The following is a 72,089-nucleotide window of genomic DNA, read 5'->3' as shown; positions in this document are numbered from 1 at the left end:
GTAGACACAAAAAAGAAAACAACCTGTTCATAACTATTTGTTGGGCTCGGAGGATTCTCTTAACACCTTTTGAACGAACCTGGAATATTGCAAACAAGGAAGGAAAGGACCTATGGATCCACACATCTCGATCGGAAAAGAATCAATAGAAAATGAAAGAATCGGAATTGAGAGATATATTTATCGAAACAAACGAAAGACGAAGCTAAATCATGTATCATGACCCTTTTTTTTGTTTGTTTTGATACATTTATTAAAAAAAAATAAAAAAAAAAATCTTTTATTTTAAAACCTCTTAGAACTAAAAATAAACATTTTTTATTTTTTATTTTTTTTGAATTCTTTAAAAATGGGTTCAAAAAATGAAAGTTGTTTTTGGGGAGAACCAAAAGGCAATTCAGCTTCCATTCCCAAAATTGTTAAAAATCAAAAATCATTTTTTTGCCCTTTCCCTTTCTTTTTAATTGGATCTTTATCAAGGGATCGTAACTTAGATCTGAGCCAAGGTTTGTTAAAAATTCTATTAGCAATCTTGATTATATATATATATGTATCCACAAGGCACAAAAGCTGCTAATATATAAAATTGGGCACGATGTTAATATAGTCAAATTTATGGTTTTAGAAGAGCTGGTTTTTAAGAGCATTCACAGCAGATGAGTACAAGTGGTTCCATTCCCTAAATTTAGAGAAAATACCAAAAAAGTCACCCACAGTAGACACCCTATATTTTTCTATTCCTTATGAATGCTACAGTGCAACCCAATGCATTGGGTTGCACTCAAGCATTCCCATGCTTTATTATATATATATGAGAGCCCCTTCTATAAGGATGTGCTGTAAAAGTGATGTTTTACAGCATTCACTAAAGAGTTGACACATCATTAAAAGACTCAAAATATACTATGCATAAAAAGCACCCAATATTTTTCCTTTTCAAGGAGCCCACCACCTGTTCAGCCACCCACCGCCGGATTCCACCGACTACCACCGCCAAATCTTCGTCGGATTTTGCCGACAACCAATCCTCTAGCCACGTCACGGCGACCCGTTCTCTGTCCAAAACAGCCAGATCCCAGTCGGCTGGTCGTTCCCTGGCCAGAACGGTCGGATCCCAGCCGGATCTGGCCTTTCCCCGTCCAGAACGGCCGGGATCTTGTCCCTCCACAGGCGGATCTTGGCCGGATCTGGCCCCTCCCTAGCCAAAACGGTTGGATTCTGACTTGTTGGCCGGGGAAACTTGCTCGAGAGTTTCCTTCCAGCCGGATTCCAGCCTATTGGCTGGGGAAACGTGCTCGGGAGTTTCCTTCCAGCCGGATTCCAGCCTATTGGCCAGGGAAACGTGCTCGGTAGTTTCCTTAGAGAGTGAGAGTGCTGAGAGGGGGATGGATTTGGTGTTTTTAGGTTTATAGTATTTTTGTTGTAATTTTTGCCTTGTTATGTGTTGTTAACTTATAATTGGATGTTGTAAAACCTTTGTTTTACAACCCATCCTTATTGAAGGTAAACTCTCTCTCTCTCTCTCTCTCTCTCTCTCTCTCTCTCTCTCTCTCTCTCTCTCTCTCTCTCTCTCTCTCTCTCTCTCTCTCTCTCTCTCTCTCTCTCTCTCTCTCTCTCTCTCTCTCTCTCTCTCTCTCTCTCTATATATATATATAACTCCACCCTCCTCCATGCCGGAACCCACCACATCACCACCAATAAACCATTAACTTCAAACATATATACAAACACCCAATCCAAACACAACACCCTATCCCAGCCGGAAACCACCACCAAAAAACAACCAAACAGTCCACTGCCCCCATCGGAATACCCTCACCCCATGCTATCGCGCGGCCACCACCTAAACCCACCACCACGCCACTGCCACCCAAAACGAAACCGACCACCATGCAACAACTTCCCATTACACGGCTTGTGCCGCTTGTGCACCCGGCATCCCAAACGCGCCACCAACCATAGTGCCACTGCGCCTTCACCTTCTAGCGTCCACTATCAGCCTGCTCCCCATACAACATTTTGATGCCCGCAGAAACTGCCGCCACGTCTTGTAGTTACATCCCTTGCTAGAAAATCGCGCCTAAGAACTGCACCATCATGACAATTACCGAATGTGTTCTTCCTGTTAGAATAATGAGAGACAGAGACAAGAGAAGGCGAAAATGAGAGAGAGAGAGAGAGAGAGAGAGAGAGAGAGAGAGAGAGAGAGAGAGAGAGAGAGAGAGAGAGAGGTGAAGAAGACGAAGACAGTAAAGAGAGAAAATTAAAAAAAAAAATAGTTTACGGAATAAAGTTAAAAAAATATTATTTTAATGATATAAGGGAATGTAAAGGGAATCTATAGTGGTATGTGCTTGGATAGGGAAGCAAAAAATGGTTTTGTTTCCTACATTTAGGGAAAATGATTGGGTAGCTGCTGAAAATGCTCTAACAAATACAGTCTTTGTTGTATTCATCATATATTTGTACAATTACAAGATATGGTAATCCTCATAACAAGGGAATTTGAACATGTACAAAGAAATCTATATAGCTAACAAAAAGAAAACAAACTATTTAGATGCAATTAAGTATTTATCTCATCTATCTACATGCATCAATGACGCAGGACAGAACTAAGATTGTTCTAACAGAGTATGATAGCATTAGAAACTATGAATTGAAGATAAAAAAGGGAATTGAAAAAGAGAGACAATAACAAATAGAGAGGAGAAAACATCTATCTACCTCAAATAAGCAAACATAGAAATAACTTTCAAAGATTTAAAATTTAATTGATACTTCAAAACTTGATTCCAAAATAATACTGACTTGTGTTTATATAGGCAAAGTTTGAGTATTTTCCAAGAAGAATACTTCGAAAAAAATAAAGAAATAAAAATACAAAATATAACCGTAAACTTGGAGACAAAGTGAATTCTTGTACAGAAAGTAAAATATATTATTCTATAAATAATTTTAAACTATTTTGTATGATTATTTTCATTCTCGGGCTGATCTTATTTAAGAAATAATCTTCAAATCTTATGTTTGATTTTCTTTTGCATTAGTCTCACTGGATCGGAAAGAATTCATCCTCAAATTCAAATCATCTTTACCTCGATCGATGTTTTGGATTCCAATCAATTCATTTCATTTTATACTTTTCAACACCAAAGCGATACCAGAAGAAAGACAACTTGCAACCCATCACAACATGACTCTGAATAGTAGATCTGATGTTACTCGCATCAACTTAATTGAGATGAAATAATCTTCACAAGCTCTTGATTGATTGTCATAAAGTCACCACCTGTAAATTTTTTCCAAAAATTTTCAATTTTTTCTTGACCACAAAAAATCTAAATTTCTTCTAACATACTAAAACATTAAACGTCAAGATTTTCTTTATGAAAATTTCACATAAAATTTTCAATTCCAGGAAAATGAACATAATTAATTTTCTGAAGACCCCATTGAAATATTTCACACTTTGTACTTTCATTAAACACATGATTATCCACTTTTTGTTCAACCTTTTGACTATATGACAAAAAACTTACCTCTATAAGATCTTCATCATTGACATATGTATCATAAGTTGGTGGAGAATTCCAATCTACAAAACATTGAAAAGGATCTTGAATTTCTTTTTCATGTTGATCGAAACTCTTCATTAACAAATTCTCTATCCCAACCATGCTGTTCCAGAACCAAAACAGGATTCTGATACGGGTTCTCGAAAATGGATACTGAATAGCGATTGTCAATATCGCGATACATCTCCATGTTTTGCGTTGCTAGGCGCTGGGTTAACTCTGCAACTTGCCTCTACACGTCTTGTAAACTGCATTCATGGTAGGAGACTTCCTCATTCGGAACCTGTCCATGCCAACCATGACCACCAGCCATGCAAAGTGATGAAAATTCACCCCAAGAAGACGATTAAGCTCTGATACCAACTGACGTGTGACAGAACTAAGATTGTTATAACAGCTTATGATAGCAACATAAACTATAAATTGAAGATAGAAAAGAGAATTCAGGAACAGAGAAAATAACAAGTAGAGAAAAGAAAACCCTTAATTGCCCCAAATAAGCAAACAGAAAAATAACTTCGAACGAGTTAAAATTTAATTGAAACTTCAAAACTTGATTCCAAAATAATACAGACCTACTTTTATTTAGGCAAAGTTTGAGTATTTTCTAAATAGAATACTTGGAGAAAAAGAAAGTAAAAATACAAAACATAACCGTAAACTTGGAAAACAATGTAATATCTTGTACAGAAAATAAAATATATTATTCTAAAAATAATTTTAAAATATTTTGTACAATTCTTTCCATTCTCGGGCTTATCTTATTCTAAAAATAATCTTCAAATCTTATGCTTAATTTTGTCCTGCATCAATCAGTAAGACTGATTTCTCGAAGCTTGAATGCTCAAGAAAAATGAAAGAGACCAAAGGTCTTTCTTAGCAAATTCCTACTTAGGATAAGTACCAAGCTAGAGATGGTTGTTGATTGGTTACTGGTGACTATAATGTCATTCACATAAACAGGAACAAACACAGTCATTGATTGCTTATGAAAATATAACAGGGAAGTGTCTACATCGAAGCTCGAGAATCCCAACTCCAGTAATGCATCAGAAAGACACCGAAAACAAAGCTTTGGGGCTTGTTTCAATCCAATAATAGATTAATTTAACTTGCAAACATACTCATGATGTGTAGTATCTTCAAAGCCTTTTGGTTGCTCCATAAATACCTTTTTCTCTAAGTGGCTATCGAGAAACGTATTAGAGAAATCTAGTTGTCGTGAGATATTTTGGAATAAGAGTGATTTAATGTGGTATCAAAGCTAAGTTATGAGTTCGAACTTTATTTCCAAAAAAGTGTTTAGGATCACACGTGAGGGACAACGAGGTGCAAAAGAAGGCGAATACATCAATTCCAGTGACAACAATGTCAGATCCAGAAAGCAACACAACTTTCTCTGATGGCACAACATGGTGTACGTGTGGCTCTTGATGGGGTCTCTCAAGTTGATTTGCATAATGCATTAGAAAGGGCTTGTGGACTGGGGATGGCAGATTGCGCGTTGAGAAATCCAAGAGGGTGGTGGGTGTTGTTTCGAGCCACATCAACCTAGTGGGATGGAAGTGAGATAACTGAGGAGGATATACGATGTAGCATTACTCATTCACAATACATAACAAAGAAAACTTTTATTTGATCGCTGCAAGTGAAAAGCAACTGCAAGAACCGAAAACATATATTACTAGAAACCATGACATGAAAATGAGCAACTACATCGTATTTCACCAGTTATCAGTTAAAAGGTTGACACTTTCGTCCTATCAAAGAATAGGCCGGAAGGTCCACCTTCAGACATCAAAGCCAGCATGACAGGACCTTTTGCACCTTCTTCAACAGTCAGGACCCCGGTGTTTCTAGTCAAATCTGTCTTGACAAATCCAGGACTAACTGCGTTAATGGCAATGTTGAGATACTTCTTAGCCAGAACCCTCGTGTAAGCATTCAGAGCTACCTTAGAGACACTATAATCAGAATAATTTGCAGGCCAGCCTTTGACTTTTAGCAAATTCTCCTTGGTGTCTTCTAAGAACCCTTCCACCACCTTATCCACTTTCTCTTCTGTGAGGTCATCTACATCATCTTCTAGCTCCTTTCTTGTATTCTCATTTGAAATACGCTGAAATTCCATAGTTATTATTAATTAGCCTCTATGACATAAACTAAAAGTGGCTGCTTTTTGATATATAATAACATTGTACCTTTAGTTGTCCCAAGGTGGAGGAGACATTTATTATTCTTGCTGAATTGGATAATTCAAGAGGTGGAATTAGTTCTTTTATAAGTTGCTTGATCCCATAATAATTTGTTCTTAGACAATCCTGAATAGCTGTTTCGTAAGTTTTCTTTAAAACTGTCTCCAAGGATCCCGGATTTGCACCTATAATCTGTATCATTGTATGTAGTGTTAAATCATGATGCAGAATATGTTTGAAATCATTTTTGAATACTATTTTATTTTCCACAAAGTTTCCTTTTAAATTGGTTTGGAGAATTTTTTTCAGCTCAATTTATATATTAAACAATCATGTGACGACGTTTGTTATTAATGCATATGAGAATTACGTGCTCTAAAGTCAGATACTAATTTAATAGAGTGGATCGGAGGAATTTCAACCGTTCCAAAAACAGTATATCCTTTTTTTTTTTTCATTTATAAAACTTTCTTTCCTAGAATGTGGGAAAAAAAAAAAAAAAAAAAAAAGACAAAAAAAAAAAGAAAAAGTTAAACGATATATTAGAGTCTACGGCTTGTACGTTTGGATGTTAATTTTTTTTCAACTATTTTTCAAATTTTTTTTTTTTTTTTTGGAATTTATGTTTGGTTAGCCTACTCAAATTTTTTTCAACCCAACTCAATGGGAAATCCAATGTGTTGGGTTGCAAGCCAAACATGAATTCAAACAAAATAAAAAATTAAGGTTTGAAAAACACCATAAAAAACCATTATCACCCACAGGGACAGAGCTACGATTTGAGATTTGGGAGGGTCAAATTAAAAAATAAATAAAAATAAATAAATAAAAATTGGAGGGACTAAAACTAATAAATTAGGGGTAAGGGAGGGAGGGGGGGGGGTGGGGGTGGGCCATGGGTGGCCTAGGCCCCCCAAGCCACAAAGTGGCTCCGCCCCTATCACCCAAATATAAATTTTGTATTATATTCAATTCAATTCACATTTTTAAACATGTTTTTCCAATTTTTTTAAAACCATCTAAACACATAATTTCTAGTTTTATTTATTTATTTTTATTTCTGTATTCACAGTTTTGAAAACAATAAAAAGAATACACAAAAATTTTATAAAAAGAAAAAAAAGGCACACCCAAATGAGTTCACTTTAAGGCATTATCTTGCGGTAAACACTTCAAATTTCGAGATTATATTCTCAATTTAAAACGTTGATAGAGATTATATTACATTAAGAAACTTACTTTATCATACAAGACCTCTTGATCTTCTGGATTGATTATCGCTGCAGCAATCGCTGCATTATTTATCTGCAATTTGGAACAATTTCAATATCAGAGTACTAAAAAGATCAGTGGGATCAAAACAAGATTTTATCGATCTACTTAAATTGGCCTTCATTTCTAAGACCCCTCACAGCAGCTTATCTAAAATAGTTAACAAAATTCACTTTTACTAGTTTAACTAATCACTTTTCGATACCTTTCTCCATCTGCTTATCTAAACTTTACTCTATTTTATTAAAATAAGTATTTTTATTCTTTATTCTTTATTTTTTTTTATTATTATTAATTTTTTTTTTTTGTTAAAAACCAATCTCAACGCTGTCATGGAGCCACGCATCTCCATCTCCACGCAGCCACGCGTCTGCACTCATCTCCACATGACCCATGGCCATGAATTTTTAACCAGAAAAAATCCCATTCTCCGACAAATTCTCCCCCAAGCCCCAGCCGAGACCCGACGATTCGGCGCCGGAGAAGACACCACCCAGGCACCGTCGGTGGACGCGGATAGCCTCCTCCAGCAATCCCATAACGCTAGAACCCACAGCTTCATGAACTTGAATATCATCCTCTACCGACTGTTACAGTTTGCTCCCCATAGGGACCGGTTGCGATTGATTCATGGACTTCTTCGTGTTCCGATCCTCAAGACATGCGGCTTCAGGAACCATCACTGGCCTCTTCTTCTTCTTCGAACCAGAACCATCAATTTCAGCGGGGGAAAGGAAAAGGAAAAGGAAAAAAGGAAGGAGAAGAGTGAGAGAGAGAGAGAGAGAGACGCAGAGAAAACGAGAGAAAGAGGAAGAAGCGGAAAGAAAGCGAAAGAAAAAACAATAAAATAGAAGTAGATTTGTGTACAGTGCAACGCCTCATGTGGCGTTGCACTGTTCACAAATCTCCACTAACGCCATTTTAGCTTTGCCTTACATAAGCTGATGGAGGTGAATTTTAAGCAAAAGTTGAGCTATTCTAGCCAAATGAAAGAAGTAGCTAAACAAGCAAATGACTTTATGTTCATCTAAAAAAGGCTACATGCATGATTTTATCTTAATTCAAAACTATAGACTGATTAGAAAGGTTTCTATATATTAAATTATTATCATGCATCCTCCTTGGACTGTTGGATAAGGGCTCATCCATATATATTCATCTTTTTTTCTTCTTTTTTGTAGTCTTTTTTCCCTGCTATGAACTAATTGGAAGAGGAGTCTAGTCAAGCTATTGGACTTCTACATCCCTATATATGAATTTAATTTGATATCCCCATCTACAAGTCAGATTCATATGTATTTTCCAATAGAAGCAAAGTATCCTACCAAGGATCTATCGGGACATGCATGCAATACAGGCTGTTAATATGAGATACGGTAGCCACCTACTTAAGTTGGTGTTCGGATTGTAATATTACGGACAACTAATTACACCCGATCACAAGTAGCAGAGAGTTGGATTACGTACCAATATGTCAAGCTTCCCAAACTGGGTTTTGATGAAATTTGCAAAAGAAGAAATGCTAGCGTTGTCCACCACATCAAGTTGATGAAAAATCACATCGGAGTATCCAGCAGATTTGAGTTTTTCAACAGCTTCATTGCCCCTCTTCTCATCTCTAGCAGTTAATATAACCTTGACCCCATTTGAAGCAAGCTGCTTACATATCTCAAATCCTATCCCTTTGTTGGCCCCCGTAACAACTGCAATCCTGAAGAAAAAAAGTTTGAAATAAATGCAAGAACAAAGAAAGGGCTCATATTAAAACATTCTTGTTAAAGATGAAATTACCTCTTCGTCATGGTTTTGCTATTGGTTTTATGGTTTTAAGGTAAGCTTAATTATGTGGTATTTATAGCTGATCATCTCTGGGTTTTCTACGTAAGCAATGACGTCTTCCTTGCGAAGACAAATAACAAAAAAGTTGTAATTAATCACATTTTATTACCACAATCTACCATTTTCCTGAAAAAAAAAAAAAGTATATGAATTTCGGTCCGTTTAGATTGAAGTGTTATATAAGGGTGTACAAGCGGTTGCGATAGCGATTATTTGCTCATAATTGCTACCGTAATTGGGATCTCTGGTTATGCTTATTTTACCCGTTGCGGTTTTTACCGCCCTCCGGTTATCAGGTTATTAACCGGATAACTGGTTTTTTTTATTTATTTATTTATTGTTGTAATTTTTATTTTATTTTTTTAATAAAAAACCAATCGTAATTTTTCATGTTAGCCTTAGATAAGTCTAATAAATGGTGAATTCAGTTGTCATGGACACCGTATACTGTACACGTAAACTACAAAAGTGAGACATCAAACCGTCAAACTTGTATATTATATATATGAGACCCCAGTAGCCCATCAGTGGGCAAAGGAAGAAGGTGGTTTAGTTAGAAATTAAGGAAACAATATTTCTCAAAGGAGTGGGTTCTTGTGAAAGCCTTGCTGGGGGCTGAGTGTATATATATATAAAATTATAATTATATATAAAATAAAAATCGGTTGCGATTACCCGGTTATTGACCGGTTTTTTAAAGAGAAAGAACCAGTAACCGCAACCGGGTATCCGGTTGTCTGATCGCGGTTATTTCTGGTTTACCAGTTTTTCAATTTTTCCGGTTAGTGGTTATTGCTGGTTACCGGTTATTTGCGGTTATTTACTGCACCGCTTGTACACCCCTAATATATACTAAAAACATTGAACTCAAAGACATTGTACTCGGTCGAAGGAACTCTTCTGTTATAAACATTCTATATATAGTGTTCTTATTTTTGTTGTGTTTTTTTAATGATTCGCCTTAACAACACAATATTATCAGGCTTTTTAGAAAGTCATCCATCCCAATACTATTCTCGCAAAACATACATAATTGCAAAGTTCTGATAAGTTTATAACTATCACGACTTTGAAACGTGTTATATTAAAAAGGGTATGAATATATATACACAGGATCTACTCTTCTACTAGACGGCTTAGGCGACCGCCTAAGGCCTCCAGGTGAAAAAAAACCGCCTAAGGCCTCCAGGTGAAAAAAAACCTCACAAAATAGGTTTGTGAAAAAAAAATTAAAAATAAATAAATAAATAAATAAGGTCTATGCAAAAGAAAGAAGAATAAGGCCACATCCTGATTAAAAAAAAAAAAAAAAGGTCCCATAAATAAGTTTGTAGAAAAAAAAAAAAAGATAAATGTTTATTATCTCTACTTGGAGACTCTTAAACTTCTATAAAAAAAAAAAATCAATAATTAGGGACTCAAGAATACAACATTTATACAAAAAATCAATGGGTTCTTGCCTTGCTGAACAAGTCATTTTTCCTGGACTCTTATAGACGATGCTCGGGTGTTTGAACATGTTGACTCAGTTTCCACGTGGCGCATCTGAGCTTGTGCAATAACAGTTGTTGACGTGGGTAATTTGTGCCCACTTATTATGTGTTCCAGCTGTAAGAGAGACTAGGAATTCTCCAAAATACCCCCACATCATTTTACCCGTTAACATAACGTGAAGTTTAAAAGATGATTGATAAATCATGTTCTTTTATTTTAAAGTTATATCATGTATAACATTTATTTTATTTATAAATAATTTTTGTTATAAATATTTGCTAAAATATCCATTTGATTAGTAAAATAAACAAATTAACTGAAACTCAAAATAAATTATATAGATTTGATACTAGCAATATAATATTGAATTTCAAAAATTATAAAAATATTTTTTTTTTAAAAAATATAATGTAAAAATTAAATAAATTAAAAAATGCCTCCCTTAAAATTATCGTCGTAAGCCTCATAATATAGTACATTGACCCTGTATATACATATAAGTACATATCTATTTCTATACTCCAACGATATGAAATGTCACATTTTTATTACTGAGATAAAGATTCTAAGCAGATTTGTATATATTCTTCATTAAAACACTGCATTCCAAAGGCTACCGAGCTGCTCGTGGCAACTCCTCGCCCTTTCATCAATGACCTGAAGAAAGTAATATTGCTTTTTTCTAGCTGGTCAGCAACGCATTAGATGTGATCCCAAAAAAGGAGCTACAGCCAACAAAGGCATTCATGGAGTATGAAAAGATGTTTTAATAAAGAATAATTTTATTTTATAATTATCTGACATTATTAATGTGACAGCCTAACTGGCCTTTAGATTTTAGTTTTTTTTTAGTAAGGATTAATCTAATTGTGGATTATTAGTTGCTACATTATTATTGTGGGATAATTATGTCCGTAACAACTGCAATCCTGAAGAAAAAAGTTTGAAATAAGTGCAAGAACAAAGAAAGGGCTCATGTTAAAGCATTGTTGTTACAGATGAAATTACCTCTTCGTCATGGTTTTGCTCCTGGTTTTATGTTTTTAAGGTAAGCTTAATTGGGGTAGTTATACATAGTTGGTCGTCCCTGAGTTTTCTACGTAGTAAAGTAGGCTGCAGTGACATCTTTCTGACTTGTTACGTATAGTGTGACGTCTATAAAGCTGGCATTGACGGATGGTCCATGCTCAATGGAATTTGCGTCCCTGCAAATGTGACCAATCTACAAGCTATGCAGCGAAGCTACGTAGTACCATGTGTACGTGCGTGTGTCCTCCATTAGCTATCCAAATCTACTCTAATTTTGTCATGTAGATCTCATTCCATTTACCACTCCAAGCACGTCACCTTCCATGATAATAATCTTGTATTCCCCTAACGTGGTTTGATAACCATAGATATATAGTAAAATATCCACAAGTTGATATCATGATTTTATTTTTTATAAGTAAAGTATAATTAAAAAAAAAAAAAAGAGCATGAGTCACGCAACCCAAAGTATATAAGATGTCATAATACCCCTAATTCAAAGAGAAAAGAGAGCACATATCTAACAAATTATAATCAAAACACTTAGACATAGACTGTATCATCGCTCTCCACATAAATAAAGTTTGTATCATCAACTTCTTCAAGTTAATCAAACAAATCTCACAATCTTCAAAAATGCATGCATTTCGTTCCTTCCATAGACACCACATCAAACATAACAGAGCCATTCTCCAAATCGGCATCAACAACCGGTTGCCCTTTTGCCCCTCTCCAACTCTCCAACATCTCTTTTACCGATCACGGCATTACCCACACAACACCAAACAGCTGAAAGATCATACTCCACAAATTTGTTGCAACCATACAGTGCAGGGACAAATGATCAATGGACTCTCCACAAGTCTTACACATATAGCACCACTCCATCACAATATTGTTGTTCCTAAGTTGGGGTACAGATAGGCTTGCCATACTTTGTACCCCTTTAGCTTTTTTAACTGCCTTGTGCAACTTTTTGAGAGGGCCGAGTCACTTGTTTGACGAAAATCTTACCATTTGTATTTATTTCAGCATTGTTTTATTTTGGTTTGAATCTATTGTTGAGGTGCTCACTCCTTTTTCATTTATAAGATCGTCCACTTTTTCTTCCTTTTAGATCAGAAGTGCGAAGGATCCTCCCTTGTAACTCTTTCCCTTATTCAATTAGAAAAGAAAAAAAAAAAATGAAGCCAAGCGTACTATCTGTGGTGGTGGTTCATTGGTTTTAAAGAAATTTTTAAAGTGATCAGATACACACTAGAGCATGAGTTCGAATCCTGTAATGAAAACTCAATGTCTGATTAGTGTAAACTATTTTGGGTCTCATTAATGTTTTGATGGCCCTTTAGCAAGCATGTACTACCATGATCACGGCTAGATAAAATAGCCACTTTGGTCGCTCCTTCCTGTAGTTTTACTAAATAATAATTACAAAAAAAAAAAAAAAAAGAAGCTGAAAGTGATCTCTTGACAATTAGGGGTGTGCATGGGGTGGGGCGGTTTTTCGCCTTTTTTGGCCCCGCCCCGCACCTGTGCGGGTTGGAAATTCAAACCGCACTTAATAAAGACAACCTGTGCGGGGCGGATCACTGCGGGGAGGGGATTGCGTGGTGGGGCAGGTATTTTGAGTGGCATTTACGTAATTTTGATTTTATTTTGTAAAAAATAAAAATTCAAAAAAATACTGGTTTCTTTAATAAAAAAATTAAATTCATATTATTTTTTTACAGAATCTTATGAATGCAAAGTCAAATTTTTAGGGAATCCACTCTGTTTCATTAAAGAAAAAAATTATAATTTCAAAGCTCCTTAAATTTAGTCCTTTAACATGTTGACACATATCTTTCAATCGTTCCTAATTCTATACAAGAACATTTTACATGGAATTAGCCTTGTAAACTAAACTAAAAGCCCTATTAATTATAAGATAAAATTCTAAGAAATATGATTTTTTTTTTTTTTTCTCCTCTGTGCGGGGTGGGGCGGGACCCGCATTTTTTAAAAAAGCAAAACCCGCAACCGCCCCGCCCCGCATAAATTTCTCAAATTAAGACCTTAACCCGCAAAAAAACCCGAAAACCCGGTCCTCTGCGGGGCGGGGTGGGGCGGGTGCTGCGGGGCGGGGCGGGAATTGCGGGTTTTGCACACCTCTATTGACAATGGAAAACTTTGGGAACCCGTTCCCAACTCAACTCTTTTTTTTTTCTTTTTTTTTTGAGACATTTCTTAGGGAAAAAAAAAACCACTCTTTTATCTCCTCGGTATTTAAAATTTCGAAAAAAAAAAAAATCGCATACCGAAACATCCCTGGTACACACCAAAATTTTGAAAAAAGTTCCACATAAAATAGTACACACCAAAAAGAAAACTATCTGTTCACAACAATTTGTTGGGTCAGGAGGGTCCTCTTGACGCCTTCTGAATGAACAGGGAATGCAAACAAGGAAGGAGAGGACCCATGGATCCATACATCTCGATCGGAAAAGAATCAATAAAAAAAGAAAGAATTGAAATTGAGTGATATATTTATTGAAACAAACGAAAGACGAAACATAAATCATGTATGATCATAACCCCCCCCCCCCCCCCCCCCCCCCTCCCTTTTTTTGATACATTTATAAATAATTAAAAATTAAAAATTAAAAAAAAATTAAAACCTCTTAGAATTAAAAAACTTTTTTTATTCGAATTCTTTAAATATGTGTTCAAAAAATGAAAGTTGTTTTTCGGAAGAACCAAAAGGCGGTTTAGCTTCCATTCCCAAAACTATTAAAACACAAAAAATCATTTTTTTGCCGTTTCCCTTTCTTTTTAATTGGATCTTTATCAGGGGATCATAATTTAGATATGTGCCAAGGTTTGTTAAAAAAATCTATAAGCAATCTTAATTTTATATATATATGTACAAGACACAAAACCTGCCAATATATTAAATTGGGCACAATGTTAACATAGTCAAATTTATGGTTTTAGAAGAGTTGGTTTTTAAGAGCATTCACAGCCAATGCCCTATAAGTGGTTTCATTTCTTAAATTTAGGAAAAATACTAAGAAAGTCACAAAACGTCAGCCACATAGACACCCTATATTTTTCTATTTCTTAGGAATGCTACAGTGCAACCCACTGCATTCGGTTGCACTCAAGCATTCCCAAGCTTTATTGTAATAATATATATATATATATATATATATATATATATATATATATATATATATATATATTCTCTCTCCTCTCACAGTGCGCACACCTCCACGGGTCTCAACCCTTCAAAACCAAACAATCCATCAACTCCACCCTCCTCCATGCTGGAATCCACCACATCAACCACCAATCAACCATCAACGTCAAACGTACATATAAACAGCCAATCCAAACACAACACCTTATCCCAACCAAAAACCACCACCAAAATACACCCAAACAGTCCACTGCCCCCATCATAATCCACTCACCCCACGCTACCGAGCTGCCACCACCCAAACCCCACCACCCCGCTGCCACCCAAAACCAAACCAACCACCGCACAACAACTTTCCATTGCACGCCCTGTGCCGCGCGTGCACCCGGCATCCCAAATGCACCACCAACCATAGTGCCACTGCACCTTCACCTTTTGGCGTCCACCATCAGCCCACTGCCTAGACAACATTTTTACAGCCGCTGCAAACAATGCTACCATGTCCTATTGTTGCATCCCTTGCCAGAAAATCACGCCTAAAAATTGCACCATCATGACAATTATCGAATTTGTACTTCCTATTAGAACGACAAAGACGAGAGAAGGCAGAGATGAGAGAGAGAGAGAGATAGTGACAGAGAGAGAGAGAGAGAGAGAGGGGAGAGTGGTGAAGAAGACGAAGACAGTAAAGAGAGAGTGAATTAAAAAAAAAATTCATGGAATAAAGTTAATATATATATATATATATATATATATATATATATATATATATATATATATATATATATATATATATATATTATTTTAATGATATAGAGAAATGTATAAGGAATCTATTGTGGGATGTACTTGGATAGGAAAACAAAAAATAATTTTGTTTCCTACATTTAGGAAAAATGAATAGGTAGCTACTGGAAATGCTCTAACAAATACTACCTTTGTTGTATTCATCATATATTTATACAATTACAAGCTATGGTAATCCTCATAACAAGGGAATTTTTGAATATGTACAAAGAAATCTATACAACTAAAAAATAGAAAACAAACTATTTGGATGTAATTAAGTATTTATCTCATCTATCTACATGCATTAAAGATGCGGAACATAACTAAGATTGTTCTGACAGAGTATGATAGCAACAAAAACTATGAATTGAAGATAAGAAAAAGGAATTCAAGAAGAGATAAAATAACAAATAGAGAAGAGAAAACCTCTAATTGCCCCAAATAAGCAAACAAAGAAATAACTCTAAAAGATTTAAAATTTAATTGATACTTCAAAACTTGATTACAGAATAATACAAACCTGCGTTTATATAGGCAAAGTTTGAGTATTTTCCAAGCAGAACACTTGGAGAAAAAGAAAGAAATAAAAATACAAAATATAACTGTAAACTTGAAGACAAAGTAAAATTATTGTACAGAAAGTAAAATATATTATTCTAAAAATAATCTTAAAATATTTTGTACGATTCTTTTAATTATCGGGCTGATCTTATTTAAGAAATAATTTTCAAATCTTATGTCTGATTTTTTCCTGCATCAATCTCATTGGATTGGAAAGAATTCATCCTCGAATTTGAATATTCTTTGCCTCGATCTTTTGAATGTCCAATCAATTCATTTCATTCTATACTTCTCAACACCAAAGCGATACTAGAAGAAGGACAACTTGCAACCCATTACAACATGACTCTGAATAGTATATCTAAAGTTCCTTGCATCAACTTGAGATGAAATAATCTTTACAAGCTCTTGGTTTATTGTCATAAAGTCACTATCTGTAAATTTTTTCCAATAATTTTCAATTTTTTCTTGATCACGAACAATCAAAATTTCTTTCACCATACTAAACAATTAAACGTCAAGATTTTTCTTTATGAAAATTTGGCATAAAATTTTCAATCCCAAGAAAATGAACATAATTAATTTTCTGAAGACCCCATATCACCAGTCCTTTGCTGCCGTTGCAGCATATCAAGAATATCTCCCTGATTTCTTCAATATTTTTCACTTTAATATTTCCTGATTGTGTGCCATGATTAGTGGGATGTGCTCCTCTCTATTAGCCTATATATTCATATCATTTGTAATCAAAAGCACTAAATGAAATAAGAAGCAATGTAGTGTTTTCTCTCTTTTGTGTTCTCCTCTTCTTCCCTTCTATCTCTTCTATTTTATTTTACACCAACCACGTTGTTCCTGAACCAAAACAGGATTGTGATACGAGTTCTCAAAAATGGATACTGAATAGCGATTGTCAATATCGCAATACATTTCCATGTTTTGTGCTACTAGACACTGGGTTAACTCTGCAACCTGCCCCTGCACATCTTGTAAACTGCATTCATGGTAGGAGACTTCCTCATTCGGAACCTATCCATGCCAACCACGACCACCAGTCATGCAAAGTGATAAAAATTCACCCCAAGAAGACGCTTAAGCTCTGATACCAACTGACACGTGACAGAACTAAGATTGTTATAACAACGTATGATAGCAATATAAACTATAAATTGAAGATAGAAAAGAGAAATCAGGAAGAGAGAAAATAACAAGTATAGAAGAGAAAACCCTTAATTGTCTGAAATAAGCAAACAGAGAAATAACTTCGAAAGACTTAAAATTTAATTGATACTTCAAAACATGATTCCAAAATAATAAAAACCTGCTTTCTTATAGGCAAAGTTTGAGTATTTTCTAAATAGAATGTTTGGAGAAAAAGAAAGAAGTAAAAATAAAAAACATAACCGTAGACTTGGAAACAAAGCAATATCTTGTACAGAAAGTAAAATATATTATTCTAAAAATAATTCTAAAATATTTTATACAATTCTTTCCATTCTCGAGCTTATCTTATTCAATAAATAATCTTCAAATCTTATGCCTGATTTTCTCCTACATCAATCAGTAGGACTGTTTTCTTGAAGCTTGAATTCTCAAGAAAAATGAAAGAGACCAAAGGTCTTTCATAGCAAATTCCTACTTAAGATAAGTAACAAGGCTAGAGATGGTTGTGGATTGGTTACTGGTGACTATAATGTCATTCACATAAACAGGAGCAAACACAGTCGTGAACAAACACAATCATTGATTGCTTATGAAAATATACTAGGGAAGTGTCAACATCGAAGCTTGAGAATCCTAACACCAGTAATGCTTCAGAAAGACACCGAAAACCAAGCCCTTTGGGGGCTTGTTTCAATCCAATAATAGATTTATTTAACTTGCATACATACTCATCATGTGTAGTATGTTCAAAGCCTTTTGGTTGTTCCATAAATACCTTTTTCTCTAAGTGGCTATCGAGAAACGCATTAGAGAAATCTAATTGTCGTGAGATATTTTGGAATAAGAGTGATTTAATGTGGTATCAGAGCTAAGTTAAGAGTTCGAACTTTATCTTCATCATTTACCCTATATTTCAATTAAATATTTCATATGTTGAGCCTTTCTTATTAAAAAAAGTGTTTAGGACCACACCTGAGGGACAATGTGGTGCAAAAGAAGGCAAATACAACAATTCCAGTGACAACATTATCAGATCCAGAAAGCAACACAACTTTCCCTAATGGCATGACATGGTGTACGTGTGGCTCTTGATGGGGTCTCTTAAGTTGATTTGCATAATGCATTAGAATGGGCTTGGTGGACTGGGGATGGCAGACTGCAGAGAAATCCAAGAGGGTGGTCGGGGTTGTTTCAAGCCACATCGACCTAGCGGGATGGAAGAGGGATAACTGAGGATGATATATATGTAGCATTACTCATTCACAATACATAACATAGAAAACTTTTATTCAATCAATGCAAGTAAAAAGCAAAACAACTGCAAGAACCGAAAACATATATTACTAGAAACTATGACATGAAAATGAGCAACTATATCGTATTCTCATTCGGAACCTATCCACGCCAACCATGACCACTAGTATTGAAAAGTGATGAAAATTCGCCCCAAGAAAACGCTTAAGCTTTGATATCAACTGACGTATGACATAACTAAGATTGTTATGACAGCGTACGATAGTAACATAAACTATAATATTAAATTAGGGTCTACCTTTCCACTTAATTTAATGCTTTATCTTTCAACTGCTTAAAATTTCAGAATTATGCCCTCAATTTGAAACACTGACGGAGTTTGGGAAAATTACAATTTAGCCCTCCGAACTATCAACCATTCCACGGATAGCCTCCCGAATTACCAAGGCTTAGACTATGACCTTTCAAACTACCAAAACGTTTGAAAAATGCCCATTTTGGTGAAATATCCCCATAATAATTCTATCACGAGTCATTTTTTAATTAAAAAATATAAAAAAAAAAATTAAAAAAATTAAAAACTAAAAAAACGAAAATTTATTTTTTTTTTAAAAAAAAAAAATTGGGTGTGGGGGGGGGGGGGGGGGGGGGGGGGGGCAACACCACCTTTGGGGTGGCTTGCTGCCAACCCCTAGTGGCCGGGCAAATCTTAGTTTAACTCTGTGTTTGGTTCTCGAGAAACCAAAGGAAAAGAAAAATAAAAAAGATTTCGAAGTCCAAGTTTTGCCAGGTTCTCTCTGTTTATTTATTTATTTGTACTGATTTTCGGTCTCGGCTTTGCGGATTGCAAGCATCCGAGGAATGCTGAAGATTTTCTGAAACGAATACTCTATTCGAAGGTTGTAATTGCCGTAATTTTGTTTATTTGATTCTCAGTTTTCATTTTTTAAGATAAACAGCCTAAGCAAAGTTGGTTGATTCTGGTTTTTTCAGGTTAAGCATCTAAAACCAGTTTTATTTTGGAAATTTTTCCTTTCAGGGATAAGAATTGCAGGTATAATTCAAATTCTAATTATACTCTGTTTGGCATTTGAGAAAAATGCAGGAAAATATAGAAAAATAAAGTTCTCAAATTTTCGGGCTCCAAGAATTAATTTAATTAGCATATTCAAGTAAGCTAAATCTCTTTCCTGGATATCAATTTAGTTATTTATTTTTGGTGCAGAGATGTGGAGCAAAAAGAAAAAGAAATAAATTCATCTTCAGCTGCAAAAGTTCCCAATCAAAGGATCATATTTTTCAAAGAATTCCATTGGGGACAGTGAGAACAAGATGAGGTCCCATTCCCAATGGTAGGACCAAGTCTAAGAAAGCAGGATCGAAACCAAGCACAGAGATGAAGAAACAATTTGGGAATCCGCCAGAGCACGAAAAGAAACCGCATTTGAGGAGTAGTTTCTCGGGGCGTAATTTGTTAGGTGGACGGAAAATTCTGAATCAGATCACGGAATTCTGCTCTGAATTGAAGAAACTAGGGAGCAAGAGTTCGAAGAAAGCCACGGAGAAAGAACAGCATGGGGTTTTAGGTGAGCTGAAGGAGAGAGTTAGGGACAGATAGAGATGCCTCTGCTTGAGATTAAAGAAGGGGAAGCCTGAAGAAATGGAACAAGCGAAGGTGAGTTTGGCCATCCTGGGGCTGCCGCCACCCCCGACCCCTGGGGTGGCTCGCAGGCCACCCCTTCCTCAAGGGGGTGGCCACCACCGACAGCCACTCCCACACAACCAATTTTTTTTTTTAAAAAAAAAATTGTATTTATTTTTTTTTAGTTTTTAATATTTTTTTTAGTTCTTAGATATATATATATATATATATTTTTAATTGGAAAATGACACATGACAGGGGTATTATGAGCATATTTCTTTAAAATGGATCTTTTTCAAACGTTTTGATAGTTTGAGGGGCCAGAGTTTAACCCTTGATAGTTCGGGAGACTATTCGTGGAATGGCTAGTAGTTTAGGGGGATAAATTGTAATTTTCCCGACAGAGTTTTATCTGTGGTTATGAGCCCACATCTTACGTAATTTAGGCATCTCAAATGTATTTTTACAAAGTGAGTTACATTACTATTGGGAAAAAAAAATTTCAAATGAAGTTTTCAAGAAAATTATATGTATTTCAAAGTATTTTGGGAAAAATATAATTTAACCTCCCAAGCTACTATTATTTCTCCGGATAGCTTTCTAAACTATCAAGGCTTTCACTTAGGCCCCCCAAACTGCCAAAACCTTTGAAAAATGTCCATTTTGGCAAAATATCCCTATAATACCCCTATCACGTGTCATTTTTCAATTAAAATAATAAATAAAATTAAAAAATAATAAATAAACTAAAATTTTATTTCTTAATTTTAATTTTTTTTTAAAAAAAAAGGATGGGTATTTGGGGTGGTATTATTTCCCAACCGTGACCCCTTCGGAGACAATATATTTTTGAAAAATAAAAAATATAAAAAAATAAATTTTAGATTTTTTGTTTTTAATATTTTTAATTTTTTTTTTTAATTTTTTATTTTTTTAATTGAAAAATAACACATGACAATGGTATTATGAGGATATTTCGTCTAAATTGGTATTTTTCAAAGGTTTTGGTAGTTTGGAGGGTCAGAGTGCAAGCCTTTTTAGTTTGAGAAGTCATATAAAGAAAGAGTAGTAGTTTGAGAAGTTAAATTGTATTTTTTCCAAGTATGTTTTAAAAGCGAGTTTTCAAAGAACAGTTTTACGATCGAGTAAGAAAAGTATAAGTTTTCTTGGACGAAAGTTAACCCAACGCATGCTCTTGTCGAGCGGGTGATACCCTCAATGAACTCATTTTGAATAGGGATTATACATTCAAAGCCCAAAATTGAGGGGGAATGATATGCTCAACAAGCCCAATTCAAATGGGGTTAAGCTTTGATGCCTAAGGTAAACCGGGTTGTTACGCTTGACAAGCCTAAGCTGCCTGAGGTTAATCAATGGAGCCCAATAGGTTGAGCGGGGTGTTAGGTTCTTCAAGCCTAGTTTGTATGGGGTTGATCAATTGAGAATTGAACTAGCTAGTTGAGCAGAGTAGTGTGCTTGACTCTTTAGGTTGAATAGGGAGGACATTCAGCATCCTTAACTTACCATCGTAGTAATTAAGTTCGACATAGACCAAGGGAAAAGACTAGTTCAATTTGAAATAGGATAATTTTTAAGTATTCACATTATATATATATATATATCCAAAGTCAAATGATTCTATGGTTTTCATCTTTGAATGCTCATCTTAACAAATGCAAATACTAAAAGTTAAAGAGAGACTTTTCAAGTGAAATGAAAATGAACAATTTCATACTCTAAATTCTATTTTGTTTAATTTAGTGGTCTATATGGAGCCAAGCCATTTAAAAATTTTAAATAGCTTGACAATATATACACCCTTAGATATATAAAAGGATCAAGATCTTTAATTTTTTCATTAGCTTCGGGTAACCCTAAGAAAATGAAGCTGTAAGGCCCACCCAGTGGCGGAGCCAGAGTTTTAGCTGACGGGGGGGAAAAAAAATTTAACAAAATTTATGAAAAATATTAAAAATATTGCTAACAAAATTTAATTATCATTTAAAATATGTAAATATAACTTGCAATTTATTTCTTATTAATAATTATTTAAAACAGATAATGTAAATATAAAATTCTGAGTAATGCTAAATGTTTCCCTTGTGTCCGTCCAAAATTAGTGACTTATCACAAATTTAATGGTAATTTTAAAAGTTACATCAATTTTGGGGAGACATGAGGAAGACAAGAGGAATTAGTAGCATTATTCTAAAATTCTAAATGGAACAAATTATGAATTTAGTGATAATTTTTTTAAAAAAGGAATTGTGAACAAATATCATAAATTCAATAATAATTGTTCTAAATAGACAAGAAAAACAAATGCGTATTAAGTCCATGTAATTCTATTTCTACAGAGTGCACTACAGCAGAACTTTTTGAAGTTCCAATCAATAACTAGTATTGGATTAACGAAACCAGCCCAACTGGTTAGAAAGCTTAGAAAAAGAAACAGTTGGACGTTTGTGATTGAAAGTTCTTTGCCACGCCTGCTTAAAAAAAAAACAAAATGTTAAAAATGGAAGAAATACACAAAACCTTAAATTGTATTTGGCAACGCTCTTATTTTTTATATCACATCAATAATTTTTTATTATTATTTAAATAAAAAAACCCATTATTTTCAGTTTTCTATAAAACAATTCTAAATTTTTTTATATTTTATATCACATCAATCACTTCTTACTACTATTCAAATAAAAATTCTTCAACAACCATTTACCAAACACATCCCAAGGCTTCGAATGTGACCAAGCGCTACCAGTTTTTTGAGTGAAAAATGTGTGTGAGGGATCTAGCTTATGTGCTGTTATTTTAACTACAGCACACATGCTACAAAAGTATTCAATGGTCCAGATGCTATAAAAGTATTTCACAGCTTAGACGTAAGCTTAGACGTAACGAAAGAAAAATTGCTTTTTCAATCCTTCTCTCTTTGATCGTGTGATCTTGCATTTTCAGGTAAAAAACAGCAGCCATCGTTTGGGCAAAAAAAAATTGAAACTGAAACCGAAGCTGATTTCTCCATCATTTGGGCAACCACTCAAGTTAAAAAGAGCAGCCATCTCACCACCAGCAAGCTACCTTCCTTTGGCAACATTTTTGTCAAGCTCTTCACCCACAAAATGCTGCCATACCCAACGTAATTCAAGGTAAAAGCTTCAAATTCCTATAGTTAATTTCTACAATGTTCTTTGTGAGCATAGATTTCTTTTTTGGTTGTTAAACGTGACTCTTCTTTTTGCGTATTCTTTTCTTTTGCTTTAAAGATTGGATTTTTATGGGAGTTTGTTGTTTTGGTTTGTGGGTGTTCTTGTTTTCATTGGGTTTGTTTCAGACAAGAAGATTTAGATTATGGGTGTTTGCGTTTATGAGAAGTAGTTGGAAGAAGTAAAAATGATTGCCATAATATTCGTGAAAGAAGAACGAAAAATAGTTGAATAAAGTTCTCAAAGTAGTTGAATAGCATCGGGTTGCATTAAATAATTGGGGAAACTTCACAAAAGGGGATCAAACTATTGCGCTTATTCAATTAAGAGTACCAATGTTGCAAAATGTTTGATTAAGTGTATGCATTTATCAAAATCATTCAATGTCAGGTATTCCAACAAGCTTCGGTGTTAAATCTTGACAGAAGTAGATAGAGTCACGTGACTTCCACGTGATTTTTAATGGCGTTCTTACCTGTTATGCCCCTTAAGAAAATGCTCGAATACACAAAAAGGACAAAACTTATAAAATGCATGCCCCACTGTTTGGTCCTGACCACCAACTCTCGCCCACGAGACACGCACGAACCCATCGGCGAGCCTGAGTCTCTTTGGTGCAAGATCGATCCCAAGAGCTTTGGCGATAGGGCCTTCCGTGGGAAAACCCCTGAAATAGACAAGATGCTTCAGAACACCAAGAGGAAGAAGAAGGAACATGACCTGCTTGCCGAACCCCAACCTGGCTGCCAGAACAAGCAGCCTTCAAGAAGAGAGCGTATTGACTTCATCCGAGGAAGGTGTATACCAGCCGAAGATGAAGGAGACGAGCGCTGCGTGTCTGCCAAGTATTTCAGCTTCATGTTTCCTTTGCATAAATCAAGCATAGTTGCAGAACAGCCCATGCCCTTGTTTTCCTGAACAGCCCATGTCCTTATTTTCCTCCTGAATATAATCCATGCCAATCCCGGACTTTCCAGTTGATAGAAGTATGCTACAGTTGGAAGTCTTTTCCAAGTTTCTTGTTTTTAATTTCCTTGTTGTACTAGGTACATGTCTCTCTTACGTTTTCATCTGTATCCAAATCATTGGAAAAGCTATTTGTAAAATGACTCTACGAGTTCTTGCTATAAATAAGATCATCTCCTCTGTTTGGTCAAGTAACCAAAACCAGAGTTTCTCCAACAATTTTCACGGTGCACTGGGTCGTCGGATGAAGTTTATTTGAAAACTTGGGATTGGGCTTTGGTGCTCAGATGTTGATCATGTTGTGAATGAGACATTTAAGAACCCTGACAAGAAGAAGGAGATTTACATGCAGCTAGGAGTTTTGTCTTATGGGTCATGCTTTGTTTTCACGATTAGCTCAAGCTGTTGCTGTATTAACAAGTGCAAGTGCATGAACAAATGAATACTACTGCATATGATGCTGATACAGGTTCCAGTGGACTTGGAAAAGCACTAACTATCATCCTCATCTTTAATGTAACCATTGGCTCCGTCCCTGGACTAGCGACCCTCCGCATCCCCATCTCATCCACCTGCACGGCCACTCTATTCCTCAACTCTTTGAAGAATGCCTCCTCCCGCTCGAGCTCATCCAACCCCATCTTCTCTATCGGTATGTCCAAGCAAATCCATATGTTTCCCTCTCCCTCGACACCATCTTGCACCTACTTCACCTTCTTCACCGCCCCAACATCTTTCAAGTCTTCTTGGAGGCCAAGGAACCGCTCGATCACCGCGTCCACGGATGGGTGGCCGAACGTGTAGGGCCTGTCTTGCGGAGAGAATACGATGACAGCTATGTGGGCACCGAAGGACGAGCAAAGCTGGGCCACCTTGCTGAATAACCCATACCGGCATTTCGAGAAGGTCACCAACCGGCTCTACCCATCTCTCTCGACTTTATACACACTGAACAAGAAACCAGAAACTAGAAAGAGAAGATAGCAAACGCTACAATTCAGATCTTACAGTGGTTCTAGAATCTCTGCAATTGGGTTCCTCTTCGGTGCTATGTACAAAGCCATCCTTCACGTCGACGTCATTGGGTGGAGTCGAGTCCCATGAGTCGAGTGCCATGATCGAGAACTCCTGCCATGGAAGGCCTAGGGGCGTATTCAAATCTCAATGGGTAGAAATATTGTTTCGAAGATGGTGCATGGTGTTGTATGCGGACCATGCGGTGGTTGTTTTCAATAAGCATGGCGGAAATAAAAATACACAGTAAGCATTAAAAAAATCAAATTAATAAGCATGCTATTAATACGGTGTCGTCTGGGAGCATTTTATAAGTTTTGTCCTTTTTGTGTATTTGATCATTTTCTTAAAGGGCATAACAGGAAGAATGCCATTAAAAATCACGTGGAAGTCACGTGACTCCACTTCCGTTAGGATTTAACATCGAAGCCTAACGGAATACCTGACATGGAACGGTTTTTATAAATGCATACACTCAATCGAACGTTTTGTAACATCGGTATACTTAATTAAAAAAGAGCGATAGTTTTCCCAAAATAGTTTGACTGTATCTGGGTCATTGAACATTTTTATAGCATATGTGTTGTAGTTTTAACTAGAGCACACAAGCTGGATTCGTGTGCGAGTCCCTATAAGTAATGGGATAACTGTGCACCGTCATCTCGAGCCCTGTGCACAATCAAGTGCCTTTGTCGAGTTTAATTTGAGGGATGTCCGGAAATCAGTTTAGGTTTATACGAACAAAAAAACAAAATGGTGCGTTTTTACCAAAAGAAAAAAATATGTCATCTACTCGTCTTCAACCACATCTTCTTCAACCTTTGGCAGGTGAGTGGTCACTAGTTTTAGGTTAAGAAACTAGTGAAAAAATGGCAGAACATGGTGTGACTCATGAAGCTTGATCCTCTTGAAAAATACTTACCCCTTGATGAGATTTTTAGGGTGGGCAATTAGGACTTTCGAAAAAAAATTCAAAGAGTAGAGAAAATTTTCGGGAGGTGAGGGGGTGCGTTTGACATCTCTCAACCCCCTCCCTCCGACCCTGGGCCCACCTATCCTGAGCAATTGATCTCTGTACACTGGATTGTCCAAGACAAGTGAGTCCTGCAGCCTCTTCTCTATGAGGCTATCTAAATTGTATGCAACACGGGCAACTAATTATAAAAGATTCCGATCTATATGTAAAATCTAATCTAGAACATAAAATAAATAATTTCTTGATCCCTTTCTCAACAGGTAACATAGAAAACTTTTATTCAATGCAAGTGAAAAGTAATACAATTGCAAGAACTGAAGAAATTACCACAAAATGTGACATTAAAATGAGCAACTGCATCATATATATTGCACCAGTTATCACAAAAAGGTTGACACTTCCGTCCTATCAAAGAATAGGCCGGAATGTCCACCATCAGGCATCAAAGCCAGCATGACAGGACCTTTTGCTCCTTCTTCAATAGTCAAGACCCCAGTGTTTTGATTAATATTCGTCTTGACATAGCCAGGACAAACTGAGTTAATGGCAATGTTGGGGTACTTCTTAGCAAGAATCCTTGTATAAGCATTCAGAGCTGCCTTGGAGACAATATAAGCAGAAATATTTGCAGGCCAACCTTTGACTTGTATCAAATTCTCCTTCACATCTTCTAAGAACCCTTTCACCACCTTGTCCACTTTCTCTTCTGTGAGGCCATCTACATCTCCTAGCTCCTTCCTTGCATTCTCATTTGGGATATGCTGAAATTCCATTGTTATTAGCATCTATGACATAACTAAAAGTGTAAACTTTTTGATATATAGAGTTCGTTTGGATTTGCGATTTCAAAACGCAGTTAAGAATTTGGTAAAATCGAGGTTTAACCTTTAAAAAAATGTAGTAAAAACCCGCATTCTTTCCCACAATTTGAAAACACACCGCAAGTTTTAAAAAATGTACTACCAAACGATATAATAATAATGTACCTTTAGCTGTCCGAAGGAGGAGGAGACATTTATTATTCTTGCTGAATTGGATAATTGAAGAAGTGGAACTAGTTCTTTGCTCATTTGCTTCGTCCCATAATAATTTGTTCTTATACAATCCGAGGCAGATTCTGAAGTTTGCTTAAAAATTGTCTGCAAGGATCCAGAATTTGCACCTATAAGCTGTATCATTGTATGGAGTGGTAAATGATGTAGCATATATATATATATATATATAAAATCATTTGGATACTAATTTATTTTGGACAAAGTTTTCTTTCAGATCAACCCAATTTAAACAAACATTGATTTTTGTGCTTAGAGTAGGTGAGAATCACATGCATTTTTAATAAATTTAACCAAGCATGCATGTGACATCTGTTCTTAGGAGTAATGTTAGAAGCTAGTTACTCTTTCGTCACTCTTATGTCCGTCTAAAAATGATGTGGCTTTTAAAATCACCATTGAACTTGTGATTGATTACTATTGAATTTTGATCAAGTGGTGATTTTAAAAGCCACGTCATTTTTTGGGAGACACAAGAATGACACAAGAGTGACTTTTAGAATTACTATGTTCTTAGTGCATGTGAAAATGTATATGAGAATTACGTGCTATAAAGACATGTATCAATTTAATAAACCGTATTCGAGGAATTTTAATCCTTTATTTATTATTTTTTTTCATTAAACATTAAACTATATGCTCTCAATTTAAAACGTTGGTAGAGATTATATTACATTGAGAAACTTACTTTGTTATACCCTTGTTTTAAGCCCTCTCGATCTTCTGCATTGATTATGGCACCAGCAATTCCTGCATTGTTTATCTAAAATTTAAAACAATTTCAATATATCAGAGTACTAAAATAGGGGATAAGAACCAGACTTCATCTAGTTAAATTGGTATTTATTTTTCACCAAGCAAATGACCTTTTTTTTTCTTTTTTTTCTTTTTCCTATTCAAAAAAGGCGGGAAAGGGAGATCAACTGTGGTTATTCTACCTTGGCATGACCATAGTAGCATCTATCTACTGGAAGTTGCACAGGAGGAGCTGAGACGGTGGGAACCGCACACGCTCTCTCAAATCCAATTGAACCATACACTGATTCAACCCTATCAAAACATAGGGTGGCTAATACTAATTGGATTGAGAATTTTTATTTCAGGAGTCGAACTCTTACCCTAATACATCCTCAACCAATTTGAAAATTTCTCTTGAGGCCACTGCACTACCATCACTGATGGTTAAGCAAATGACTTTATGTTCATTTAAAAACGATTACATGATTTCATCTTAATTCAAAAGTATTGAGTGTATCTATACAAGTATTCTACCAAGGATCGATCGATCGGGATGTACAATACAGGTAGCTAATATGAGCGGGTTGGTGGGTCTCGCAGCTAGCTACTTAAATAGGTGTTCACCTATAATACAGGCAACTAATTACACCCATTACAAGTAGCAAAGAGAGTTGGAATACGTACCAATATGTCTAGCTTCCCAAACTGGGTTTTGATGAAATTTGCAAAAGAAGAAATGCTAGCCTTGTCCACCACATCAAGTTGATGAAAAATCACGTCGGAGTATCCAGCAGCATTGAGTTTTTCAACAGCTCCATTGCCCCTCTTCTCATCTCTAGCAGTTAATATAACCTTGATCCCATTTGAAGCAAGCTGCTTACATATTTCAAATCCTATCCCTTTGTTGGCCCCCGTAACAACTGCAATCCTGAAGAAAAAAGTTTGAAATAAATGTAAAAACAAAGAAAGGGTTCATATTAATTAAAACATTGTTGTTAAAGATGAAATTTATTACCTCTTCGTCATGGTTTTGCAGTTGGTTTTATGGTTTAAGGTAAGCTTATGCATGTGGTATTAATTTATAGCAGGTCATCTCCGGGTTTTCGACGTACGCAATGACGTAGAATAAAAGAGTTGACCAGGTTTTCCTCCAGAGTTGACATGCCGCATTTATCACGTAATATCAACACTGGCCTTTGACATGCCGCACTTACACAAGTCACGGACCTCCAATAAAGGCATGCCATGGGGCCCGCACAGACACTACGCAAAAATGAGATTTTCATCTGATAACATATGGGGTTTGATTCCTACACTTCATCGGTACAACAATTGCACAACACCCCCTCACATGGGGTGAGCTCTACACACTGGGCCCCACCCCATATGAGGGGGTGTTGTATAATTGTTGTGATGGTGTTGTAAATCCATCATTTTCCATAACGCGCGTATTCACTATTTCATGTTGGCATGCTCCAAACAAGCTCTTCTACTAAACCCTTCTCTTCTTGCACATATTTCTCTTAACATTTTCACTATATATGTGGCAGCATGTATAGTGAAATTCTGATGGTCCGTTTGGATGTTTTATTTTTAAAATTAAAATTAAATTTTTATTTCGTTTGTGAATTTCGAGGCAAAAAAAAAGTATTTGGGCGATGAGTAGAATTTAAATTCATTTTAAAATTGTATTTGGGTGTTGGATTTTGAGATTTAAAAGTAGTGTTTTTTAATAATAGGAAATGATTGGAGGTATAAAAAGTTGTATATAATGATTGGTATTATGAAAGGTAGTGTGAAATAATGATTGAAATAATAATTATTTATTATAAAAAAATATAAATAATTATTATTTGGGTGTTAATGGGTGTACCTGCACCAGGTGGAACTCACTCAGAAAATGATTTGTTTTTGAAAAAAGCTTGATTTCCGAGTTGAAACCGGGTTGGATTCAAAAACCTGGTTTCTGGAAGAAAACCCAAAGAGAATTCTTATTCTCTTTCGTTCCCAAACGCATTATTAACTATTCCTATTTTCTTTCTTAGCTTGTAATGCACGAGGGGCCCACCATTATGGGTGGCAATTCGTATTTAAGTATTATTATTTTTTGTGTGCGAAGACAAATAAAAAAAAAATGGTAATTAATCATTAAAAATATAAAGTGACTCCTAATTTAAGTGTGTGTGATCAACAATTCACCAAAATATAAATGCGAAAAAATAAATGAAACATATATTTTGATGACGAAGTGGAAATTCTTATCCAAGAGAAAAAGCACTATGTGGCAGCCAAATTCAGGAAATTTACTAACAGAAGAAATAGTTAATTATAAAACAGTCGTACTCACATACCCCTTATACAATAGTTGTACCTTGAACTCCAACACGTACCTATACGTGAGCCCCTCCCAACCAAACCTCCTATCTGAAAGGTTTTTCAATGGACTCCTTTAACTTAGGGCTCCTCACTAAATTAGACTTCAATGGGTTGATAAAATCACACAAAATAAAAACTCTAAGAGATGTAGCAAATATTACAATCTTTGCCTAAACACTATCTCTTAGCATACTGAAATTCAGTACCGAATTCTTACAGAACAATAGCCTAGAAGCCCCTTTAAATAGACTTCAGAACCCCTAAATCAACACTGATACGGATTTCATTAGGCTGCGTCCGGACTAAGATAGAGGACGTCTGGATGTCAAGCAGCAACCGACTTCAAATAAAACGTTTTTCTTTAGAAGTCTTCAGTAGCGTGTCCGAACGATTGCATGTTGTCTTCACTGTTCGCAGCCTTCAGTTTGCTGTTCAAACTCCTTTTTTAACAGGAGCTCTCAGGTCTAGGTGTCTGCTGGGCTGTCCGGACATCTGTGTGAATATGTGCTCTCTGTGATTGGTGTCTGCAGAGATGTTTGGACGCTTCCTCTGGCTGTCCGAATGGTCATAATGGAAACTGCCTTTGCTGAGCTGTAAGCGCGTCAGAATCTTCATTGACTTCCGTAAATTGCCTTTCTTGATACTTGTGACACTGGACTTGTCATATTAAGCCGTTTCCATATTGGAGAAAATATTCTGAATTAATTCTGAAAAATTCTTTGAATTACAGCGATCTTGTTTCAGCAGTACCCCAATACAGTAGTAATATATATATATATATATATATATTGATCCGTTTAGATTGAAATGTTATATATACCTGAAACGTTGGACTCCAAGACATTGTACTCAGTCAAAGGAACTCTTCTGTTATGAACACTAGCTCATAACCTGGATTATGCGCGGGATTCTTCATTATAATTTAATTTCATAATTTAAACACATCTTCATCGTACTTCTTATTATAGGTTAAAAAATACTTGTAAAAAAATTTATCAATCATCTTTCAATAAAAAGACATTAAGACCCTTAATTTTGTATAAAGTAAAACTTTTTAAAATATTTGTTCACATAGGGTCAAGATGATGGTGTAGTTTTTTTTATAGCACATAAACCAAATCCTACAAAATAAACAAAAAATTTTATTTAACATGTCATGCAATCAAATAAATCCTCTCACATCACGTTCAATGCTGAATCAAATAACTTTTTGCCTTATTTTGCTTTCAAAAGCAGAAAAAAAATACCTCCAAAAAAAAAAGTGTGAATCATTAAAAAAAAAAAAAAAATACCATTAAACATTCAAATGAATTAAAAAATAAGGTTAAAAACCTTTTTGGTACTAGTAGTTTAAAATTTTTTTTTTTTGGTACCTTGGTTTCAATTCCTATCACAAATAGTACCTGGGTTTTGCGAAAAGACGGATATGGTACCTTCGTCCATTTTTCCATCCAAAATTTTACGGATTGCCATGTGTCTACTCTCAGGTGTTGACAAGTAGTACAATGTAAAAAATAAAACAAAAAAAAAAAATCTTTAAAAATTAATAAAAATTAAAAATAATAAAACTTCAAAAAAAAAATTAAAACTTTTTTTAAAAATTGAAAAAAAAAAAGAAAAAAAGAAAAAAAAAACAAAGGATGGCTGAGCCTCCCCCTTGGCCACCCTCATTTTGGCCAATGGGGAGGCTCAGCCACCCCCTTGGCCAGTTTGGGGGGTGGTTCGGCCCAATGGCTAAAGAGGAAAAATAATAATAATAAATAAATAAAAAATGTGAAGGTTTTGACCCTTGGGGGTAGCCACAGGAGTGGTTCGGCCACCCCATGGCCAAAGAGAAAAAACAAGAAGAAAAAATTAGAGGGATTGACATTGGGGGGTGGCTGAGGGCCAAAACCCTTCACAATTTTTCATTTTTTCTTTTTAAAAAAAATTGTTAATATATATTTTAAGTTTTATTATTTTTCATTTTTTATTTTTTTTTAAAGTTTTTTTTTTTAAATTTTTTTTTTTTTTTTTTTTTTTTTTTTTTTTTTTTAACATTGTGCCACGTGTCAACACCTGAGAATAGACACGTAGCAAACCGTTAAATTTTGGATGGAAAAATGGACGGAGGTACTATATCCATCTTTTTCCCAAAACCCACGTACCATCAACGATGCGAATTAAAACTGAGGTATAAAAAAATAAAGTTTTATAACCACAGGTTCCAAAAAGGTCTTTAACCCTAAAAAGTAAGACCCTTAATATTATTTTAATCCATATAAATTAAAAAAATAATAATAATAATTTGTTCCCATATCCAGCAAGAAGAAAACCTGTAGATTATGATTATCAAAGAATTATAAAAAATTAGCAGGAGTTTCTAATATTATTGGTGTGATACATATTATATTTCGATACAAATAAAACTCATATAATTCAAAACATTCTTAAAAAATACATAGCAAACTAAACAAAATATTTTTTTACGAATACAAAATAAAAACAAAATATTTCACAAAACATTTAATTCAATCAAATAAACCTTACATTAGCTAGGTTCAATGCTTAATATCTCTTTAGTGTTTTGAAAGTATTTATGTTCATTTAAGCACAACAATCAAACAAATTTTTGCCTTGTTTTGTTTTCAAAAAAAAAAAAAAAAACACTTTAAAAAAATGGTTGAAAATCGAGTAAATCATACAAACAAAAAAAAAAAAAATTCCATAAAACATTCAAATGAATTAAAAATTAAGACCCCTAATTTTAGTTTAATCCATACAAATTAAAATATGTTAAAATCTTTGTGCCCAAATGAATAGTTTATAACAAAAAATAAGTATAAAAAACAATAGCAAAAAGAAAACGTAGTTTAATCTAATTATCAAAGCATTAATAAAAAGAATTACCAGAAATCTATGATATTGTTAGTGTGATACCTATTATATTTAAATACAAGGGGTAATTACCTTTTCCCCCCATGAACTACCAAAAAATGCGCGATGCTCCTATGAACTACCAACTCGACCAAAATAGAGCATTCAACTACCAAAGACAATCTTTTTCTCCCCTTCCGTCAGTCAAAGAGGTTAAAACAAACGGTAAACGGGTTACGTGACCGTCACACGCCGTTTTACCCTCATTTTTTTTTTCCTCTTTTCCCCCTATGAACTACCACCATCTTCCAACATGCCCCCCATGTAAAACGGCACATGACCCGTTGACTGTTTCTTTTGACCCCTCTAACTGACGGAATGGGGAAAAATTGTTGTCTTTGGTAGTTGAATGCTCTATTTTAGTCGAGTTGGTAGTTCATGGGGCATCGCGCATTTTTTGGTAGTTCATGCGGGAAAAAGGTAATTACCCCTAAATACAAATATAACTCATGTAATTCTAAACATTTAAAAAAATACTGAACAAACTAAACAAAATATTTTTTTTATGAATACAAAGTAAAACAAAATCTTTTGTTAAACATTTAACACAATCAAATAAATCCTCACATCATGTTCAATGCTTAATATCTCTATGGTGTTTCGAAAGTATTTATATTCCTTTTATGCACAACAATCAAATAATTTCTTACGTTGTTTTGCTTTCAAAAGCATCAAAACACTTTCAAAAAATAGTTGAAAATGGAGTAAATCACATAAATGAAGAGAAAAGAAAAATCATGAACACATAAGATCGTCTTTATCTTAGTTTACTCCATATACATTAAAACATGTTTATATCTTTGTTCTCATAGGTATACATGGTTTAAAATGAAAAGCATAACGAAAAAAAAAAAAGTTAAGAAGAATTCATAGTTTAATCTAATTATCAAAACATTAATACAAAATTAGTTGGAATCTCTATGTGTGATACCTATTATATTTTCAATACAAATAAAACGCAAATAATTTTAAACATTAGAAAAATAAAAAATAAAAATACAGAGAAAAATAAAACTTTTTTTATGAAAATTTATTCCCATAGGTAGACATGGTTGAAAATGGAAAGTATAAAGAAAAAAAAAATAGTAAAAAGAATATATGGATTCTAATTATAAAAATGCATAAAAAACAAAGATACAAACAAACAACAAAGTTTTTTTATTAAATAGTAACACCAGACTGAATCAATGCCAAATTCAACGTCCACAAAACCAAAACAAAATAATAATAATAATAATAATAATAATAATAAATAAATAAATAAATAAAAGAAAAAAAAAGAAAAGAAAGCGAAGTCCTTCAAAAAAATAAAACAAAATAAAGTTACATACTTCAATATTCTGTTATTCTCTTGAATGTCGTTGCTGGATGCTCTTGATTTTATAATTCAAGATGTTTCAAACCCTAACGAGAGAGAGAGAGAGAGAGAGAGAGAGAGAGAGAGAGAGAGGGTATAAATAACAAATCTAAGAGAGTAATCTAACTTTTCAGCTAACTTGTAGGGTTTCTTTTTTCACTATTTTGTTATACGTTGAGGTATTACTAATATGTCTACTTTCTTTTAAAATTAATGCGTACAATATCTATATGGTCGATTATGAGTAGTTAATGTACTATGTTCTTACTTTTAAATTTTGTCTCTCCATAGTTTTGGAGAGTAGCAAATTTTGAAACCATAATATTGTACATTATTTAAAATGTGCGATTTGAAAACACAGTTATGTTAAAACATATAAATTTAATCATGCTCAATTTAACATGCACAACGGAAATAAAAGACAAGATATAGGCTTACCTCTTGTCATCTTTGCTCAAGCATTTCAACAAACATCTAAAGAAGAAAAGAATGTTATTTGAGGGATCTTTTGGCCTGTGCCTATGAGTGTGCTAAAAGATGGATGCATAAGGCTCTTTATATAGGCAGGCCAGGGACCCTCATCTTTAATGGTTAACTGATTTTATTCCTCCCATCAAGGAATTTAATCAAAAACATAAATGTAAAAACCGTTATTATCATAAACCATAATGTGGAATATAAAAACCGTTTAAATCATTTGAATACAATTATTATAATTACCGTTACAGTAATTATTTAGTCATTACCGTTACAACTATTAAATGTGGCATAGGGACACATATGTAATTTCTTACAAGTTAAGCATTTCGTAAAATTAAGGTTTAGCCTTTTAAAAAATTATAGTTAGCTTTTAAAATAGTGTGTTTGTAAAAACGCACCTCCTTCCCTACGATTTGAAAATGCACCATAATTTATAAAGAGCGCACTACCAAACGATATAATAATATTGTACCTTTAGCTGTCCGAAGGAAGACGAGACATTTATTATTCTTGCTGAATTGGATAATTGAAGAAGTGGAACTAGTTCTTTGCTCATTTGCTTCGTCCCATAATAATTTGTTCTTATACAATCCGAGGCAGTCTCTGAAGTTTGCTTAAAAACTGACTCCAAGGATCTAGGATTTCCACCTATAAGCTGTATCATTGTATGCAGTTGTAAATGACGTAGCATATATGTGTGTGTGTGTGTGTGTGTGTGTAATTATTTGGATACCATTTTATTTTGGACAAAGTTTTCTTTCAGATCAACCCAATTTAAACTAACATTGATTTTTTCCTTAGAGCATGTGATAATCATACACATTTTTAATAAAATTAACCAAGCATGCATGCGACATCTATTTTTAGAAGTAATGTCACGTCATTCTTGGGGGGACACAAAAAGAGCACAATAATGACTTCTAGAATTACTTTGTTCTTAGTGCATGTGAAAATGTATGTGAGAATTACGTGCTCTAAAGACATATATATATCAATTTAATAAACCATATACGAGGAATTTTAATTTTTTTATTTTATTTTTTATTTTTTCATTTCTGAGACTTTATTTCCTAAGAAGTGGGAAAGAAAACATTGAAGTATATGCTCTCAATTTAAATGCTGGTAGAGATACATTGACAAACTTACTTTATTATACCCTTGTTTTAAGCCTCTCGATCTTCTGTACGTGATGATTATGGCACCAACAATACCTGTATTGTTTATCTACAATTTAAAACAATTTCAATATATCAGAGTACTAAAATTAAGTGGGGATAAGAACTAGACTTCATCCATTTAAATTGGTCTTTATTTTTCACCTAGCAAATGACTTTTTTTTTTTTTCCTATTCAGAGAAGGCGGGACAGGGAGACCAACTATGGTTATTCTACCTTGGTGTGACCATAGTAACATCTATCCACTAGGAGCCACACACATGAAGAGCTTAGGCGGTTGAAACCGCACGCACTCTCTCAAATCGAACTGAACCATACACTGATTCAACCCAGGTGGCTAATACTAATTAATAAGATTAAGAACTTTTATTTTGGGAGTTGGACTCTTACTGACGCCGGACAGAATAGCGATTATTCTGTAGGCTAACCAACAGGTAGTTTGCAAGGAAGAAAACAGTAAATTCACCCCAAAACAGAGAAAAAACTCTGAATTTTGATAAATTATCAATAACAAATAAGCTGCTGAAAAACGCCCACAAGCCGGGCTTAAATAGCTGAAAATTAGGTCTTTAGAAGAATTTTACCAAAAATAGCAAAATCCCGAAAAGCCTAATAAATCTCCTAAGACTTGAAATAAATACAAATAAGCATATTATGGAAATACTTTGTACCAAAGAATATCTCTAAATTAATGGAAAATACTTGGTGCCAAAGAATGACTATATTTTAGGGAAAAAAATAATAACTATAATATTACTTGACGACAACGTAATTATAAATATGAGAATTCTTTAAAAAACGAATCAAGAGATTTGTCGATAGTCTCTTCTTTCCTTCTTGGTCTTTCTCTTGATGGATGTTGACAACTCGGTAGAGAATATCTTCTAAATCACAATTTGCCAAAGGTCTCTTATTTTCTTCTTGAGTAGTTGACCCTTCCCTTTCTTGCTTAAATCAAACCAATCACATCGCCACATCATAGACTAATTAATTCTATAGTTGCGTCCGATTTCCTCCTGCATCATTTACCCTAATTCATCCTCAACTGCTTTAGAAATTTCCTTGAGGCCACTTAATTACCACCACTAATGGTCTAACAAATGACTTTATGTTCATTTAAAAACAATTACATGAGTTTATCTTAATTCAAATGTATAGAGTGGTTAGAAATGTATCTATATAAGTATTCTAACAAGCTAAGGATCGATTGGGACGTGCAATACATGCAGCTAATATGAGCGGGTTGGTGTGTCTCGCACCTACTTCAGTAAGTGTTTGGACAATAAATGTCCTTATAATATAGACAACTAATTATACCCGTTCCCAAGTAGCAAGAGTACTTGGACTACGTACCAATATGTCAAGCTTCCCAAACTGGGTTTTGATGAAATTGGGTTTTGATGAAATTTGCAAAAGAAGAAATGCTAGCCTTGTCCACCACATCAAGTTGATGGAAAATCACATCGGAGTATCCAGCAGCATTGAGTATTTCAACAGCTTCATTGCCCCTCTTCTCATCTCTCTCGCAGTTAATATAACCTGGACCCCATTTGAAGCAAGCTGCTTACATATTTCAAATCCTATCCCTTTGTTGGCCCCCGTAACAACTGCAATCCTGAAGAACAAAGTTTGAAATAAATGTAAAAACAAAGAAAGGGCTCATATTTTTTTTTTTTTTTGATGAATAAGTGAATTTTATAAACCAAAAAAACAGAGTACAAACAAAAGGTCTAAACCGACCAACCAAACAAGCAACAAACAGAGAACAAAACTCTGTTAACAGCTGGCCTCAAAACGTAAACAAGTGTCACACTAGTAAGCTCCCATCTATATTCCACATCTGACAAATCGCCACATTCTTCTTGCTCTTTATGAATTTTCCTTTCCCTGAAATTCTATTCCGAACCTCCCAGAAAATCTGTCTTAAAATCTGTTCTTCTGTTTTAGGGTGGCCTTTTACTTTAATTTCATTCCTTGTGCGCCAAATATGATACACAGTAGAGCTCTTTATGAAATTTATATATATATATATATATATATATATATATATATATATATATATATATATATATATATATATATATATATATATATATATATATATTTTTTTTTTTTTTTTTTTTTAAGAAAGGGCTCATATTAATTAAAAAACATTGTTGTTAAAGATGAAATTACCTCTTCGTCATGGTTTTGCTGTTGGTTTTATGGTTTTACGGTAAGCTTATGTAGTTATGTGGTATTTATAGCTGGTCATCTCTGGGTTTTCTACGTACGCAATGACGTCTTCCTACATTGTATTATTATTTTTTGTGTGCGAAGAAAAAAAAAAAAGGTAGTAATTAATCACATTTTACTACCACAATCTACCATTTTCCTGAAAAATATATAAATTTCGATCCGTCCAGATTGAAATGTTATATATACCTAAAACATTGGACTCAGACATTGTACTCGGTCAAAGGAACTCTTCTGTTATGAACATTTTATACTGTTCTTATTTTTGTTGTTTTTTATTACTGAGATAAAGATTCTAAACAGATTTTTATATATTCTCCATTAAAACACTGCATTCCAAAGGCTACCCAGCTGTTCATGGCAATTCTTCGCGGCTAGCTACAATGGTACCACCAGCTCCTCGCCCTTTCATCAATGACCTAATTAAAGAAAGTAATATAGCATTTTTTTTTTTATGAATAATATTGCTTTTTTCTAGTCAGCAATGCATTAGATGTGACTTTGGATCAAGCCCGTGCAAGAAAGGAGCTCCAGCCAACAAAGGCATTAATGGAGTATGAAAAGATGTTTTAACAAAGAGTAATTTTATTTTATCATATTTTTATTTTATAATTATCTCACACTATTAATGTCACAGTCTAACTGGCCCTTAGATTTTATTTTTATTTTTTCAAAAAAAAAAAAATATAAGGCTTAATCTTATGTCCATAACAACTGCAATCCTGAAGAAAAAAGTTTGAAATAAGTGCAAGAAGAAAGAAAGGGCTCATATTAAAGCATTGTTGTCACAGATGAAATTACCTCTTCGTCATGGTTTTGCTCTTGGTTTTATGTTTTTAAGGTAAGCTTAATTGGGGTAGTTATACATAGTTGGTCGTCCCTGGGTTTTCTACGTAGTTACGAAGGCAGCGACATCTTTCTGACTTGTTACGTATACCGTGACGTCTATAAAGCTTGCTTTAACGAATGGTCTAACTGGTTTTCATATTCTTAATTATTATATTTTTATTTTTCTTTTTTTTAAAGGGAAGGAAAAAAGGAAAATTCTCATTTGAGCAGTTGAGAATGTGTCAAATAAATGATTCGATCCATTAAAGTAACTAATAACGCCAACAAATGTGCTTAGAAAGGAAAAAGTTTTATAAACAGAACAAAACCCAAAAATATATACAACACTATTAACTGAAAAAATGCCAAGACAAAAAAAACTATCCAAAAATAAAAAATAAAAAAAAATACACAGAGAATATAAAATTACAGGAAAAATTTAAAAGACAATAAATGAAAACACGAAACAATGGCATTGATGGATGGTCCATGCTCTATGGAATTTGCGTCCTTGCGAATGTGACCAATCTACAAACTATATATGCAGCGAAGCTATGTACTACCATGTGTACGTGCGTGTGTCTTCCATTAGCTATCCAAATCTATTCCAATTTTGTCACGTAGATCTCATTCCATTTACCACTCAAAGCATGTCACCTTCCATGATAAACATCTTGTATTCCCCTAACGTTGGTTTGATAACCATAGATATATAGTAAAATATCCACAAGTTGATATCATGATTTTATTTTTTGTAAGTAAAGTACAATTAAAAAAAAAAAAAGTGCATGAGTGGTGCAACTCAAAGTATACAAGATGTCATAATACCCTTAATTCAAAGAAAAAAAAGAGCACATATCTAACAAATTATAATAAGAGCACTCAGACATAGACTGTATATTCACTCTCCATATAAACAAAGTTTGTATCATCAACTTCTTCAAGTTAATCAAACTAATCTCACAATCTTAAAAAATGCGTGCATTTCGTTCATTCCATAGACACCACATCAAACATAACAGAGTCATTCTTCAAATCGGCATCAACAACCGGTTGCCCTTTTCCCCCTCCAACTCCCCAACATCTCTTTTACCGATCGTGGCATTACCTACACAACACCAAACAGCTGAAAGATCATACTCCACAAATTTTTAGCAACCATACAATGCAGGAGCAAATGATCAATGGACTCTCCACAAGTCTTACACATATAGCACCACTCCATTACAATAATATTCCTCTTACGTAAATTATCTAAAATTAGGATTTTTCCTAAAGTCGCAGTCCACCCAAAGAAAGTCACTCTCGGGAGAACCTTAACTTTCAAAATACTCTTTCACGGAAAAGAAAACTGTATAGGACTAAATAATATCTTATAGTAAGACTTCACTTCAAATGATTTCCTTCGCGCTGAAATCCAACAAATTTTATCCTATCCTTCACACCTTACTTTAAGAGAATATATACAACATCTCAAAAAATCTAGAAACCACTTCCACTTCTCAATCATGTATAGGTCGAGTAATTAAACAAAATATTTTACAGAATTGTACCATTATTTAGTATAACCTAAAGTTTTGTCACCAAAGTCAAGTCACGTTCCTTTTCAGTCCCATAAAACTACTATAAATGGAGTCAATCAGTGGGTTTGATGTTAAAAATTTAAGGTTCCTATACACATGATAATAACAAAACATGAAGCCGAGCGTACAAAGATAGTGGCGACAAACAATTTGACGAGGCGACTTTTCTGAGAGCAACTTTTCTGTCCAAGCAAAAGAGCTCCTTTCTTCTTCTCCTTTTTACAGCCGGCTCAGGGAGGAGGGAAGGATCTCAACTCTTCAATCACTCCTCTCCTCCTCTTTCCTTTTTGTTTATTTTTATTTACAGTGTTGTTTGGTTGAGGTTTCTCTAGCCTTTCTCACCTCTCTTGAGGTTTTATTCGTCGTCATATATGATTTATCCTGCCCGAATCCGCTATCTTGGTGTCTTGGCTTCTTCACCAAGCTGATGGCTCTCTCCTCAATGTCCACCCGCCATTTTACAAGTTCTTAGATCTAGTTTTTTCAAAGCTAGATCTACGTTCCTCCGAGGTTGTCTGGATCCCACACGCCACTTCACGTACATCACCAATGTCCTAGCTTCCCGACACCACCACTAGCTCCTCATTCTACCTCCCACGCGCCTGCCTATGGTGCTTCATGCCCCAAGTGGACATTCCTTATCGCTGGCGTGGATCTCACGCGTCAGCACTGGATGCCATGCTTTTCTCCGCTCCACCGATCACTGGAGTTTCTGATTTTTGGGCGTTTTTGTTGTTTATTTATTTTTGTTTTATTTTGTTGCTTGGGTTTTAGTCTCCCTTTAGGAGAGACTCTTGTATCTAGATTTGCATTGGTGCCTCTCTTTTCTGCAGTCCCAAATTTTGCCTATTTCAGTGCTTCAACCACTTTAGCTATCTTCAAATGGTTTTTGTTGTTCCTAAGTGGGGGTACAGAAGGGTTTGCCATACTTTGTACCCCTTTAGCTTTTTAATTGCCTTGTACAACCCTTTGAGAGGGCCAGGTTACTTGTTTGACCAATTTTCTACTATTTGTATTTATTTCAACACTATTTTATTTTGGTTTGAGTCTATTGTTGGAGAGCCCACCCATTTTTCATTTATAAAGTCGTTCACTTCTTCTTTTTAAATCAGAAATGGGAAAGATCCTCTCTTGTAACCCTTTTCCCTTATTCAATTAGAAAAAAAAAAAAAAAAAAAAAAAAAAAAAAAAAAGGAAGCTGAGTGTACCATCTGTGGTGGTGGTTCATTGGTTTTAAAGTGATCAGATACACACTAGAGCATGAGTTCGAACCCTGTAAACTCCATGTCTGATTAGTGTAAACTATTTTGGGTCTCATTGATGTTTTGATAACCCTTTAGCGAGCATGTGCTACCATGATCACGGCTAGATAGAATAGGCACTTTGGTCGCTACCTCTTGTAGTTTTACTAAGTAATAATTAAAAAAAAAAAAAAAAAAAAAAAAAAAAACTGCCGAAAGTGATCTCTTGACAATGGAAAACTTTGAAAACCCGTTCCCAACTCAACTCTTTTTTTTCTTTTTTTTTTTTCTAAGAAATGATTTCTTAAAAAAAAAAAAAAAAAAAAAAAAAAAAAAATTGCATACCGAAACATCCCTGGTACACACCAAAATTTTGAAAACAGTTCCACATAAAATAGTACACACCAAAAAGAAAACAACTTGTTCATAACAATTTGTTGGTTCAGGAGGGTCCCCTTTATGCCTTCTGAACGAACATGAAATGCAAACAACGAATTAAGGAAAGGATCCATGGATCCATACATCTCAATCGGAAAAGAATCAATTGAAAAAGAAAGAATCGAAATTGAGTGATGTATTTATCAAATCAAACGAAAGATGAAATAGAAATCATGTATGATCATAACTCATTTCTTCTTCTTTTTTTGATACATTTCTAAAAAGAAAAATAAATATATTCTTTTTTTTTTTTTTTGAAAACCTCTTAGAACTAAAAAACATTTTTTTTTTCGAATTCTTTAAAAATGGGTTCAAAAAATGAAAGTTGTTTTTTGGAAGAACCAGAAGGCGGTTCAGCTTCCATTCCCAAAACTGTTAAAAAAATTTTAAAAAAAAAAATTGCCTTTTCCCTTTCTTTTTAATTGGATCTTTATCAGGGGATCATAACTTAGATATGTGCCAAGGTTTGCTTAAAAAATCTATTAGCAATCTTAATTTTATATATATATATACACAAGACACAAAACCGGCTAATATATTAAATTGGGCACGATGTTAATATAGTCAAATTTATGGTTTTAGAAGAGTTGGTTTTTAAGAGCATTCACAGCAAATGCCCTATAAGTAGTTTAATTCCTTAAATTTAGAAGAAAAAAAATACCAAGAAAGTCACAAAAGTCACCCACTTAGACACCCTATATTTTTCTATTACTGAGGAATGCTACAGTGCAACCCGGCCAATCATTGGGTTGCACTCAAGCATTCCCAAGCTTTATTGTAATAAACTATATATATATATATATATTCAACCCTTCAAAACCAAACAATCCATCAACTCCACCCTCCTTCATGTCGGAACCCACCACATCACTACCAATCAACCATCAAAGTCAAACATACATACAAACAGCCAATCCAAACACAACACCCTACCCCAACCAGAAACCACCACCAAAATACACCCAAATAGTCACTGCCCCCATTGGAATCCCCTCACCCCACGTTACTTCGCCGCCACCACCCAAACCCACGACCACGCCGCTGCCACCCAAAGCCAAACTGACCATCGCAGAACAACTTTCCATTGCACGACCTGTGCCGCTCGTGCACCCGGCATGCCAAACGCACCACCAACCATAGTGCCACTGCGCTTTCACCTTCTGGCGTCCACCATTAGCCCACTGCCCAGACAACATTTTGACTGCCGCAGACAACGCCACCACGTCCTGTTGTTGCATCCCTTGCTAGAAAATTGCACCTAAGAACAGCACCATCATGACAATTACCAGATGTGTACTTCCTATTAGAATGAGAGAGAGAGAGAGAGAGAGAGAGAGAGAGAGAGAGAGAGAGAGTGTGTGTGTGGTGAAGAACACAAAGACGGTAAAGAGAGAGTGAATTAAAAAAATATTTCATGGAATAAAGTTAAATATATATATACTATTTTAATGATATAGGTAAATGTAAAAGGAATCTATTGTGGGATGTACTTGGATAGGGAAGCAACAACTAGTTTTGTTTCCTACATTTAGGAAAAATGATTGGGTAGTTACTGGAAATGCTCTAACAAATACGACCTTTGTTGTATTCATCATATATTTATACAATTAAAAGATATGGCAATCCTCATAACAAGGGAATTTTTGAATATACACAAAGAAATCTATACAGTTAACGAATAGAAAACAAACTATTTGGATGCAATTAAGTATTTATCTCATCTATCTACATGCATTAAAAATGCGAGACAGAATTAAGATTGTTCTGACAGAGTATGATAGCAGCAAAACTATGAATTGAAGATAAAAAGGGGAATTCAAAAGAAGAGAGAAAATAACAAATAGAGAAGAGAAAACCTCTAATTACCCTAAATAAGCAAATAAAGAAATAACTCTTAAAGATTTAAAATTTAGTTAATACTTCAAAACTTGATTACAGAATAATATAGACCTGCGTTTATATAGGCAAAGTTTGAGTATTTTCCAAGTAGAATACTGTGAGAAAAATAAAGAAATAAAAATACAAAATATAACTGTATACTTGGAGACAAAGTAAAATTCTTGTACAGAAAGTAAAATATATTATTCTAAAAATAATCTTAAAACATTTTGTACGATTCTTTCAATTCTCGGGCTGATCTTATTTAAGAAATAATTTTCAAATCTTATGTCTAATTTTTTCCTGTATCAGTCTCACTGGATTGGAAAGAATTCATCCTTGAATTCGACTATTCTTTGCCTCGATCTTTTGGATGTCCAATCAATTCATTTCATTTTATTCTTCTCAACACCAAAGCGATACCAGAAGAAAGACAACCTGCAACCCATCACAACATGACTTTGAATAGTATATCTAAAGTTACTCGCATCAACTTGAGATGAAATAATCTTCACAAGCTCTTGATTGATTTGTCATAAAGTCACTATCTCTAAATTTTTTCAAAAAATTTTCAATTTTTTCTTGACCACGAACAATCAAAATTTCTTCCAACATGCTAAACAATTAAACGTCAAGATTTTCTTTACGAAAATTCAGCATAAAATTTTCAATCCCAAGAAAATACATAATTAATTTTATGAAGACCCCATTAAGATTTTTCACTCTTTGTACTTTCATTAAACTCATGATTATTCACTTTTTGTTCAACCTCTTGACCATATGACAAAAAACTTACCTCTATAAGATCTTCATCATTGACATATGTATCATAAGTTGGTGGAGAATTCCAATCTACAAAACATTGAAAGGATCTTGAACTTCTTTTTCATATTGAAACTCTTCATCCCAACCACCCTATTCCCAAACCAGAACAGAATTGTGATACGGGTTCTCAAAAATGGATACTGAATAGCAATTGTCAATATCACGATACATTTCCATGTTTAGTGCTGCTAGACGCTGGGTTAACTTGCAACCTGCCCCTGCACGTCTTGTAAATTGCATTCATGGTAGGAGACTTCCTCATTCGAAACCTATCCATGCCAACCACGACCACCAATCATGCAAAGTGATAAAAATTCACCCCAAGAAGACGCTTAAGCTCTAATACCAACTAACACGTGACAGAACTAAGATTGTTATAACAACGTATGATAGAAACATAAACTATAAAGCGAAGATAGAATAGAGAATTCAGCAAGAGAGAAAATAACAAGTATAGAAGAGAAAACCCTTAATTGTCCGAAATAAGCAAACAGAGAAACAACTTCGAAATACTTACAATTTAATTGATACTTCAAAATTTGATTCCAAAATAATACAGATCTGCTTTTATATAAGAAAGTTTGAGTATTTTCTAAATAAAATGCTTGGAGAGAAAGATAGAAGTAAAACTACAAAACATAACCATAGACTTGAAAACAAATCAATATCTTGTACAAAAAGTAAAATATGTTATTCTAAAAATAATTTACAAATATTTTTGAACAATTCTTTCCATTCTCGGGCTTATCTTATTCAAGAAATAATCTTCAAATCTTATGCCTGATTTTCTCCTGCATCAATTAGTAAGACTGATTTCTTGAAGCTTAAATTCTCAAGAAAAATGAAAGAGACGAAAGGTCTTTCATAGCAAATTCCTACTTAAGATAAGTAACAAGGCTAGAGATGGCTGTGGATTGGTTACTGGTGACTATAATGTCATTCAGATAAACAGGAACAAACACAATCATTTATTGCTTATGAAAATATACTGGGGAAGTGTCTACATCGAAGCTTAAGAATCCCAACTCCAGTAATATTGCTTCAGAAAGACACCGAAAACCAAGCCCTTTTGGGGCTTGTTTCAATCCAATAATAGATTTATTTAACTTGCATACATTCTCATCATGTGTAGTATCTTCAAAGCCTTTTGGTTGTTCTATAAATACTTTTTTCTCTAAGTAGCTATCGAGAAACGCATTAGAGAAATGTAATTGTTGTGAGATATTTTGGAATAAGAGTGATTTAATGTGGTATCAGACCTAAGTTAAAAGTTCAAACTTTATCTTCATCATTTATTCCATATTTCAATTAAATATCTCACATGTTGGGCATTTCATATTAAAAAAGTGTTTAGGACCACACGTGAGGGACAATGTGGTGCAAAAGAAGGCAGATACAACAATTCCAGTGACAACATTGTCAAATCCAGAAAGCAACACAACTTTCCCTAATGGCACGACATGGTGTACGTGTGGCTCTTGATGGGGTCACTCAAGTTGATTTGCATAATGCATTAGAATGGGCTTGGTGGGCTGGGGATGGCAGACTGCAGTGAAATCCAAGAGGGTGGTCAGGGTTGTTTCGAGCCACATCAACCTAGCGGGATGGAAGTGGGATAACTGAGGAAGATATAGTATGTAGCATTACTCATTCACAATACATAACATAGAAAACTTTTATTTGATCGATGCAAGTAATTAAAAAGCAAAACAACTGCAACAACCGAAAACATATATTACTAGAAACTATGACATGAAAATGAGCAACTACATCGTATTTCAACAATTATCAATTAAAAGGTTGAGACTTCCGTCCTATAAAAGAATAAGCCAGAAGGTCCACCTTCAGACATCAAAGCCACCATGACAGGACCTTTTGCTCCTTCTTCAACAGTCAAAACCCCGGTGTTTCCATTTAAATCCGTCTTGGTAAAGCTAGGACTAACTGCGTTAATGGCAATGTTGGGATACTTCTTAGCAAGAACCCTTGTGTAAGCATTCAGAGCTACTTTAGAGACACTATAATCAGAATAATTTGCAGGCCAGCCATTGACTTCTATCAAATTCTCCTTGGCATCTTCTAAAAACCTTTCCACCACCTTATCCACTTTCTCTTCTGTGAGGTCACCTACATCATCTTCTAGCTCCTTTCTTGTATTCTCATTTGAAATATGCTGAAATACCAAGTTATTATTAGTTTGCATCTATCACACAAACTAAAAGTGGCTGCTTTTTGATATATAATAACGTTGTACCTTTAGTTGTCCCAAGGCGGAGGAGACATTTATTATTCTTGCTGAATTGGAAAGTTCAAGAGGTGGAATTAGTTCTTTGATTAGTTGCTTGATCCCATAATAATTTGTTCTCAGACAATCCCAGACTACTGTTTCGTAAGTTTGCTTAAAAATTGTCTCCAGGGATCCCGGATTTGCACCTATAAGCTGTATCATTGTACGTAGTGTTAAATCATGATGCAGAATATGTTTGAAGTCATTTGTGAATACTATTTTATTTTCCACAAAGTTTTCCTTTCAATTGGTTTGGAGAATTTTTTTCAGCTCATTTTATTAAACAAGCAGGTGACGACTTTTGTTATTAGTACATGTGAGAATTAAGTGCTCTAAAGACATGGTAATTTAATAGAGTAGGTTGGAGGAATTTCAACAGTTCCAAAAATAGTATATCCTTTTTTTTTTTCATTTATGAAACTTTCTTTCCTACAATTAATGTGGAAGAGAAAAAAAAATATAATAAATAAATTAATTAATTAAACAATATATTAGAGTCCACGGCTTGTACGTGTGGATGTTAATTTTTTTTCAACTATTTTCAATTTATTTATTTTTTATTTTTTTGAATTTATGTTTGGTTAGCCTACTCAATTTTTTTTTCAACCCAACTCAATGTGAAATCCAATGTGTTGGGTTGCAAGCCCAACAAGAATTAAAAATAAAAAATAAAAAATTAAGGGTTGAAAAAAACCACAAAAAACCATTATCATCCAAACATAAATTTTGTATTATATTCAATTCAATTCAAATTTTCAAACATGTTTTCTAATTTTTTTTAAACCATCTAAAAACATATAATTTCAAGTTTGTTTTTCCTCTGTATTCACAGCTTTGAAAACAATAAAAGAAATACCAAAAAAGATCGCACACCCAAACGAGTTTAATTACCTTAATGCACTATCTTGCAGTAAGTGCTTCAAATCTCGAGATTATATTCTCAATTTAAAACGTTGATAGAGATTATATTACATTACGAAACTTACTTTATCATACCCTTGTTTTAAGCCCTCTTGATCTTCTGGGTTGTTTATGGTTCCAAGAATCGCTGCATTATTTATCTGCAATTTGGAACGATTATTTCAATATCAGAGTATACTAAAAGATCGAGGGGATAAAAACAAGATTTTCTCTACTTAAATTGGTCTTCATTTCTAAACAAGCAAATGACTTTATCTTCATCTAAAAAAGGCTACATGCATGACTTTATCTTAATTCAAAACTATAGACTGATTAGAAAGGTATCTATATATTAAATTATTATCATGCATCCTCCTTGGACTGTTGGATAAGGGCTCATCCATATATATTCATCTTTTTTCCTTCTTTTTTGCAGTCTTTTTCCATGCTATGAACTAATTGGAAGAGGAGTCTAGTCAAGCTATTGGACTTCTACATCCCTATATATGAACTTTGATATCCCCATCTACAAGTCAGATTCATATATATCTTCCATTAGAATCAAAGTATCCTACAAGGGACATGCAATACAGGCCGCTAATATGAGATACAGTATGTGGGTCCCGGCGTCTGGTGTTCGGATTGTAATATTACGGACAACTAATTACACCCCATCACAATTATAGCAGAGAGTTGGATTACGTACCAATATGTCAAGCTTCCCAAACTGGGTTTTGATGAAATTTGCAAAAGAAGAAATGCTAGCCTTGTCCACCACATCAAGTTGATGAAAAATCACATCGGAGTATCCAGCAGATTTGAGTTTTTCAACAGCTTCATTGCCCCTCTTCTCATCTCTAGCAGTTAATATAACTTTGACCCCATTTGAAGCAAGCTGCTTACATATTTCAAATCCTATCCCTTTGTTGGCCCCCGTAACAACTGCAATCCTGAAGAAAAAAAAGTTTGAAATAAATGCAAGAACAAAGAAAGGGCTCATATTAAAGCATTGTTGTTACAGATGAAATTACCTCTTCGTCATGGTTTTGCTCTTGGTTTTATGGGTTTTAAGGTAAGCTTAATTGGGGTAGTTAATTATATATATATAGTTGGTCGTCTCTGGGTTTTCTACGTACGCAATGACGTCTTCCTATATTGTATTATTATTTTTTGTGTGCGAAGAAAAAAAAAAAAAGAAGTAGTAATTAATCACATTTTACTACCACAATCTACCATTTTCCTGAAAAATATATAAATATATATAAATTTCGATCCGTCCAGATTGAAATGTTATATATACCTAAAACATTGGACTCAAAGACATTGTACTCGGTCAAAGGAACTCTTCTGTTATCATGAACATTTTATACTGTTCTTATTTTTGTTGTTTTTTATTACTGAGATCAAGATTCTAAACAGATTTTTATATATTCTCCATTAAAACACTGCATTCCAAAGGCTACCCAGCTGTTCATGGCAATTCTTCGCGGCTAGCTACAATGGTACCACCAGCTCCTCGCCCTTTCATCAATGACCTAATTAAAGAAAGTAATGTAGCATTTTTTTTTTTTTTTTTTAGGAATAATATTGCTTTTTTCTAGTCAGCAATGCATTAGATGTGACTTTGGATCAAGCCCATGCAAGAAAGGAGCTCCTGCCAACAGAGGCATTCATGGAGTATGAAAAGATGTTTTAATAAAGATTAATTTTATTTAATCATATTTTTATTTTATAATTATCTCACACTATTAATGTGACAGTCTAACTGGCCCTTAGATTTTTTTTTTTTTTTTTAGTAAGGCTTAATCTAATTGTTGATTATTAGTTGCTACATTATTATTGTGGAATAATTATGTCCGTAACAACTGCAATCCTGAAGAAAAAAGTTTGAAGTGCAAGAAGAAAGAAAGGGCTCCTATTAAAGCATGCATTGTTGTCACAGATGAAATTACCTCTTCGTCATGGTTTTGCAGCTTTTGCTTTTGGTTTTATATTTTTTAGGTAAGCTTAATTGGGGTAGTTATATATAGTTGTTCGTCTCTAGGTTTTTCAACGTAGTAACGTAGGCAGTGACATCTTTCTGACTTGTGACATATAATGTGACTTCTATAAATTAAAGCTAGCTTTAACGTTACGAATGGTCTAACTGGTTTTCATGATTCTTAATTATTATATTTTTGTATTATTAATTTTTGGAAAAGGAAGTTGAGTCATTTTCTTTTTTTTTTTCTTTTTTTCTTTTTTCAAGGGAGGGGAAAAAGAAAATTCCCAACAAAGCAATCGGGAATGTGTCGAATAAATGATTCAGCCCATCAAAATAATTGATAACGCCAATAAATGTGCTTATAAAGGAAAAAGTTTCATAAACAGAACAAAACCCAAAAGAAGTGTTTACAACACTATAATTAACTGAAAACGGCCAAGACAAAAAACTACCCAAAAAAAAAAACCCAAAGAATTGAAAATTACAGGAAAATTTTAAAAGACAGCAAATGAAAACACGAAACAGTGGCATTGACGGATGGTCCATGCGCTATGGAATTTGCGTCCCTACAAATGTGACCAATCTACACAAGTTATGCAGCGAAGCTACGTACTACTATTAACTATCCAAATCTACTCCAATTTCTTTATGTAGATCTCATTCCATTTACCACTCAAAGCACATGACCTTCCATGATAATAATCCTTTATTCCCCTGACGTTGGTTTGATAACTATAGATATATAGTTAAATATCCACAAGTTGATATCATGATTTTATTTTTTATAAGTAAAAAATATTTTTTTTTTTTAAAAAAAAAAAAAAAACGCAGAGGGACGCAACCCCAAAGTATATAAGATGTTAGGCTACCCCTATTAATTCAAAAAAAAAAAAAAAAAAAAAAAAAAAAAAAAAAGAGAGCACATATCTAACAAATTAGAATAAGAACACTTCGACAAAGACTGTATCCTCACTCTCCACATAAATAAGGTTTGTATCACCAACTTCTTCAAGTTAATTAAATCAGTCTCACATTCTTAAAAAATGAGTGCATTTTGTTCCTAGACACTACATCAAACACAACGGAGTCATTCTTTAAATTAGCATCAACAACCAGTTGCCATTTTGCCCCTTCTAATTCCCCAACATCTCTTTCACCGATCACTACATTACCCACATAACACCAAATAGCTGGAAGATTGTACTGCACAATTTTGTAGCAACCATATAATGCAGGAGCAAATGATCAATGGACTCTCTACAAGTCTTACACATATAGCACTACTCCATCACAATAATATTCATCTTACGTAAATTATCTAAAGTTAGGATTTTTCCTAAAGTAGCAGTCCACCCAAAGAAAGTTACTCTCAGGAGAACCTTAACTTTCAAAATACTCTATCACACAAAAGAAAACTGTATAGGACTAAGTAATACCTTATAGTAAGACTTCACTTCAAATGATTTCCTTCGCTCTGAAATCCAACAAATTTTATCATATCCTTCACACCTTACTTTAAGAGAATACAACATCTCAAAAAATCTAGAAACCACTTCCACTTCCCAATCATGTATAGGTCGAGTAATTAAACAAAATATTCTACATAATTGTACCATTATTTAGTATAACCTAAAGTTTTGTCACCAAAGTCAAGTCACGTTCCTTTTCAGTCCCATAAAAGTACTATAAATGGAGTCAATCAGTGGGTTTGACGTAAAAATTTAAGGTTCCTATACACATGATAATAACAAAACATGAAGCCGAGCATATAAAGATAGTGGCGACAGACAATTTGACGAGGCGACTTTTCTGAGAGCAACTTTTTTGTCCAAGCAAAAGAGCTTCTTTCTTCTTCTCCTTTTTACAGTCGACTCAGGGAGGAGGGAAGGATCTCAACTCTTCGATCGCTACTCTCCTCCTCTTTCCTTTTTGTTTATTTTCATTTACGGTGCTGTTTGGTTGAGGTTTCTCTAGCCCTTCTCACCTCTCTTGAGGTTTTATTCGTCATCATATATGATTTATCCTGCCCGAATCCGCTATCTTGGTGCCTTGGCTTCTTCACCGAGCTGATGGCTCTCTCCTCAATGTCCACCCGCCGTTTTTCAAGTTATTAGATCTAGTTTTTTCAAAGCTAGATCTACGTTCCTCTAAGGTTGTCTGGCTCCCACGCACCACTTCACGGACATCACTGGTGTCCTAGCTTCCTGACACCACCACCGGCTTCGCATTCTGCCTCCCACGTGCCTGCGTGTGGTGCTCATGCGCCAAGTGGACATTCCTTACCGCCGGCGCGTGGATCTCACGCGTCAGCACTGGATGCCGTGCTTTTCTCCGCTCCAACGGTCACTGGAGTTTCTGATTTTTGGGCTTTTTTGTTGTTTATTTATTTTTGTTTTATTTTGTTGCTTGGGTTTTAGTCTCCCTTTAGGAAAGACTCTTGTATTTGGATTTGCATTGGTGACTCTCTTTTCTGCAGTCCCAAATTTTGACTATTTTAGTGCTTCAACCACTTCAGCTATCTTCAAATGGTTTTTGTTGTTCCTAAGCGGGGGTACAGATGGGTTTGCCATACTTTGTACCCCTTTAGCTTTTTGACTGTCTTGTGCAACCCTTTGAGAGGGCCAGGTTACTTGTTTAACCAATTTTCTACCATTTGTATTTATTTTTCAGCACTATTTTATTTTGGTTTAAGTCTATTGTTGGGGAACTCACCCCTTTTCATTAATAAGGTCATCCACTTCTTCTTCTTTTTAGATCAAAAGTGGGAAGGATCCTCCCTTGTAACCTTTTCCTTCATTCAATTAAAAGAAAAAAATGAAGTTGAGTGTACCATCTGTGGTGGTGGTTCATTGGTTTTAAAGAAATTTTTAAAGTGATCAGATACACACTAAAGCATGAGTTCGAATCCTGTAAACTCCATGTCTAATTAGTGTAAACTATTTTGGGTCTCATTGATGTTTTGATAGCCCCTTAGCGAGCATGTGCTACCCTGATCACAGCTAGATAGAATAACCACTTTGGTTGCTCCCTCTTATAGTTTTACTTAATAATAATTACCAAAAAAAAAAAAAAAAGCCGAAAGTGATCTCTTGACAATGGAAAACTTTGGGAACCCGTTCCCAACTCAACTCTTTTTTTTTTTTTTTTTTTCTAACAAATAATTTCTTAAAAAAAAAAAAATACTCTTTTATTTCCTCTGTATTTAAAATTTTGAAAAAAGTTCCACATAAAATAGTACACACCAAAAAGAAAACTACCTGTTCATAACAATTTGTTGGTTCAGGAGGGTCCGCTTAACGCCTTCTGAACGAACATGAAATGCAAACAAGGAAGGAAAGAACCCATGGATCCATACATCTCGATCGAAATCAATAGAAAAAGAAAGAATCGAAATTGAGTGATATATTTATCAAAACAAACGAAAGATGAAATAGAAATCATGTATGATCATAACCCATTTCTTTTTCTTTTTTTTTTTTGATACATTTCTAAAAAATAAAAAATAAAAATAAAAATAAAAAAATTGCTCTTTTTTTTTTTTTTTTTGAAAACCTCATAGAACTAAAAAACTTTTTTTTTTTTTTCGAATTCTTTAAAAATGGGTTCAAAAAATGAAAGTTGTTTTTCGGAAGAACCAAAAGGCGGTTCAGCTTCCATTCCCAAAACTATTAAAAAAAAAAAAAAATTGCCATTTCCCTTCCTTTTTAATTGGATCTTTATCAGAGGATCATAACTTAGATCTGTGCCAAGGTTTGTTAAAAAAATCTATTAGCAACCTAAATTTTATATATATATATATATGCGCACAAGACACAAAACCTGTTAATATATTAAATTGGGCACGATGTTAATATAGTCTAATTTATGGTTTTAGAAGAGTTGGTTTTTAAGAGCATTCACAGCAAATGCCCTATAAGTGGTTTCATTCCTTTAATTTAGAAAAAATACAAAGAAAGTCACAAAAAATCACCCACATAGTCACATAGACACCCTATATTTTTCTATTACTTAGGAATGCTACAGTGCATTGGGTTGCACTCAAGCATTCCAAAGCTTTATTGTAATAAACTATATATATACATTCTCTCTCCTATCATAGTGCGCGCACCTCCATGGGTCTCAACCTTTCAAAATCAAACAATCCATCGACTCCACCCTCCTCCACGTCGGAACCCACCACATCACCACCAATCAACCATCAAAGTCAAACATACATACAAACAGCCAATCCAAACACAACACCCTACCCCAACTGGAAACCACAACCAAAATACACCCAAACAGTCCACTGCCCCCATTGGAATCCCCTCACCCCACGTTACCACGCCGCCACCACTCAAACCCGCCACCACTCAAACCCACCACCACGCCGCTGCCACCCAAAACCAAACTGACCACCACACAACAACTTTCCATTGCACGGCATGTGCCGCTCGTGCACCTGGCATCCCAAACGCACCACCAACCATAGTGCCACTACACCTTCACCTTCTGGCATCCACCATCAACCCACTGCCCAGACAACATTTTGACAGCCACAGACAATGCCACCATATCCTGTTGTTGTATCCCTTGCTAGAAAATCGCATCTAAGAACTGCACCATCATGACAATTATCGAATGTGTACTTCCTATTAGAATGACAGAGACAAGAGAGAGAGAGAGAGAGAGAGAGAGAGAGAGAGAGAGTGGTGAAGAAGACGAAGACGGTAAAGAGAGAGTGAATTAAAAAAAATATTTCATGGAATAAAGTTAATATATATATATATATATATATATATATATATATATATATTATTTTAATGATATAGGGACATGTAAAAGGAATCTATTGTGGGATGTACTTGGATAGGGAAGCAAAAAATAGTTTTGTTTCCTACATTTAGGAAAAATGATTGGGTAGCTACTGGAAATGCTCTAACAAATACGACCTTTGTTGTATTCATCATATATTTATACAATTACAAGATATGGTAATCTTCGTAACAATTGAATTTTTGAATATGTACAAAGAAATCTATACAGCTAACGAATAGAAAACAAACTATTTGGATGCAATTAAGTATTTATTTTATCTATCTACATGCATGAAAGATGCGAGACAGAACTAAGATTGTTCTGATAGAGTATGATAGCAGCAAAATTATGAATTGAAAAAAAAAAAAAAAAAATTCAAGAAGAGAGAAAATAACAAATAGAGAAGAGAAAACCTCTAATTGTCCTAAATAAGCAAATAAAGAAATAACTCTAAAAGATTTAAAATTTAATTAATATTTCAAAACTTGATTATAGAATAATACAGACCTGCATTTATATAGGCAAAGTTTGAGTATTTTCCAAGCAGAATACTTGGAGAAAAATAAAGAAATAAAAATACAAAATATAACTGTAATCTTGGATACAAAGTAAAATATATTATTCTAAAAATAATCTTAAAATATTTTGTATGATTCTTTCAATTCTCGGGCTGATCTTATTTAAGAAATAATTTTCAAATCTTATGTTTGATTTCTTCATGTATCAGTCTCACTGGATTGGAAAGAATTCATCCTCAAATTCGAATATTCTTTGCCTCGATCTTTTGGATGTCCAATCAATTCATTTCATTCTATACTTCTCAACACCAAAGCGATATCAGAAGAAAGACAACTTGCAACCCATCACAACATGACTCTAAATAGTATATCTAAAGTTACTCGCATGAACTTGTGATGAAATAATCTTCAATAGCTCTTGATTGATTGTCATAAACTCAGTATCTGTAAATTTTTTCTTGACCACGAACAATCAAAATTTCTTCCAACATACAAAACTATTAAACATCAAGATTTTCTTTATGAAAAATCGGCATAAAATTTTCAATCCCAAGAAAATGAACATAATTAATTTTATGAAGACCCCATTGAGATATTTCACTCTTTGAAGTATCATTAAACCCATGATTATTCACTTTTTGTTCAACCTCTTTACCATATGACAAAAAACTTACCTCTATAAGATCTTCATCATTGACATATGTATCATAAGTTGGTGGAGAATTCCAATCTACAAAACATTGAAAAGGATTTTGAACTTCTTTTTCATATTGAAACTCTTCATTAACAAACACTTCATCCCAACCACGCTATTTCCAAACCATAACAGAATTGTGATATGGGTTCTCGAAAATGGATACTGAATAGCGATTGTCAATATCGCAATACATTTTCATGTTTTGTGCTGCTAGACGCTAGGTTAACTCTGCAACCTGCCCCTACACGTCTTGTAAATTACATTTATGGTAGGACACTTCCTCATTCGGAACCTATCCATGCCAACCACGACCACCAGTCATGCAAAGTGATAAAAATTCACCCCAAGAAGACGCTTAAACTCTGATACCAACTAACACGTGACAGAACTAAGATTGTTATAACAACATATGATAGCAACATAAACTATAAATTGAAGATAGAATAGAGAATTCAAGAAGAGAGAAAATAACAAGTATAAAAAAGGAAACCTTTAATTGTCCAAAATAAGCAAACAGAGAAATAACTTCGAAATACTTAAAATTTAATTGATACTTCAAAATTTGATTCCAAAATAATACAAATCTGCTTTTATATAGGCAAAGTTTGAGTATTTTCTAAATAAAATACTTGGAGAAAAAGAAAGAAGTAAAACTACAAAACATAACTGTAGACTTGGAAACAAAGCAATATCTTGTACAGAAAGTAAAATATATTATTTCAAAAATAATTCTTAAATATTTTGTACAATTCTTTCAATTCTCAAGCTTATCTTATTCAATAAATAATCTTCAAATCTTATGCCTGATTTTCTCCTACATCAATTAATAAGACTAATTTCTTGAAGCTTAAATTCTCAAGAAAAATGAAGGAGACCAAAGGTCTTTCATAGCAAATTCCTACTTAAGATAAGTAACAAGGCTAGAGATGGTTGTGGATTGGTTACTGGTGACTATAATGTCAATCACATAAACAAGAACAAACATAATCATTGATTGCTTATGAAATATACTAGTGAACTGTCTAAATCGAAGCTTAAGAATCCACTCCAGTAATGCTTCAGAAAGACACCGAAAACCAAGCCCTTTGGGGCTTGTTTCAATCCAATAATAGATTTATATAACTTGCATACATACTCATCATGTGTAGTATCTTCAAAGCCTTTTGGTTGTTCCATAAATACTTTTTTCTCTAAGTGGCTATTGAGAAACGCATTAGAGAAATCTAATTATTGTGAAATATTTTGGAATAAGAGTGATTTAATGTGGTATCAGAGCTAAATTAAAAGTTCAAACTTTATCTTCATCATTTATCCCATATTTCAATTAAATATCTCACATGTTGGACCTTTCTTATTAAAAAAGTGTTTAGGACCACACGTGAGAGACAATGTGGTGCAAAAGAAGGCAGATACAACAATTCCAGTGACAACATTGTCAAATCCAGAAAGCAACACAACTTTCCCTAATGGCAGGACATGGTGTATGTGTGGCTCTTGATGGGGTCTCTCAAGTTGATTTGCATAATGCATTAGAATGGGCTTGGTGGACTAGGGATGGCAAACTGCAGAGAAATCCAAGAGGGTGGTCATGGTTGTTTCGAGCCACATCAACCTAGCGGAATGGAAGTGGGATAACTGAAGAGGATATAGTGTAGCATTACTCATTCACAATACATAACATAGAAAACTTTTATTCGATCGATGCAAGTAAAAACCAAAACAATTGCAACAACCGAAAACATGTATTACTGTAAACTATGACATGAAAATGAGCAACTACATCGTATTTCACCAGTTATCAATTAAAAGGTTGACACTTCCGTCCTATAAAAGAATAAGACAAAAGGTCCACCTTCAGACATCAAAGCCAGCATGACATGACCTTTTTCTCCTTCTTCAACAGTCAAAACCCCGGTGTTTCCATTCAAATCCGTCTTGACAAAGCCAGGACTAACTGCATTAATGGCAATGTTGGGATACTGCTTAGCTAGAACCCCTGTGTAAGCATTCAGAGCTACTTTAGAGACACTATAATCAGAATAATTTGCAGGCCAGCCTTTTACTTCTATCAAATTCTCCTTGGCATCTTCTAAGAACCTTTCCACCACCTTATCCACTTTCTCTTCTGCGAGGTCTTCTACATCATCTTCTAGCACCTTTCTTGTATTCTCATTTGAAATACGCTGAAATACCAAGTTATTATTAATTAGCATCTATGACACAAACTAAAAGTGGCTGCTTTTTGATATATAATAACGTACGTTGTACCTTTAGTTGTCCCAAGGAGGAGGAGACATTTATTATTCTTGCTGAATTGGATAGTTCAAGAGGTGGAATTAGTTCTTTGATCAGTCGTTGCTTGATCCCATAATAATTTGTTCTCAGACAATCCCAGACTGCTGTTTCATAAGTTTGCTTAAAAATTGTCTCCAAGGATCCCGGATTTGCACCTATAATCTGTATCATTGTACGTAGTGGTAAATCATGATGCATAATATGTTTGAAGTCATTTGTGAATACTATTTTATTTTCCACAAAGTTTTCTTTTCAATTGGTTTGGAGAATTTTTTTCTGCTCAATTTATTAAACAAGTAGGTGACGACTTTTGTTATTAGTACATGTGAGAATTAAGTGCTCTAAAGACATGCTAATTTAATAGAGTAGGTTGGAGGAATTTTAACAGTTCCAAAAATAGTATATCCTTTTATTTTTTATTTTTTTTCATTTATGAAACTTTCTTTCCTACAATTAATGTGGAAGAGAAAAAAAATATATAAAAAATAAAAAAATAAATTAAACTATATATTAGAGTCCACGGCTTGTACGTGTGGATGTTATTTTTTTTTTCAACTATTTTCAATTTATTTATTTTTTATTTTTTTGAATTTATGTTTGGTTAGCCTACTCAATTTTTTTTCAACCCAACTCAATGTGAAATCCAGTATGTGTTGGGTTGCAAGCCACGAATTAAAAATAATAATAATAATAATAATAATAATAATAATAATAATAAAAAAAAAAAAAAAAATTAAGGGTTGAAAAAAACCACAAAAAACCATTATCATCCAAACATAAATTTTTTATTATATTCAATTCAATTCACATGTTCAAACATGTTTTCCTAATTTTTTTTATACCATCTAAACACATACAATTTCAAGTTTGTTTTTCCTCTGTATTCACATGCAGCTTTGAAAACAATAAAAAGAATACAAAAAAAAAAATGGCACACCCAAACGAGTTTATCTTAACGCATTATCTTGCAGTAAGTGCTTCAAATTTTGAGAATATATTCTCAATTTAAAACGTTGATAGAGATTATATTACATTAAGAAACTTCCTTTATCATACCCTTGTTTTAAGCCCTCTTGATCTTCTGGGTTGTTTATGGTTCCAAGAATCGCTGCATTATTTATCTGCAATTTGGAACGATTATTTCAATATCAGAGTACTAAAAGATCGAGGGGATAAAAACAAGATTTTATCTACTTAAATTGGTCTTCATTTCTAAACAAGCAAATGACTTTATGATCATCTAAAAAAGGCTACATGCATGATTTTATCTTAATTCAAAACTATAGACTGATTAGAAAGGTATCTATATATTAAATTATTATCATGCATCCTCCTTGGACTGTTGGATAAGGGCTCATCCGATCCATATATATTCATCTTTTTTCCTTCTTTTTTGCAGTCTTTTTCCATGCTATGAACTAATTGGAAAAGGAGTCTAGTCAAGCTATTGGACTTCTACATCCCTATATATGAATTTTGATATCCCCATCTACAAGTCAGATTCATATATATCTTCCATTAGAATCAAAGTATCCTACCAAGGACCTATCGGGACATGCAATACAGGCTGTTAATATGAGATACGGTATGTGGGCCGGCCCGGCGTCTCGCACCTACTTAAGTTGGTGTTCGGATTGTAATATTACGGACAACTAACTACACCCGATCACAAGTAGCAGGGAGTTGGATTACGTACCAATATGTCAAGCTTCCCAAACTGGGATTTGATGAAATTTGCAAAAGAAGAAATGCTAGCCTTGTCCAACACATCAAGTTGATGAAAAATCACATCGGAGTATCCAGCAGATTTGAGTTTTTCAACAGCTTCATTGCCCCTCTTCTCATCTCTAGCAGTTAATATAACCTTGACCCCATTTGAAGCAAGCTGCTTACATATTTCAAATCCTATCCCTTTGTTGGCCCCCGTAACAACTGCAATCCTGAAGAAAAAAAAGTTTGAAATAAATGCAAGAACAAAGAAAGGGCTGATATTAAAGCATTGTTGGTACAGACGAAATTACCTCTTCGTCATGGTTTTGCTCTTGGTTTTATGGGTTTTAAGGTAAGCTTAATTGGGGTAGTTATATATATAGTTGGTCGTCTCTGGGTTTTCTACGTACGAGAAAAAGAAAGGGAAAAGAGAGAGTGATCGAGCAAGAGGGGAAAAGCGAGAGAAAAGAAGGAAAAGAAAAAGAAAAGAGGAAAAGGAAAAGGACATGTGTAAGTGTGTGAGTGGTTAGGAGAAGATAAGGCAATCTTCTATCAGTTAACCACGTGATGACACGTGGCAAGGGGATTTCTTTTATTTTAAATGCTCATACTATTTATAAATTATGGTAGTATTTCACAATATATTATTTCTTTCATTTATTAATTGATACTTAATCTCCACATTTAATCTAACTACATTTTACCAATGTAATTAATTATTTATTCAATTAGGACCTATTATTATTATTAATTATTATTTCCTAAAGATCCATTACTAGTATTTTATTATTATAATTCTATTATTTTATCTTAAACTCATTTTATTTTGATAATATAAATACTATCACTTAGAACCTAAATATTAGTCTCATCTTATTTAAAAAATATAATTTATTAAATGCGAAATTCTCTATTTATTTATTTTTTTTTTGTCTTTACAATATATAAAAATCTGTATAGAATCTTTATCCCAGTAGTAAAAAAACAACAATAAAAGAAAAGTACATAGAATGTTCCTAACAAAAGGGCTTTTAATTAGGATAAATAGTGATTTAACATAGTATCAGAGCTAAAGGTCTTAAGTTTGAACCTTGACTTTGTCATTTACCTTCTATTTTAATTAAATATTTCACATGTTGGTCTCGCCTATTAAAAGAGAGTTTGAGTTCACACATGAGGGGAAGTGCTCAAGTATAATTCAATGATTAAATTTACCTCTTCCTATCAACTTAAACTTTTGATACAAGTGATAATTTAAGAAAGAGTTCCTTTGATCGAGTAGAATGTCTTTCAGTCCAATGTTTTTGGTATATATATAACAGATCAATCTATCTAGACGGAAATATATATATATATATATATATATATATATATATATATATATATATATATATATATGGAAAATGGTAGCTTGTGGTTGTAAATGTGATTAATTACCACTTCTTCTTTTTTTTCTTCGCATACAAAAAATAATATAATACAATATAGGAAGACGTCATTGCAAAAACATATTTGGTATCTGTAGTTTAAAAACTTTATTTTTTAGTATCTCAATTTCATTTCGCTTCACAGATAGTACTTGAGTTTTGGGAAAAGACTAACTTGGTACCTCCGTCTATTTTTCCGTCCAAATTTTAACGGACTACCACATGTTAACCAATGAGAGTTGACACGTGGCATAATAAAAATTAAAAAATATAAAATAAAAATCTTTAAAAATTAATTAAAAAATTAAAAATAATAAATCGTGTGTATGTGTGTGTGTGTCTATATATATATAAAACAAAAAAGAAATTTGAAAAAAAAATTTAAAAAAAAAATAAGAGAAGCCACCCCCTTGACCGGTCTGGGGTAGCCGAACCACCCCCATGGGAGGATGGCGACTTTGTGATTTTCAATTTATTTTTTTTTTGACATGTTCACACAAGAGGAGGGAGGGGGGATTCGAATTAGTGACATCCACTTCATTAGGCGTGGTCCCCAGCCGATTGAGTTACCCCTTGAGGGACTTGTATAAATCAATTTAGGTTTACTTATATAGGTTGACTTATTTAATTATAAATAGGCCACTCTTGTACACAATTTATGACACACAGAAATATAATATTCTATCCAGAATTCTCTAGTTTTTTTAACACCGGCCTTTGTTGTATTCATCATATATTTATACAATTACAAGATATGGTAATACTCAGAATAGTGGAATTATCTATACAAGAAATCTATATAGCTAACAAATAGAAAACAAACTATTTGGATGCAAGTATTTATCTCATCTATCTACATGCATCAATATATAAGGCTAATCTTGAGAAGTTTGAATGCTCAAGAAAAAATGAAAGAGACCAAAGGTCTTTCATAGCAAATTTCTACTTTATATGAGTAACAAGACTAGAGTACTGTTAAAGATCCAAATCATAGCAGTAATAACAAGCATCTCAATGAAGACAATGAAGAGTCATTCATAATTGAAGATAATAATAACTAAACAGTTAAAGAGTTTTCACAATACATTAAATACAAAAATTTATAAGATGTATAGTAAGATAAGAGATGAATAGTTGTAATCATTCATAATTGTAGTAGAAAACAGATCTGAGAGGAGAAGGGAGCAGATCCTCTCCCGATCCCTAGTTTTTACTCCCCGCTCTTACCCTCCCCCTCTCATTTGGTTTTTTCTTTTGTTTGTAGGTGTTCTCTAATCATATCAACAATTTTGGCATCTCCGCTATGCATTCGTCTATCTACCTCCATTTTATACCATCCATATATATGCTCCATGGTCGCTGTTGTTGTTTGCTGGTTGTGTTTTTCCTTTGAATAAGAGTTTTCTTCTCCATAGATCTGCCCTCATAAAAGATCTATAGGATGAAGATTAGTTAGGTGTAAGGGGTTATCTCTCACGGCCTAGATAATTCGGTATAAGAGGTTATCTCTCACGGCCGGTTTAAATAAACTTTTCTAGGATATTTGGCTACCATTGTGTTAGATCTAGTATGCTCATAGCAGATCTACTCTTTGCTATTTTTGTACATGGGTTAGCAAAAGATGAAAGTCATAGATAGTACTTATTGTAAGAATTTTGTTTGTTTATATGACTTTGTAACCTCATAGTATGTGGCCATAATTTTTCAAAGTTTTATGTTTTGTGATGTAAGAGCTTTCTACTTGTGATCTTTGATCAATGAAATATTTAAATCTTTCGTTCAAAAAAAAAAATCAAAGCAATGATCCCACAATATTTATTGGTAGAAATATGTAGTCCTCAAATCTTACACAGAGATGGCTACTGATTTGTTACCGGTGACAATAATGTCATTCACATAAACAAGAACAAATATAGTCTCTGATTGTTTACGAAAATATAACAAGAAAGTGTCTACACCGAAGCCCAATAATCTAGTAATGCTTTAGAAAGACACAGAACACCAAGCCCTTTTGGGGCTTGTTTCAATCCAATTATAGATTGACGTAGCTTGCATGCATACTCAGAATGTAGTATCTTCAAAACCTTTTGGTTGCTCTATAAATACCTTTTTCTCCAAGCGGCCATCGAGAAACACATTAGAGACATCTAATTGTCGTGAGATATTTTGAAATAAGAGGTGATTTAACGTGGTATTAGAGTCAAGTTATGAGTTCGAACTTTATCTCCACCATTCACTTCTCATTTCAATTAAATATCTCACTTGTTGCGCCTCGATCCCTTATGAAGGAAGTGTTTAGACCCATACGTGAGGGGAGTATGGTGTAAAAGATGGCAGATACATCAATTCGGTGACAACATTGTCACCTCCAAAAGTTAACACAACTTTCCCTTATGGCACGACACGGTGTGTGGCTCTTGTTGGGTCTCTCAAGTTGATTTGAATAATGCATTAGAATGGGCCTGTGGACTGGGGGAGGTAGACTGCAGAGAAATCCAAGAGGGTGGGAGTTGTTTCGAGCCACATCAACCTAGTATATATGTAGCATTACTCATTCACAATACACAACATAGAAAACTTTAATTTTATTTGAGCAATATAAGTCAAAAGTATAACAACTACAAGAACCGAAGAAATTACTACAAACTATGACATGAAAATGAGCAACTACATCTGTAACGACTCAGGAAAAACGCTAGTTACATCCGCGCTATTACCTCAAAATAATTAGTCAATTTGAAACTTTCCTAAAATTTATTGGAAAGTCCAGTTTCCCTAGTAATTGGGACAATGTGGGACTTAACACTCATGATCTATGTGAGCTATTTATCTTTTCCCAAAATGGGACCGAATGTTACAACATCGTATATATTGCACCAGTTATCAGTTAAAAGGTTGACACTTTTGTTTTATCAAAGAATAAGCCAGAAGGTCCACCTTCAAACATCAAAGCTAGCATTATAGGACCTTTTGCTCCTTCAACAGTCAAGACCCCAGTGTTTCCATTGAAATCCGTCTTGACAAAGCCAGGACTAACTGCATTAATGGCAATGTTGGGATACTTCTTAGCCAAAACTCTCGTGTAAGCATTCAGAGCTGCCTTGGAGACAATATAAGCAGAATAATTTGTAAGCCAGCCTTTGACTTGTATCAAATTTTCCTTGGCATCTTCTAAGAACCCTTCCACCACCTTGTTCACTTTCTCTTCTGTGAGGCCATCTGCATTTTCTAGCTCCTTTCTTGCATTCTCATTTGAAATACGCTGAAATTTCATTGTTATTAGCATCTGTGACATAACTAAAACTGTCTACATTTTGATATATAATAACTTTGTGCCTTTATTTGTCCGAAGGTGGAGGAGACATTTACTATTCTTGCTGAATTGGATAATTCCAGAGGTGGAATTAGTTCTTTGCTCACTTGCTTGATCCCATAATAATTTGTCCTTAGACAATCCCTAGCGCGCAGTTTTGTAAGTTTGCTTAAAAACTGTCTCCAAGGATCCGGGATTTGTACCTATAATCTGTATCATTGTATGCAGTGGTAAATCATGAGGCAAAATATATGTTTCAAATCATTTGAATGCTATTTTATTTTGGATAATATTTTCTTTCAAATTGGGTTAGAGAAAATATTTCTTTCAGCCCAATCTATTATATGTCATCAGTGCATGTGACTCTAAAAACATGCTAATTTGATAGAGTGGGTTGGAGGAATTTTAACCGTTCAAAAAACTGCATGTCCTTTTTTTTTTTTTTTCATTTACAAAACTTTCTTTCCTACAATATGGGAAAAAAACCAAAACCATATACTAGAGTCTACGGCTTGTTTGGATGTTAACTTTTTTCAATTTTTTTTTTTTTTTTTTGTTGAATTTATGTTTGGCCACCCTACTCAATTTTTTTTCAACCCAACTCAATGTGAATTCCAATGTGTGTTGGGTTGCAAGCCAAACATGAATTTAAGAAAATAAAAATAAAAATAAAAATAAAACAGTTGAAAAAAACCACCATCTTAACCATTATCAGCCAAACTTAAATTTTGTATTATATTCAATTTAATTCACATTTCCAAAAATGTTTTCTCAATTTTGGTTTTTCTAAACCATCTAAGCATACTTTCAAGTTTTTGTATTCTCAGTATTCAGAATTTTGAAAACAATACAAAACAAAAGAAAAGAAATCGCACACCCAAATAGTTTTAACGCATCATCTTGAAGTAAGTACTTCAATTTTCAAGATTACACTCTCAATTTAAAACTCTAATAGAAATTATATTTCATTAAGAAACTTACTTATCATACCCCTGTTTTAAGCCCTCTCGATCTTCTGGGTTAATTATGGATCCACCAATCCCTGCATTATTTATCTGCAATTTGGAAAAATTTCAATATCAGAGTACTAAAAGAGGGGATTAGAACAAGATTTCATCTACTTAAATTGGTCTTCATTTTCCAATAAGCAAATGACTTCATGTTCATCTAGAAAGACTACATGATTATCTTAATTCAAAGTCAAAACTATAGACTGATTAGAAAATCATCTATATATAAAATTATTATCATCCGGCTTGCTTAATTGGACTATTGGATAAGGGCTATCAACTGGTTGGAAGAGGAGTCTAGTGAAGCTATTGGACTTATACATCCCTATGAATTTTGATATTCCCATCTACAACTCAAATTCATATCTTCCATTAGAATCAAAGTATCCCACCAAGCATCGATCGGGTACATGCAATACAGACAGTTAATATGAGATATGGTAGATGGGTCTCGCATCTAAGTGTGTGTTCAGACAGTAACTATCCTGCAATACGAGCAACTAATTACACCTAATTGCAAGTAGCCAAGAGTTGGTTTACATTTACGTACCACCAATATGTCAAGCTTTCCGAACTGGGTTTTGATGAAATTTGCAAAAGAAGAAATGCTAGGCTTGTTCCCAACATCAAGTTGATGAAAAATCACATCGGAGTATCCAGCAGATTTGAGTGTTTGAACAGCTTCATTGCCCCTCTTCACATCTCTAGCAGTTAATATGACCTTGACCCCATTTGAAGCAAGCTGCTTACATATTTCAAATCCTATCCCTTTGTTGGCCCCCGTAACAACTGCAATCCTGAAGAAAAAGTTTGAAATAAATGCAAGAACAAAGAAAGGGCTCATATTAAAACATTATTGTTAAAGATGAAATTACCTCTTCGTCATGGCTTTGCTCTTGGTTTTATGGGTTTTGAGGTAAGCAGAATAGTGTGCTTGACTCTTTAAGTTTAATAGGGAGGACATTCAACACCCTTAAGTTGAACGAGATAGTAAGTTTGACACAGACCAAAGGAAAAGAACAGTTCAATAATAGGATAATTTATTAGTATTCACATTTTATATACAGTCAAATGATTCCATGGTTTTCATCTTTTGATCGGTAAATAATCCAATAATCATCCTTCCTTTTATTTTTGTAGTTAAAAAGTACACATAATCCCCTCAAACTATCACTCAATTGTCAATGTACCCCCTAAACTACCAATTGTGTCAATCTCCCCCCTTAAACTACCAGAAAATGTCAATGTCCCCCCTAAGACCAACAAAAAGACAAAAACGACCCTAATTATTTTTGAATAAGACAAAAATATCCTCATAAATTCAAAAAAAATTAAAAATAAAACTAAAAAAATTAAAAAATTAAATAAAAAAAAATTAAATAAAAAACGAAAAAAAAATTAAAAAAAAAAAAAGAACTAATTTTTTAATTTTTTAAAAAAGTAAACAAAAAAATAACTGATTTTTTTTTTTTAAAAAAAAAAAAAAATGAAAAAAACAAAAAAGAAAAGCCAGTTTTTATTAAATTAAAAAACGAAAAATAACAAATTTTTTTAAAGAAAAAAAACGAAAAAACAAAAAATAACTGAAATTTATTTATTTTAAAAAAAATAAAACAAATGAAAAAAAAAACCAATTTTTATTAAATTAAAAAACGAAAAAGAACATTTTTTTTAAAGAAAAAAAAAAGGAAAAAAAAATAATAAAAGAAATTTATTTATTTATTTTTAAAAAAATAAAACAAATGAAAAAAAAAACAGTTTTTATTAAATTAAAAAAACGAAAAAGAACAATTTTTTAAAAAAAAAAATAATAATAAAAAACAGTTTTAATTTTTTAATTTTTTTTGGAATAATTTTTTGTTATTTTATATTTTTTTAATAATTTTTTTTTGTTTTTATTTTATTTTAATAATTTTATTAAGGGCATTTTTGTCATTAGGGGGACATTGACATTTTCTGGTAGTTTAAGGGGGAAGATTGACACAATTGGTAGTTTGGGGGGTACATTGACAATGATGTGGTAGTTTAAGGGGGTTATGTGTACTTTTCCCTAAAAAATACTATGGTGGCCGATTCCATTGCTTTGTGCTTTATTTAGTCTTTTATTCAGCAATCCCAAAGTTTTTTTTTTTTTTTTTTTTGTATTCTTTCATAACATAATTAGCCTTCTGGCATGAAAACAAAAAAGTTTGTGACATTGCAATAGATTTCCGATAGATCAGATAAAATTGAAAATGCCCCTTATCACCCACTCGGACCCAGACATAACTTTTAACAATTAAGGTGAAGCAGGGTCAGGAACAATTAATTTCTTTATGATAAATAGATTCATTTTGCAATTTTGTTATTACGGGTAGTTCCTACAAAGGATCGGACTAATGACGTATACAATACTTGAATTCTCGATGTAGATGCTACACAATCGATTCTCATCCTTTAGAGACTACAAGTGTAATAGGAGCATCCGACAACAAAAAGATCACCCTGAGATGATCATCTCATGGCTATTGAGAATGAATCAAATACTAAAAGTCAAGGAGAGACTTTTCAAGTGAAATGAAAATGAACAATTTCAAACTCTAAATGTTGAATTTAGTAGTCTATATGGAGCCAAGCAATTTAAAAAATTTTAATGGCATGACAACATATACACTACTAGAGATATAAAAGGATCAGTTAGGATCTTTAATTTGCAATTAGCTTCGGGTAACTCCAAGAAAAGGAAGCTGTAGGGCCCACCTATCATAGGCAACTGATCTCCGTACATTGGGTTGCCCTAGACAAGTGAGCCATGCAACCCCTTCTCTGTGAGGCTGTCTAAATTGTGTGCAACTCAAGCAACTAATTATAGGAAATTCTGATCCATCTGTAAAATTTAATCTAGAACATAAAATAAATAATAAACTTTTATTCAATGCAAGTGATCGAAAAGTAAAACAATTGCAAGAACCGAAGAAATTACTACAAATATGACATGAAAATGAGCAACTATATATATTGTATATATTGCACCTTTGTCTCTTACCAAACACACTTTTCCAATTTATCAGTTAAAACGTTTGGACTTCTGTCTTATGATCAAAGAATAGGCCGGAAGGTCCACCGTCAGGCATCAAAGCCAGCTTGACAGGACCTTTTGCTCCTTCTTCAACAGTCAAGACCCCAGTATTGTGAGTAATATCCGTCTTGACATAGCCGGGACAAATTGAGTTAATGGCAATGTTGGGATACTTCTTAGCAAGAATCCTTACATAAGCATTCAAAGCTGCCTTGGAGACAATATAAGCAGACAAATTTGTAGGCCAGCCTTTGACTTGTATCAAATTCTCCTTCACATCTTCTAAGAACCCTTCCACCAACATGTCCACTTTCTCTTCTGTGAGGCCATCTACATCTCCTAGCTTCTTCCTTGCATTCTCATTTGGGATATACTGAAATTCCATTATTATTAGCATCTATGACATAAATAAAAGTGTCTACTTTTTGATATATAGAGTTCGTTTGGATTTGCGATTTCAAAACGTACGATTTAAAAACGCAGTTAAGCGTTTGTTAAAATTGAGGTTTGGCCTTTAAAAAAAAAAGTAGTTAGCTTTTAAAATAGCATCTTTGGAAAAACGGACAGCATTGCCCACGATTTGAAAATGTACCGCAATTTTTAAAAAACACACTACCAAACGATATAATAATATTGTACCTTTAGCTTTCCTAAGGAGGAGGAGACATTTATTATTCTTCCTGAATTGGATAATTGAAGAAGTGGAACTAATTCTTTGCTCATGTGCTTCGACCCATAATAATTTATTCTTATACAATCCGATGCAGTTTCTGAAGTTTGCTTAAAAACTGTCTCCAAGGATCCAGGATTTCCACCTATAACCTGTATCATTGTATGCAGCGGTAAATGATGTTTAAAATCATTTGAATGCTATTTTGGACAAAGTTTTCTTTCGGATCAACCCAATTTAAACTAAGATTGATTTTTGTCCTTAGAGTATATGAGAATCACACGCATTTTTAATAAAATTAACCAAGCATGCATGTGACATCTGTTCCTAGGTGTAATGTTAAAAGTCACTTTTTTGTCACTCTTATGTTTATCTAAGAATGATGTGGCTTTTAAAATCATCATTGATCTTGTGATTGATTGCTTTGAATTTTAATAAAGTGGTAATTTTAAAAGCCTCGTCATTCTTTGGTGGCACAAGTGTGACTTCTAGAATTACTCTGTTCTTAGTGCATGTGAAAATGTATATGAGAATTACGTGCTGGTAATACGTATATATATATATATATATATATATCAATTTAATAAACTTGACGAATTTTAATCCTTTTATTTTTTTTGTTTCATTTTCGAGACTTTCTTTCCAGCAATGTGGGAGAGAAAACATTAAACTATATGCTCTCAATTTAAAACGCTGGTAGAGATTATATTACATTGAGAAACTTACTTTATCAAACCCTTGTTTTATGCCCTCTCGATCTTCTGCGTTCATTATGACACCACCAATCCCTGCATTGTTTATCTACAATTTAAAACAATTTCAATATATCAGAGTACTAAAAGAGAGGATAAGAACCAGACTTCATCTAGTTAAATTGGTCTTTATTTTTCACCAAGCAATTGGGCTTTTTTTTTCTTTTTTTCTTTTTTTTCTCCTCTGTTCAGAAAAGGCAGGACGGGGAGACCAACTGTACGTGGTTATTCTATCTTGTTGTGACCATAGTAGCATTTATCAACTAAGAGCCGTACATAAGGGGCCTAGATGGTGAGAATCGCAGGTGCTCTCTCAAATCCGACTGAATTATAGATTGATTCTACCCTATCAGGACATAAGGTGTCTAATACTAATAGGACTGAGAATTTCTATTTCGAGAGTCGAACTCTCACCCTAATACATCCTCAACTACTTTGGGAATTTCTTTGAAGCCGCTGAACTACCACCACTAATGGTCAATCAAATGACTCTATGTTCACCGAAAAAGATTACATTATTTCATCAAAATTCAAAAGTAAAGGGTGCTTAGAAAGGTATCTATATAAGCATTCTACCATGGATCGATCGGGACGTCAATACAGGCAGCTAATAATGAGTGGGTTGGTGGGTCTCGCACCTATTTAAGTAGGTGTTCAGACAGTAGATGTTTTTGTAATACAGACAACTAATTACACCCGATCACAAGTAGAAAAGAGTTGGATTACATACCAAGATGTCAAGCTTCCCAAACTGGGTTTTGATGAAATTTGCAAAAGAAGAAACGCTAGCCATGTCCCCAACATCAAGTTGATGAAAAATCACATCGGAGTATCCAGCAGATTTGATTATTTCAACAGCTTCATTGCCCCTCTTCTCATCTCTAGCAGTTAATATAACCTTGACCCCATTTGAAGCAAGCTGCTTACATATTTCAAATCCTATCCCTTTGTTGGCCCCCGTAACAACTGCAATCCTGAAGAAAAAAGTTTGAAATAAAGGCAAGAACAAAGAAAGGGCTCATATTAAAACATTATTGTTAAAGATGAAATTACCTCTTCGCCATGGTTTTGCTCCTGGTTTTATGGGTTTTAAGGTAAGCTTAATTGGGGTAGCTAATTATATATATATGGTTGGTCGTCACTGGTTTTTCGACGTAGGCAGTGACATCTTCTGACTTGTTAATTACGCATTATGTGACGTCTATAAAGCTATCTTTAACGAGTGGTCTAAGTTGTCTAACCGGTCTTCATGATTCTTATTATATTTTTTGAAAAAGGAAATTGAATCCCTTATTTTCTTTTTTTCTATTCAAAGTGGGGGGAGGAAAAAAGGTGATAGACGGCGGAGCTACCCCCCCCCCCCCCCAGTCAAAGGTTTTGCCCTCCAAA

The 72,089-nt window shown here is 34.0% G+C and overlaps 5 protein-coding genes across 7 annotated transcripts; all 5 read right to left on the bottom strand.

Moving 5' to 3' along the window:
* Positions 1-5,238: 5,238 nt before the first annotated feature.
* LOC133853662 ((+)-neomenthol dehydrogenase-like) lies at positions 5,239-8,859 on the bottom strand. 2 transcript variants are annotated; one of them, XM_062289661.1, is made up of 5 exons: positions 8,837-8,859; positions 8,513-8,756; positions 7,013-7,078; positions 5,780-5,965; positions 5,239-5,697 (listed from the first exon to the last, which is right to left on the bottom strand). In XM_062289661.1, the coding sequence occupies exons 1-5, from the start codon at positions 8,845-8,847 to the stop codon at positions 5,317-5,319; spliced, it is 888 nt and encodes a 295-aa protein (XP_062145645.1). In that variant the 5' UTR covers positions 8,848-8,859; the 3' UTR covers positions 5,239-5,316. The 2 variants fall into 2 exon arrangements, with proteins under 2 accessions (XP_062145645.1, XP_062145646.1); XM_062289662.1 differs by lacking the exon at positions 5,780-5,965.
* A 17,681-nt stretch (positions 8,860-26,540) lies between these two features.
* Positions 26,541-27,338, bottom strand: LOC133854610 ((+)-neomenthol dehydrogenase-like). The gene is made up of 2 exons (XM_062290848.1): positions 27,147-27,338; positions 26,541-26,921 (listed from the first exon to the last, which is right to left on the bottom strand). The coding sequence occupies exons 1-2, from the start codon at positions 27,336-27,338 to the stop codon at positions 26,541-26,543; spliced, it is 573 nt and encodes a 190-aa protein (XP_062146832.1).
* A 576-nt stretch (positions 27,339-27,914) lies between these two features.
* Positions 27,915-38,444, bottom strand: LOC133853665 (salutaridine reductase-like). The gene is made up of 3 exons (XM_062289665.1): positions 38,430-38,444; positions 28,635-28,878; positions 27,915-27,962 (listed from the first exon to the last, which is right to left on the bottom strand). The coding sequence occupies exons 1-3, from the start codon at positions 38,438-38,440 to the stop codon at positions 27,945-27,947; spliced, it is 273 nt and encodes a 90-aa protein (XP_062145649.1). The 5' UTR covers positions 38,441-38,444; the 3' UTR covers positions 27,915-27,944.
* Positions 38,445-46,979: 8,535 nt separating this feature from the next.
* LOC133854608 (uncharacterized) lies at positions 46,980-71,867 on the bottom strand. Its single transcript, XM_062290844.1, has 20 exons — positions 71,754-71,867; positions 71,431-71,674; positions 70,675-70,749; positions 69,918-70,100; positions 69,274-69,651; positions 68,572-68,663; positions 66,771-67,017; positions 64,843-65,159; positions 60,457-60,700; positions 59,807-59,881; positions 58,734-58,922; positions 58,283-58,648; positions 56,443-56,577; positions 54,942-55,028; positions 54,816-54,894; positions 49,501-49,546; positions 49,176-49,419; positions 48,556-48,630; positions 47,537-47,722; positions 46,980-47,455 (listed from the first exon to the last, which is right to left on the bottom strand). The coding sequence occupies exons 1-20, from the start codon at positions 71,762-71,764 to the stop codon at positions 47,075-47,077; spliced, it is 3,654 nt and encodes a 1,217-aa protein (XP_062146828.1). The 5' UTR covers positions 71,765-71,867; the 3' UTR covers positions 46,980-47,074.
* On the bottom strand, positions 65,056-67,336 carry LOC133853664 ((+)-neomenthol dehydrogenase-like). Of its 2 annotated transcripts, none has more exons than XM_062289663.1 (4): positions 67,096-67,336; positions 66,771-67,017; positions 66,192-66,265; positions 65,056-65,420 (listed from the first exon to the last, which is right to left on the bottom strand). In XM_062289663.1, the coding sequence occupies exons 1-4, from the start codon at positions 67,182-67,184 to the stop codon at positions 65,414-65,416; spliced, it is 417 nt and encodes a 138-aa protein (XP_062145647.1). In that variant the 5' UTR covers positions 67,185-67,336; the 3' UTR covers positions 65,056-65,413. The 2 variants fall into 2 exon arrangements, with proteins under 2 accessions (XP_062145647.1, XP_062145648.1); XM_062289664.1 differs by having other exon boundaries at positions 66,201-66,265.
* Positions 71,868-72,089: the final 222 nt, after the last annotated feature.

Source organism: Alnus glutinosa, chromosome 13 (genome assembly GCF_958979055.1).
Source record: "Alnus glutinosa chromosome 13, dhAlnGlut1.1, whole genome shotgun sequence".
Taxonomy (NCBI): Eukaryota; Viridiplantae; Streptophyta; class Magnoliopsida; order Fagales; family Betulaceae; genus Alnus; species Alnus glutinosa.
Note: the sequence above shows the minus strand (reverse complement) of the source record. Positions and strands in the feature narration are given on the sequence as shown.

Excerpts from the sequence above, each read along its gene's own strand:
- LOC133854608 (XM_062290844.1), bottom strand. Across the intron at positions 59,882-60,456 it reads TTGGGAAGCTTGACATATTG|ATAAATAATGCAGCGATTCT; the intron begins GTACGTAATCCA and ends TCCAAATTGCAG. Across the intron at positions 58,649-58,733 it reads CCTCCTTGGGACAACTAAAG|CGTATTTCAAATGAGAATAC; the intron begins GTACAACGTACG and ends TTGGTATTTCAG.
- LOC133853662 (XM_062289661.1), bottom strand. Across the intron at positions 5,966-7,012 it reads AAGAGGTCTTGTATGATAAA|ATTATAGGTGCAAATCCGGG; the intron begins GTAAGTTTCTTA and ends ACAATGATACAG. Across the intron at positions 5,698-5,779 it reads CCACCTTGGGACAACTAAAG|CGTATTTCAAATGAGAATAC; the intron begins GTACAATGTTAT and ends ATGGAATTTCAG.
- LOC133853664 (XM_062289663.1), bottom strand. The coding sequence starts at position 67,184 with ATGTCCTCCCTATTAAACTTAAAGAGTCAAGCACACTATTCTGCTTAC. Across the intron at positions 67,018-67,095 it reads AGCAAAGCCATGACGAAGAG|GATTGCAGTTGTTACGGGGG; the intron begins GTAATTTCATCT and ends CTTTTTCTTCAG. Across the intron at positions 66,266-66,770 it reads GAAAGCTTGACATATTGGTG|ATAAATAATGCAGGGATTGG; the intron begins GTACGTAAATGT and ends TCCAAATTGCAG.
- LOC133854610 (XM_062290848.1), bottom strand. The coding sequence starts at position 27,338 with ATGATACAGCTTATAGGTGCAAATTCTGGATCCTTGCAGACAATTTTT. Across the intron at positions 26,922-27,146 it reads CCTCCTTCGGACAGCTAAAG|CATATCCCAAATGAGAATGC; the intron begins GTACATTATTAT and ends ATGGAATTTCAG.